We start from the raw sequence: 72,089 nt of genomic DNA, 5'->3' as shown, positions 1-72,089 counted from the left end.
TACATCTCATACATGTTGGAGCTGGCATGCAAAAGCAGGTCTGTCTGACTCCAGAAAACATAATTGTAGTGATTATTTAGACTACCCTTTTTAAAAAGGAAAAGACAATTTATTATTTAAAGGTATACTTATATATTGAGGAAACTTAAGAGAATTTTATAACAAGACATTAAATGTTTCTTGCATTTCTAAAGAGGTCACTGGTAAAACTTTCTATCTTTGAAGTCTTTTGTGAAAATGATTAATTAATACATTTTGCAACCTTCTCCATGGTTGATAGTCTATCCAAGTTTTCTGTTTTTCTTTGGGTTAATCTTGATTATTACATATTTTCCTCCTAGAAAATTCTCAATACAATTTCATTGAGATTACAATGAGAATTTTATAATTACATTGAACAGTCCTTGCAATTTTTGTTTCAAGAAAGAGCTATAATGTATGTAGCTCTGCCCTTAGAGTGAAGCGCATAGATGACAGACTGGATCTCAAAAGTTCTCTTTTAAAATGAGAAGGAAGGAAGTAGTATGCAATCAATAAATCATATTCTTTTTTTTTTTATAAAGTTCATTTTATTTTATTTTATTTATTCGAGAGAGAGAGAGAGAGAGAGAGAGAGGCATTTCACACAGGCAGAGGGAGAAGCAGGCTCCATGCAGGGAGCCTGATGTGGAACTCGATCCCGGAAGTCCAGGATCACGCCCTGGACCGAAGGCAGGTGCTAAACTGCTGAGCCACCCAGAGATCCCCGATAAATCATATTTAACGGATTTTCCTTTCATTCTTGACTCAAGAGGGCTAATTTATACAAAAATTGCCAAATGCATGCAAACTTGTGACATTTTTGGCATTTGAGCACATTTTTACATTATGTGTTGGCATATCATCATCCAAATATGTTAACATGATAACTGCAGTTAGTATACTCTGTAAGCAAATGTGCATATATTATCAGTATGATGGGGAATGAACAGATTACATGTGTAGGGAGATGAGATTAGGCACATTCAACATGGTATACAATGGAATACTACTCAGCCATTCCCCCCCCCCCAAAAAAAAGAAATCTTGCAATTTGCAACGACATGGATGGAATTAGAGGTTATTATGCTAAGTGAAATAAGTCAGTCAGAAAGATAGTTATCATATGATATCACTCATATGTGGGATTTAAGAAATAAAACAGAGGATTACAGGGAAAGAGAAGAAAAATTAAGCAAGATGAAATCAGAGAGGGAGACAAGCCATAAGAGACTCTTAATCATAGGAAATTGAGGGTCGCTGGAGGGGAGAGAGGTGTGGAGATGGGGTAACTGGGTGATGACATAAGGAGGGCATGTGATGTAATGAGCACTGGGTATTATATAAGACTAATGAGTCACTAACCTCTACTTCTGAAACCAATAATATATGTTAATTAATTGAATTCAAATGAATTTTTAAAAATGTGTAGGGAGAACATCCATTGGAGTATGCCAAAAATACAGTAGGGTGGACTGTGTCAATCTAGTTTGGCATATACAGGAACAGATATAACTTTCTAAAAGGGTTTTCTGGCCTTCTGGCATTGTTCAGACACAAATTCTGACAAAGGTGAGCAAAATAGGCCTGGATTGATTGTATTTTTAGTGTGTTTGAAAGGTAGTAATTCATGACTTTATCAATATGGCAGATGAAAATTTACATTCAATATTGTAGCCACTCTAATTTTATTCTAGATATAACATAACATAGGGGTGCCTATGTGGCTTAGTCAGTTAAGTGTCTGCCTTCAGCTCAGGTCATGATCTTTGGATCCTGGGATGAAGCTCTTCATGGGGCTCCCTGCTTTCAGAGTCTGCTTCTCCCTTTCCCTCTGCCCTTCCCTCTGCTCATGCTCAATCTCTCTCTCAGATAAATAAAATCTTTTTCAAAAACATAATACATTCACTTGTTGGTATTTTGTTATATTGATCAAGTAGGTTGCATGGTTGAGAGTAGTGAACTCGGAGCTCAGTTTTGGTCTTACCTTTGACACTGATTTTCAATTTGGGACAGATACTTTATCTCCTTGAGTTTTTTTAAAAAAATTATTTTATTTTATTTTTAAGATTTTATTTATTAATTATTCATGAGAGATGCAGAGACATAAGCAGAGGGAGAAGCAGGCTCCGCGAGGGGAGCCCAATGTGGGACTTCTGGTACTCCAGAATCATGCCCTCAGCCCAATGCAGACGCTCAACTACTGAGCCACCCAGGTGTCCCTCTTTGAGTTTTTTTTTTTTAAAACATTTTTTTATTTATTTATGATAGTCACAGAGAGAGAGAGAGGCAGAGACACAACAGGCAGAGGGAGAAGCAGGCTCCATGCACCGGGAGCCCGACGTGGGATTCGATCCCGGGTCTCCAGGATCGCGCCCTGGGCCAAAGGCAGGTGCCAAACCCCTGCGCCACCCAGGGATCCCCTGAGTTGTTTTTAAAAAAGATTTTATTTATTCATGAGAGTCACAGAGAGAGAGAGGCAGAGACATAGGCAGAGGGAGAAGCAGGCTCCCTGTGGGGAGCCCAGGACCCGGGATCATGACCTGAGCCAAAGGCAGATGCTCAACTACTGAGTCACCCAGGCATCCCTATCTACTTGAGTTTTATTGCCTCATCCACAAAGAAATAATGAGTGAGGCCTATATGCAGTCAGAGAAAGAGAAAATATTATAAACTTATTAAAAAAACCATTTTATCAAGGCTTAAACCAAGAGGGCCAGAAAGGTTGAATAAACATCTTCCTCAGGACATAGAGCTTACAGTGGCATTAAGGCCATTATCCTCTTCCAATAGATCTAATTCTAAATTCTATACACTGAGTAGCATTGACATGCTTTTAACCACAGCTCTAGCAGCTGAAGCAGCCTTACCCTACAGACAGGTTAATGATGTTATTAATTTTGTAAAATGTTTGTTTATTTTACAGATATTTAAATATTCCATTAGTGACTAAAGAAACTTACTCATACTATTAATAATATGTTAGATTAATGCATTTATATGTAAATATCACTTCAGTATATTTGAAACTGTATGAAGAATTGAGTAAAAATTTAAGATAAATAACTGAACATATGTGGCAGATTGTGTATTCCAAAGATGGCCACAATATCTCCTATCTCATGCTTTGGTTTTACATTGTGATTTTGAGAAGGAAGTCTAAATTACTCCATCTTGGAGTTAGATGGACCTGTGACTACATGTAAGTGACCTTCTGTGACTTCTGAGGCAAGTCATAAATGGTGGTGCACATTCTACCTTGATGCTTCAAACACTCAGAGTGAAACCCTGTTTCTCAGAGGCTGCCATGCTGTGAGAAAGTACAGACTGATCTATGTGGAAAGACCACATGAGGAAGCCTTGAGACTGCATCAAAACAGAGAATGTGTAGCCTGTCCCCACTGGTTACTGTCTGCTTGAAACCACAGCCCAAGTCAGAATCACTCAGTTAAATTCTTCCCAAATTTCCAAATTCTCTGTAGTTGAGAAAAGAGACAAGTATTGAATGGGATACTTTCTGAGAAATAGGTGGATGGAGCCTTTAAAAAAACAGTTGTGTCTAATTTTCTGTTTGAAGTTATCTACATGATTGTAGTATAAAATTTTCCTTCCCTTGAGGAAAACTGCTTCACTATCCTTGGGAAGATTTACAAGCAAGAACCATATTTTGAATGAGTGGCTTTGATTTTGACTTGTTAGAAATTACAGAATGCCCTGGATTTCCCATTTGGGTTGAAGCAATGTAGACAGGTAACAAAGCACTCAGAACATTCAGATAATCCAAAACTGAGTTCATTCAGTAGAAGCAGCTACTCAGAAAGACCAGAGGTTTGGGAAGGAATTACTCATCTAAAGGACATGGCATGAGTCAAATAATCTAGCTGAGATCTTAAGACATAAGTGGATGCCAGTTGACATCTGGGCTACATGTGTTACATGTGTTACTGATGTTCATCAACAAGCTATTATTTAACATCATTCTGAATGCCTCTCTAGGTATTAATCCATCTTAGATATTGGGACTGAGATAGCAATTTTCCCCCTGACTTTCTGTAAAACTGATTATTTTTGAATGGAATTGTCTTTATTTTGATAGTTACTGTATTTCTTGAAAACTGCTTATGAATTTAATCATAGAAATGAAATCTTCATATACATCATTTAAAAAATTCTGCATGTGAAGTCTAGCAGTTGAATACATAAAGTATATCATAGCTACAAATTTTCAAAACTTAATCACCAGTTTTATTTAAAAAATTATTTTTAAACTTTAAATGGGCCATAAAACCCAGCTACTTTTACAAAACTTATCCCATCATTTTAGTAAATAAAAATCTAAAAATATCACTCTACCTTATAAATTACCTCCATAAAATACAGCAACATAAAACTGAAAAATATAAGGAACCTCCTCAGATGCATAATTATGCTATGAATAAAGCACTGAAGTCATTTACAAATGCTTTTACAATAAATGCCAATAAAATACACTCCATATTACATTTCTGAGGAAACATTAACTGAATATGCATAATTAAAATAGTAACTCTGGATGGTGTTGATGTTTCCTGTGTTAAGCACTAGAGGGATTCATGTAAGCAAAAACATTTTATTTCCATATCAGCTTATCTTGACTTTAAGGAACAGCCTCTAATTATTTACATCTCTAAAACATACAAGCCCTGTGCCACCTGTTACTTTATAGGGTGCTTATATAGACTTCTGGCTTTTTCTTCAATTACATTCCCATTTAGAATTATGTGTGGCCTATGTGTAAACTCACACCGCAAGTTTTCTTTTAAAGTTTTATCTCGTTTAATGATAACTTTTTGTACTGAAAGTATTAATTGTTAAAGTATTCCTTAGATTTTCTTTTTCCTTTTTATTTGTATTTAATGTACACAAAATATGGTGAACTCATTCATACAACTACCACATTTCATTGTGTGTTCTAATTTATCTATAATTTAATTTTCTGGCCAAGGAACTGTTGCTTTTTAGACCACTCCATTTTCTTTTTGTTTCTATCAATAAGGCTGGCTCTTGGTATTCTTTGGGATTTTCCACAGAGACAATGCTTTATTCATTATACAAGACTTATTAAAAATATTGAGGAAGGGACACAAATGAAATCTTGATATCAGTGCATTGAAGTGAGGTATAGATACTTTGGGGGGACACCAAGGCTCACTACTAAGCTAGCCTTTAAGTGCACATGATCCAAATTGAAACGCAGAAAAATGTACTTTAGTTTCATAGCCTTTTAGGAATTTAAAAATTTTTTTTCTAAAAGTTTAAATTGGAAATGTCAATTACTCAAATGCCATGGGTCTACTATAATTTTAGTTAAGACTTGTATCAAGAGACTTGACAAAAACCGGGAGTAGCAGCTAACAGTTTTGTAACTATTGTCAATACTCAATAACTAAGGTCTGTCCTAATTGAGAAGTTGTTTCCCTTTCCTGTCATTTAAAGATGAAGAAAAAAAGTATGTGCCCTCTAATTTAATCCAAAATCTTGGAAGAATAACTGACCACTTTCAAAATCTGGTTTCAGAATAAAAATGAAAGTATTTTAAATTTCACACTGCACTAATTATAGGTGCAACTTTGAAATTTCTCCTTCTCTTAGATTTGACAAATGTTGCCTAGTGTTTTCATAATGACATAACAGTTTTGTGTAATACACAATCAAAATGTCATTATAGCATATTACCCAACCACTGAACACGCCATTCTTTGCCAGACAGTCTTTTCTTAGTACATGTGTTTCAAAAGCACTTACTCTGTAAATGAAAGATTAAGGCTTAGCTGACCTAGATTGAGCTGTGGGGATTTAAAATCCAGGGATCAATCATCTTGGGTCTACCTCAGTTCAGTTCTTTTTTTCAATTTTTTGGATGACTCAGTGGATTCATTCCAGTTTTCTGGACAAAGACAATCTTTCATATTTGCCCGAAAAAAGCCTCAAAAATGAAAACAAACAAAATATGGTGGAATAGGCAAGCATGATTAGATGATCCTCTTTTGAATAGGATACCACAAGTAGCTTCTATTTTATATTCTGTTAGTAGAAACTGGAAATTGTATTGCTGTCTCTGTATTTTCAGTAGAGATTGACTGAGAAGCCAAAGTAGTTGTATAGTTTTATTTGGAAATAAACTTGTCTTCGCAAAAAATTTCTTTTCAGCTATGACATTTAATGACATTTAACTTCTCTTACTGCTAGGCCCTGAGATGAACAGAAAATTCTTTTATCCCTTATTTATGAAGAACCAACAATAGAGAGACCCAACATAGGCAGAGCCATTGCTCTTTCACTTTAAGTCATATAATTAATGAAAAAACAAAGATGAAGACTTTGAAGGGTCCCCAGTAAATATGGAATTTAAAAAATGTAATCCTACATAGAGAAGTTATTTTTTAAAAGTCAGCATTATGTCCAATTCTGCTTGATTTTTAGGAAAAGGAAAATATTGAAAGTATCTTTGGAATTTTAACAACTCATTTTCCACTGGAAATGAAAAATACAATTGAACTTAAGAATACTTTCAACTTTAAAAGAAAACCAATCTTATGTAGCAATTTGATTACATATTAACACATGACTTAAATATACAGTGACAACAAATTTCAAAATACACTTATTTTTCTAGCAGATCTTATTTGAAAATGTATCATATATTGGTAAGACCTTGGAAGAGAAATAAAAGAATTAAAATTTAGTGTTACACTTTTTTTTTAAATTGAAGTATAGTTGACATACAATGTTACATTAATTTTAGGTATGCAACACAGTGATTCAACAGGTTTATATGTTATGCTATTTATGCTCACAAGCAGCTATCATCTATCACTATACAACACTATTATAATACCACTGTCTGTATTTCCTTTGCTGTACCTTTTATTCCTTTTGTTAAAAGATTATACTTTTTAAAACATTTAAAAACTTACACAGAAAAAGCAGCAGTATAGACTTTTTTTCACTATGATGGAATAATGGGATCAGATTTACTCTCACATTAAACAACTATAAAACCAGACAATTAGTGTTCTGTGCAAAAATCAAATATTAAGAGAAGGAAAACAAAGTATGTGAATCTTACAACTGCCTCAACTCATGTCTTTGTTTCCAGGAGGTGGTGTGTTAAGAGAAACCTCAACAATGTTTAGAAGCCTTATGAAGTTGGGGAGAGAGAGTTTGAGGAGACCAGGTCACCTAGAATTTGTGGGGCAAAATAGCAAATATGAGAGAGCAAGACAGACCAAATATCTGCACAGAATCCTTTTGAAGTTCTAGCTGAGCACTTCTTTGCACATATTTGTGAGGAAAATACATGAAACTAAGAAAGCAACAGAAGAGAATAGACAAAGCAATCTCTGGAACTCTCATGAGACTGGAAATAATCAACATCACTATCAGCCAAAGTGGAGATATTTCCTAATATATAGGACATTAGGTAGGATCCTCAGAAGTGTTTTGCCTTAGTGGCAAAACAAAAGTATACTCAAATAGAGGCTTTTCTGAAATTGTTCTAAAAAATTAAAGGCAAATCTCAAAGCATAAAATGATTCTATTAAAGTTAGCTGCATCTCTAAATTAAAATCAAATATCTAAAGGAATACAAGAAAAACCCAACAGCTAAAGGTCACAGTGTCTGAAACCCAATTAAAAACTCCCAGCAAATGGGCAGCCCCCGTGGCTCAGCGGTTTAGCTCCTGCCTCCAGGTCAGGGCATGATCCTGGAGACCTGGGACCCAGTCCCACTTCGGGCTCCCTCCATGGAGCCTGCTTCTCCTTCTGCCTGTGTCTCTGCCTCTCTCTCTCCCTCTGTGTCTCTCATGAATAAAAACTCCACCAAATAAGCTGGGAAGTATGGCCCAGAAGGAATAGAACAGTCAATCAATAGGAATAGACCCAGAAATGACCCATATGATAGAATTCACAGGAAAAGATGGAAAAATAGCTATCATGAGCATACTCCACATGTTCAAGAAGATAGAAGAAAAAAATGAATATTAAGAAGAGAGAAACATATAAAAAAGACACAAATGAATTTCTAGAGATGAAAAATAGAATATTTGAAATAAAAAATACACCCAAAGGCCTTGATGAATACCAGGTTCAACTTTGCAGAAAAATTCTTTCAAATTAAAAACACAGCAATTATATGGAGAAAAAAAATCTGTAAAAAAATATTGCAAAATTGACCTGTGGGACGACATTGAGTATTCTAATGCATGTGTTATTAAAAATTCAGAAGGAGGAGATAGGGGAAAAGAAGTGATAATAAATAATGGCCAAAATTTTCCAAATTTGTTAACTAAAAAACCAAAAACTATAAAACCATAAATCCAAAGACTCAGTGAACTCCAAGAAGAACATATATGAAGAAAACCACACCAAGTCATATCATAAACAAATATCTGATAAAGAAGTAATGAAGAGATAACTTATGAGTTGGCAGGGAAAAAGGCATTACACACATGGAACAAATATAAATATGACAGCAGAATCAGCAGAATTCTTTCATGAACTGTGCAAGTGAGAAGAAAGTAGAGCATCTTAAAGCACTAAAAGAAAAAAAACCAACTGTCATTCTAGAGTTATATGTAGCAAAATATCTTTCAAAAATGAAGGAAAAATAAGACTATTTCAGACAAAACCAGAGAGAACTCCTTATCAGCAGAATTGCACTGTAAAAAATATTAAATGTTAAAGGTACAAACAATGGAATATCACTCTGCCATCAAAAAGAATGAACTCTTGCCATTTGCAACGATGTGGATGGAATTGGAGTGTATCATGCTAAGTGAAATAAGTCAGAGAAGGGCAAATACCATGTGATTTCACTCCTAGGTGGAAACAAAAAAGAGGAACATAAGGTAAGGGAAGGAAAAATAAAATAAGATAAAAACAGAGAGGGAGGCAAACCATGAGACTCTTAACTATAGGGAACAAACTGCAGGTTGCTGGAGGGGAGGAGGCTGGAGGATGGGTTAAATGGGTGATGGCCATTAAGAAAGGCACTTACAACAAGTAAGTGGATTATTATATTACATTATAATATTATTATAATAAGTGTATTATTTAATATTATAAGATCAATATTCATATGAATACATTAAATGTTAATATATAATACATTAATATTAGTATATTTAATATATGAATATTAATATAAATATTAGTATACTTATATTATAAAATTAATTATATAATAATTATTAATCTTAATGAGCACTGGGTGTTATATGAAAATGTTAAATCACTAAATTCTACCCCTGAAACTAATACTCCTCTATATGGTAACTAACTTGAATTTATTTTTTCATTTTTATTTATTTTTTTACTATCTTGAATTTAAATAAAATCTTGAAAGAAAATAAAAGAAATGTTAAAGGTAGTTTCCAGAAAAAAATATATCAGATTAAAATTTGTATCTTCATATAGGACTTAAGATCACTGGATATGATAAATGTTATTAAATATAAAATATTTCTTATATATTTTTAAAAATCTTTAATATATAACTGATTGCTTAAGGAAAAACTGGTAATATAGTTAAAAATTATAACATGTAAAAGTAAATTACCACATAATCTGGTAATTCCACTACTGGTTATATATTGAAAACACTAATTCAAAATATATCTGTATGCATTCCTATGTTTATTGAAGCATTATTTATAATAGACAAGATATGGAAGCAAACTCAGTGTCCACTGATAGGTGAATGGATAAAGAAGATGAGGTATATATACATATATATATATATATATATATATATATATATATGTACACACATACACACTATGGAATATTACTTAGTTATAAAAAAGGATAAGATTTTTGCCATTTGCAATAACGTGGATGGATTTTGAGGGTATAATGTTAAGTGAAATAAAAGAAAGACAAATATGATTTCATTTTTATGTGGAATTTAAGAAACAGAACAAAGAAAAATGGAGACAAACAAAAAACCAAATTCTTAAGAACAGAGAAGAAAATAGTTGTTACCAGAGACGAGGTGAGTGTGGGAAGGGATGAAATAGGTAAAAAGGATTGGAGTATACTTCTCTTGAGGAGTACTGAGTAACATATAGGATCATGGAATCATTATTCTGTATACCTGAAACTAATATAACCCTATGTTAATTATACTTCAATAAAAAATACAGATTTTGGAATAAGGGGTCACTCTCTTATAGGTTTTATTTTATCTTTTAAAGATTTTATTTATTCAAGAGAGATAGCATGAGCCGATGAGGAGCAGAGGGAGAAGCAGACTCCCCACTGAGCAGGGAGCCTGACATGGGACTCATTCTCAGGACCCTGGAATCATGACCTCAGCCAAACGCAGATGCTTAACTAACTGAGCCACCCAGACACCCCTCTTACAGGTTCTAAGAGAGAACGAATTAAAAAAGAAGAAAAAAATAGGAACTTTATTTTTTTTTATTTTTTTTATTTTTGGAACTTTAAATCATAGACTTTTCTATATTCTTGATTTTTTTCTCAAGAAAATGTGAAATATATGACAATAATAGCGTGAAGGAAGGGAGAAAAAAATGGAACAATGTTTGAAGATTCTTTCAACATAGGGCAGCCCTGGTGGCTCAGCGGTTTGGCGCCGCCTTCGGCCCAGGGCGTGATCCTGGAGACTCAGGATCGAGTCCCACGTCGGGCTCCCTGCATGGAGCCTGCTCCTCACTCTGCCTGTGTCTCTCTGCTTCCCTCTCTCTGTGTCTCTCATGAATAAATAAATAAAATCTTAAAAAAAAAAAGATTCTTTCAACATATATGAAATGGTATGATAGTTAATGGTGGACCATAATAAATTAAATATGTATGATGTAATCCATAGAGCAACCAATAAAGAAATAAGAAGTTTAGATAAAAAGCAAATAGCAATGATAAAATGTAATCACACATAGATTTTTTCAATTAATCTAAAAGAAGACAGGAAAATAGGGAAAGAAAGAACAAAGAATAGATGGAATGTTGGCAAATTGAACACCAATAAAAACTAAATTTATTATTAAAAAAACAAAAAAAAACCCAAAGAATATATGGAACAAATATGAAATAACTAGTAATATTCCAACCATATCAGCAAATATACTAAATGTTAAATTCTATACTCTCCATTTAAAAGGCAGAGATTCCCAAATTGGACAAAAAACAAGATGCAACTCTATGTTCTTCCCAGAGAAGCTTCGTTAAATATAAAGTAGAGTGATAGCAAAAGGATCTACTGTGTATTTACATATATTACATATATACTGTTTTTTTTTACCCATTACTTTGATGTATTATTTTCTTTGTTTCATTTTTTATGAATACATATGTCCTTTCATATCTCCCATGTTGTATTTGACATGCTCTTCTTAAAATGTGGTTGGGAAATGTTCCATGAAAATTTTCTTTGAATGAAAGTTACTCCCCCTCTTTCTTTTTTTTTTTTTAAGATTTTTTTTTATTTACTTATTCATGAGTGACACAAAAAGAGAAGGAAGAGACACAGGCAAAGAGAGGGAGAAGCAGGCTCCCATGCAGGGAGCCTGACATGGGACTTGATCCCAGGTCTCCAGGATCACACCCTGGGCTGAAGGCTGCGCTAAACCGCTGAGCCACAGGGGCTGCCCCCCATATTTCCTGTATATGAAGGTACTGTGCCTTTTAATACATTTACATTGTTGCTAAATGGAAAACATAAAGTATAGAAATGTAAATAATAAGTAAAGCATCGATTCTCTCTTCTGGTGATCACCAGTTCTTTGTATTTAAGGATCTGTTTTTGTTTTTGTCTGTTTGTTCATCTGTTTTATTTTTTAGATTCCACGTATAAGTGAAATCCTATGGTGTTTGCCTTTCTCTGACTTATTTCATTTAGCAAAATATATAATACATGCCACATCTTCTTCACCCTTTCATCTAATGATGGACACTTAGGTTGCTTCCATATCTTGGCTATTGTAAATAATGCTGCAATGAGCTTAAAGAAGTGCATTTTTAAGACATTGGCCAAAGTTAGTGAATCAGATAAAACCTGCAATTTTGTCTTTTGTTATTCTCATGCTCTTATCAACTTAAATGACTGGCATTGACCTTAATTACTAATTGGCTTATTCTTTTTTTTTTCCTCTCTGAAGGTAGTGACATTTATATTATCTTGGGGGTATATAATATAAAAATAATTATCTTGTATTATTACAGAAATGGAAATATAAAACACTTCATGATTACAAAATAATCGTCTTACAGAGCCCTAGGGGAATGGTCTAATGGTTGCAAATTTAAAGAATTTTGCTTTTTAAAATTGACTTATTTTTATACATGGAAAAGTACCTTTATTGCTTAGGTGGAAGTAACACTACCTTAATAAATTAGAAGTTCCCTAATTGGGATAAAACCTCTCTCCTAACAAAGACTATGTGTCTTTTTCTTTTTCTTTTCTTTCAAGACTTTGTTTTAATATAGTGAACATCAATTTTTTTTTCAGATAATTACAGATGATTTACTAATTAGATACTAATTATAGATCAGTTGTTCTTAAATTCATCTTTTAAAATAAAAACTCATTTAAAAAACATATTAAGTATGCAGATTCCCCCAAGCTCTTTAGAGATTCCTATTCAAAATATGCGATGTTATATCAAGAATTAGTATTTCTGACAATTGCCCTAAGTGATTCTGGTGCTAGTGGTCCAGGGACACTTTGACAAACACTATACTAAACTTTCTGAGCTTGTACAGAACAGTGGTTAGTGATTCTTAAAATAACCTGCATCATCATGCTGCAGTAATTGTCAGCATAGGTTGGAAGAATTCTTTGATGAATGAGGTAATATTTTCCATGGAATAAAACATAGCTGTGTTGTAGTTCCACTTCTTTTTAAATTAAATCACTAGCTGCAGCTTGCAGGTGAACTGAATACAAGCCTTCCTTCTCTTTCTTGTGCATTATTGAAAAGCCAAGAGGAAATACTCTGATATAATGACAACAAGAATTGTTTATTAACATGAACATGGAATAACTTAAAAAATGAATTATCTTAAAGATATATCTTAAGATAAGCTCTTCCAAACTTAAGCTTAAATCATCATAATTAGTATATATCCTTCGAAAATCACTAGCTTTACTATCTCATAGGCTCTTTAGACACGTGCATTTGCTCTTTATATCTAAGAATACATTTTATAGTTTATTTGTGTGAACAAGTATTTAAGAACTTAAAATTGCTTAAATGCAGATACTCTAAGAGTAAAATATTGATCTCATTGCCCAAGTTTTGAAAATATTTCATTAATTATTACTTTTTGATTTTTTGGGTCAAAATTTCTTCATACTTATTAAAAAGAATGACTATAATTTTGTAACTTTGATTTTTATTGAATTATATAGGCCAAAACTGATGTATCCATATTTTATGATATAGAACCATTGGATACTTTGTTCCCCATTGTTTCATGCTTTGAAATTAACTCCCGATTATTTCCTGAGATTGTTGAGGGGGATGAAGAGTAATGTACCTCTTAGGCTTCACATTGTTTTTTAAGAGGAAGTTGACATGGTCTTCTTTTAAAGCCTAGAGATCTCCCTTTGACTGGCAGTGAAGTCCATCTATATTACTTTTTTTGTCACAGAGTAAAACTTTGGGACCTTTTCAGTCTAATGTTCATCAAAAGGTCCATCTAAAAAAATAGAAATTATATTTGTGGAGAATTACTTGAAGGGTGTGCCCTTCATCTGTTTTTCTTTTCTAACTTTTAGGTGGTTTAAATGTCTCTTTCTTGTGACTTTAAAAAATCATTTCATATAGCTGTCTTATTGGAACTTAGGATCTTCTGTTTGTCCTTCTGCACATTTCTTCTTAAAACTAAGTTAATTAATTATGAAATAATTTAGGTATATAGGACATGTCAGAGAATGAGAAAATCACTATTCCACCACACAGACATTTCTTAAATGCTAACATTTTGGGTCCTATTTTCTTCAAACCTTTTTTTTTTTTTAATATTTTATTTATTTATTCTTGAGAGACACAAAGAGAGAGAGGCAGAGACATAGGCAGAGAGAGAAGCAGGCTCCATGCAGGGAGCCTGATGAGGGCCTTGATGCCAGGACTCCAGGATCATGCCTTGGGCTGATGGGAGGTGTTCAACTCCACAGCCACCCAGATGTCCCTGCTTCAAACCTTTATGCTTAGAGAGCTAAGCATCAGAAACGAAGTAGAAGCCCTCGTTTCTATTTCTTCTGAACCCATTCTTTGCCCTTTCTTTCCAGATGTAATGAACATCCTGAAGTTGGTTGTCTTCCTCCCAACCATGTTTTAAGTTTTTATATTTTTATCATAACAGTGTGTTTTATAAATATAGAGTGCATTTAGTGTGTTTTAATTTTTATGAAAAACTAATGTAGATATACTCTACTTTTTTGGGGAGTTTTTCACTCAACATTATATGCTCTAGATGAATTTATAGTTGACAAATTATCCAATTTTTAAGATTTTATTTATTTATTAGAGACAGAGAGAGAGAGAGAGAGAAGAGAAAGAGAGAGGCAGAGACACAGAGGGAGAAGCAGGCTCCATGCAGGGAGCCCGAGGTGGAACTTGATCCCATGGCCCCAGAATCAGGCCCTGGGCTGAAGGCCGCGCTAAACCGGTAAACCACCAGGGCTGCCCTTATCCATTGTTTTTAATGTTATATAGGATTCCGTGTATCACAAAACACATTTTTCATATTTTCTTGTGTTGATGGACTTTTAACTTTCAAAAGTTTTGATATCAAAAAAATTTTTTGATATCATGAGTGAAATCATAGAAATCGTTGTATACACCTACTTGTGTAAGAAATATCCTAAATTCTGTAAAGCTGTAAATCACTGGATCTGTAGTGTTCTTGTATGCCAGGTTATTTTAAAAGAGTTCCTTTGTTTTACTGTCATCAGCAGCCTATGAAAGTGTCTCTTCACATCCTTACAAATACTTACTTTTGCATACTTAAAAATGTTTACCAACCTAGTGGATGTACATGGGTATATCCCCATAGCTTGAATTTGATGTCTCTGATTACTGTTATACCTGACTACCTTTATAGAAGTATTTTTCTTAATTTGTGAGAGTTCTTAGAGTTTTTTCAGTAGTAATAATTTGTAGGTGAGGAGTTGACATTTGTCTCTGAGTTTTTGGCTTATATTTAAATCAAGTTTGTGGTATGGTATACTGAAACTTTTCATTTTAACTGAATCAAGTAGGCAAAATAAAATGATTGTGAAAAACATGGATTTTGAATCAAGTCTTGGTTGCAGTTAAAGTCTAAGACCTTAGCCTACTTAACGTCTTTGGGCCTCATTTGTACAATGGAGATGACAATAATACCTACTTCATAGATAACTTAGTATAGCAGTACAGAGAAGGCACTTACTATATGTTAGATATTACAACTTCCAAAATATTTTTTTAATTTTTATTTAAATTCTAGTTAATTAACATACAGTGCAATATTGATTTCAGGAGTAGAATTCAATAATTCATCACTTACATACAACACCCATAGCTCATGATAGCAAATAACCTCCTTGATACCCATCACCCATCTAATGCATCTTCCACCCACCTCCCTCCATCAACCTTTAGTTTATTTTCTATTGTTTAGAGTTTCTTATTGTTTGTTACCCTTTCTTTCTTTTCCCCCCTCTCATATGTTCATTTGTTTTGTTTCTTAAATTCCACATGAGTGAAATAATACAGTATTTGTCTTTCTCTAGCTGACTTATTTCTCTTAGCAGAATACACTCTAGCTCCATCCACATCATTGCAAATGGTAAGATTTCATTCTTTTTGATGACTGAATAATATTCCACTCTCTGTGTGTTTGTGTGTGTGTGTGTGTGTGTACACACACCACATCTTCTTTTTTTATATAAATTTATTTTTTTATTGGTGTTCAATTTCCCAACATATAGAATAACACCCAGTGCTCATCCCGTCAAGTGCCCACTTCAGTGCCCATCACCCAGTCACCCGCACCTCCTGCCCACCTCCCTTTCCACGACCCCTAGTTCGTTTCCCAGAGTTAGGAGTCTTTCATGTTCTGTCTCCCTTTCTGATATTTCCCACGCATTTTCTCTCCATTCCCCTTTATTCCCTCTCACTATTTTTTATATTCCCCAAATGAATGAAACCATATAATGTTTGTCCTTCTCCGATTGACTTATTTCACTCAGCATAATACCCTCCAGTTCCATCCACGTCGAAGAAAATGGTGGGTATTTGTCGTTTCTAATGGCTGAGTAATATTCCGTTGTATACATAGACCACATCTTCTTTATCCATTCATCTTTCGATGGACTCCGAGGCTCCTTCCACAGTTTGGCTATTGCACGCCACATCTTCTTTATCCATTTCTCAGTTGATGGATCTTTGGGCTTTCTCCATAGTTTGACTATTGTTGATAATGCTGCTATAAACATCGAGGGACATGTACCCCTCCAAATCGGATTTTTTTGGTATTCTTTGGGTAAATAGTAGTGCAATTGCTGAGTCATAGGGTAGTTTTTTTTTTTTTTTTAACTTTTTGAGGAATTTCCATACTGTTTTCCAGATTGAACTTACCAGTTTGCATTCCCACCAACAGTGCAAGAGGGTTCCCCTCTCTCTGCATCCTCGCCAACACCTGTTTCTTGTGTTGCTAATTTTAGCCTTTCTGACAAGTGTGAGGTGGTATCTCATTGTGGCTTTGATTTGTATTTCCCTTATGATGAGTGATGCTGAGCATCTTTTCATGTGCCTGTTAGTTATCCATCTCTATGTCCTGTTTGGCAAAATGTCTATTCATGTCTTCATGACAGTAAAAGAACTCAAGAATGCCTTAACTCTATTTTCCTCCTCTTATTTTTTCTATTATTTTTGTCGAGTGTATTAATATAATTTTCCCCTTACTTTTATTTATTATTTATTTTAAATTATGGCAAATATTTATATGTTCACTCATTCAGCAAATATTTATGTGTACATATAGACAAATCATAGACATCTGCTCTAAGTTTAAAAAGGGTGATCAGAATGAACAAACTACCTTAAATATATATATGTATATATATATGAATTTTAAATAGGTATATAGAGAGGGTTTTTTTTACTTGCATTAGCAAAATAATGTGATAATCATACTGAAAACTTTTGTTTGTTCTGGGTCATTTTAATAACCTTGTAGAAAGTCACAGATTAATTTGACTTTAGTGTTCTTTTTGAGTCACACAAGACTCTTCTCTTACCTTTTAAATTAGTTAAGTGAATTCCAGAGCCTTTGCTACTAAGTGGCTTCAATATTTATCCAGATTGTGTTCCATTTCAATTATAATTGCTGTAATAAAGTATGGTACTAGTTGCTGGGTTTTCTGGTGATTTTGTTATATATATGTTGAGAGTACAAGTAAGGAGCAAGCTCACCAGTAAGTTTTGGTTCTAGTTTTACTTAAAGTCAACCAAAGGAATTAAAAAGCTGTTTATTAATAAGTCTTTCTGTGCCTTATGCCTTGTATTTAAATTATCTAAATTAGTTACTATTATTCTTTATCTTACTATTATTATTCTTATGAGCAAATACTTAGATTTACTAACATTTTAAGAATTTATTTCTTTATCATTGCATACCACTTCTTCCTTCTGAGTTTAATTTTATTCTTACCAAATAGTTCTGTTGGGGAATATAGTGGTAAAGTGGTTTATTTATACAATAGAATATTACTCAGCCAAGAGCAAAATTTTAAATAAAATATATAATTCTGTTAATCTTTAGTTATAATTTTAGAAAAAAAAGTAGTTTTAGCAATTTAAGGTAAAAAGGATTTGTACTTTCTTTCTTTCTTTCTTTCTTTTTAAAGATTTATTTATTTATTTGATTGAGCAAGGAAGCATTGATGGGGTAGGGGAGAGGGCAGAGAGAGAATCCTTAAGCTACTCCCCATTGAGTGGGGAGCCTGAAGTGAGGGTTGATCAGAGGACCCTGAGATCATGACTGGAGCTGAAATCAAGAGCCTGCCACCTAACCAGCTAGACCACCTTGGCACCCCAAGGATTTTTTTTTTTCCTCAAGGATTTGTTCTTTAAAAAAAAAAAAAAAAAAAAAAAAAAGGATTTGTTCTTTAAAAAGAAAACTACACAAGAACAATAAAAACAAAACAAAAACAAAATAATATAAATTCAGATTGCATTCTCATGCTTGATCCTTTCCTGAAATTTTTATTTCTCTGCTTTTTATCATATTTTATTTTGGTTTATATAACTGTCTCTAGATCTAAGTCAACAACTGACTGCGTTCTTTTTTAAAGAAAGAATTAGGGATCCCTGGGTGGCTCAGCGGTTTAGTGCCTGCTTTCAGCCCAGGGCGTGATCTTGGAGTCCTGGGATCAAGTCCCACGTTGGACTCCCTGCATGGAGCCTCCTTCTCCCTCTGCCTGTGTCTTTCCCTCTCTCTCTATGTCTCTCATGAATAAATAAATAAAATCTTTTTTTTTTTAAAGAAGGAAGTAGATTTTCAGGCCATATTAAAGATGCTGTGCCCACCATGTTTCTCATCTCCTGTATCCATACCAGCAGTAGAATTCTAGTCAAGAGACTCTTGATCCTACAGATGGATTGAAACTCCCAGGAGCTCACACTTCTGCTCACCACTTGAAGTTTGATTTATCTCCATAATTCTAGGAACCAGGATTTCCTCCTTTTAAAGGTCTTTGTTTGTTTTAATATGATTATATTTTGTACAAAATTCTTATATAATGTGAGAAAATCTCATGTGTGTCAGTTTAGACATTCACATTGCCAGACAGCTATGACTAGTTTCTAATTAAGTAAGATGAATTTGATGGATGACTTTTTGTTTCAAGGTCTTCTAAAGGTATTTTTGCTTTCAATGTGGTGACAAAAGCAATGTTTTCTGCTTGGGCAAAACCACTGTGAGCTTTCTTAAGTACATAGTGTTAGTAGTAATTTTTTTTACAAAGATAAAACTGATGCACATGTAACTTTCAAATGGCTTTACAAAAACCTGTGAACTTGAGTCTTTGGTCATAATAAAATTGGTATGTTTCAGCTTTCATAAAGGCAACCTTAGAGAAGAACCTCTCAACAAAAGAAGCAGTTTGTCAAGGATGACAGCTGGCATTTTTCAGCCTCGAGTGCCAGGGTTGACTTAAATCAAGTCAACAGCCACGTCAGTGGTAGACTCTATGGTCTAAGTTTACTCACACAAGTTGTAAAGATATAAATGTTTTGAAAAAGCCACTCTTCTTTATCGTTTTGAGTAGTGATTCTCAAACTATTCTATTGAAGTATCTATATCATGCTTTACTTTAAAATGTAATGACCTCTGTCTTCTACTTCGTAGTTCTGTTTGTTTAAATGGTTTAATTATTTACTTGCTTTTCTATATCCCCTCAATTTTTTAATGTGATTATACTTATACATAGATGTGCTATAGCTACTTTGTGGCATCATATATTCCCTTGGCCCTTCCTTGTAGATACAAATTCTGTTTGAAAAGTACAAGTTTAAATAAGACTACTTTATGATTGGCTCAGCCATGCAATATTGAGTAAGATAAAAGTTTTAGAGATGACTGTGTTGTTCCTCATGTATTTTTAGAAGTTTAAAAGAATGTACATATTCTTTGAAGTTTAAGATCCTAGAAATCAGATCTACTCAAGTAAACATGTAGAGGGAGGGGGAAACGGTCTATAATTGTTATGAAACACTTATCTTAAAATTTTTGAAAACCAAAGTACATTGGGTAGTCAAAGAAACATTGATAGTATTTATTATCCACTCTGTGCCAGGAATTGTTTTAAATATCTTGTATGAATGAACACACTTAACTATTCAAAACAAAGCTATTATATGTCATGCCCATATAACAAACGAATAATCTGAGGCAGAGGGAGGGTGAGTAATTTGCCTGAGATCACATGACTAGTAAGTGGCTCAGTTAGGATATGAACCTAGTTAGAGCCTAGGCTTCCAATGGTTAAGAATAAAACAAGAGTAGTTGAGTAGAGGTGAGACTTCTATGATATCTCCTAACTTCTGATTCAGTGCTCTTTAAAGGGTTTCCATTTCTTATGGATGTTAAATATATATGTTATTGATTGCTAAATTGAAGGATAAAATAATTTATATTCACAAATTTAGGATTTGAAAAGCATTCCTAGCAACTTAATCTTCAAGATGTTTGGTATGGCATTTTTAATAAGAATGGTGAGAATTTAACTGTCGTTCATTTCTTTAACTCTTAAACTGTTCGTTAATTGCTGTTAAGGCAAAGAAACTTAGGTTAAGTGATTATATTTTTCAGTTCTTTGTACTATTTCTTTTTAATATGACTGCTAAGTTTTCTAGATGCATTTGTTTTGTGGTATTTCATGGCCATTTTTCATCAGTTATAAACAGTTAATCAGTATTCTGTCAAATTCTGAAAGCGCTGCTTTTATAAATTTCTAATAGAAACTAATATAGAGCCATTCAGAGATGAGTATGCCGTGAGTTGGAATGAGAAATTTATGGTTTGCATTTCATTCAGTTGCAACATTGTGACTTAGTGTTTTGTGAGCTTTTTCTTCTGCATTAACAGTATTCTCAGAAACTATGATTTTTTTTTAGAAACTATAATTTTTTTGATAAAGTTCTAAGAGTAATCAATACAGTATTTCAGTCTACTTACCATTTTGTTCTTGGTGAACCTGTTAAATAAATTCATGGGTTATTTCTTAATGTTCAAGCTAATTTGCCACGTTTAATGTAAGAATGGTTGAAACTCACTGAGATTAAAATGGCATTGTCTAAGATAGTAAGTCTATGGAGATCTGCTTCCACAATTGTACGGTAATCACATACTAGCCTGCACACTAGTAAGAAATGTCATCGTTAATTGGGATCCTTGTACAATTGGTCAGGTTTTGGATATTCCTTCTCTTGAATAAGAGGGTATTTAGCTTTATTTATGATCCTGAAAATGCACCTTTCAATTCTCAATTGTAAACTGGCTACCACAAATGCTATGTTCATAAGTTCCTTAACCATTATGGTAACATTGATGTACCAAGAAAACTTATCATTGCCAAAACTGGACCACAGATCTAGAATCTATTTAAGTGAGAGCTCCAAACCATTTTATTTACTTTCAGAAAATAAAAACTTAGGATGTTGGCCTTGAGCTACATTGCTACAAATGCATTTTGGTTTAGATAATATGATTAATTTTTTGTACTTAAGAAGCAATTAAATTCTATCAATTTAACTATTAATTGTATAAGACATTATAATAAGATATTGATTAAGATTAAATATTGGCTAAACTATATATGATTATAGTGGTTGATTAAATTCTAGCATAGATATGACTGTATAAATAAGTATTTTAGATTTTTTTTGGAATAAGATTTTTTAGATTAAGACATTTTAAAAGTTAATCTTGATTTACTTCCACATCAACACGTTTATTTTAGAACTGGAGCATCTTCCATCACATCTTATTTTTTTTCCTATATATATATACATTTCAAAAGCTCTTAGGAAATTGAACAAATTGAAAGGAAATGCTATCCCATTTTATTTTCAAAATAGCAAAACATTTTGTAGAAGAGCTGATTTAAAGAGTTATGGGAGCAAACTATAAGTTTGAAAGTGCATTTGGTTTTTTATATTCATCAATCCACCAATACCACCTTCACCATATTTGATAATTCCTTTAGATAGAATAACATCAAGATGGCAGAACAAACTGATAATCTTGAGACATCATAGATGCTAGAATTCCCCATATATCCATAGTAAAAAAAATATCACTGTGGGAGCCTATTATTAAGAAGCAAGCACAAAAGTGAAAATTCATATGACCTGGTAGTTAGATTGACCACATAATTTATCATGTAAACCCAGAAACTTTTGAGAGTGAAATGGGGCATTATTGATACTATTGACCCTTGAACAAGACAGAGATTAAGGGTGCAGTTGATAATCCACATATAACTTTGACTCTCCCAAAACTTAACTATTAATAACCTACTGTTGACTGGAAGTCTTACCAATTATCTAAATAGTTAATACATATTTGGTATGTAAAATGTATTATATATTGTATTATTACAATAAACTAATCTAGAGAAAAGAAAACGTTATTAGGAAAATCATATGTAAAGAAAATATATTTATAGCCCTGTATTTACTGTATTTATATAAAAAAAATCCACATGTAAGTGGACCCATGCAGTTCAAGCCCATGTTGTTCAAGGGTCAGCTATAATTACACTAACACAGTAGGTATGAAGTAAGTCTGCCCTGGATATATATATATATATTTAGCTTATCTTTTGCTTTCATGAATCACAACTCTTTGTCCTCTTATGTACTCTGTTTAGCACTCTGAATATAAGGTTTACTTAAGGCAGGTGCAAAATTCCAGAACAGCATTGTGTTATTCTTTTGGTCAACAGAGGCCAAAGTTATGATTGGACAGACCCCTTAGGATTGAGCCTAAGGCAGTATCCTAAGGGTATAAGTTACAGGCCTTGCTAGAGTTCATTTTTAGCTTGCCCATAAAGGGTGAAGGATGCTTTTAAACTAGTATATGTGAATCACCCAAGGATCTTGTCAAAATGCAGATTTTGATGTAGCAAGCTTAGAGCAGAGCCTGAGATTTTACATTTTTTTGATAAGCTCCCAGGTAATGTTTATGCTGTTGGACACTGGACCCACTTTCAGTAGCAAAACTGTAAATTATTTCAGGCAATTCATACATCTAAATTACCTCTACTTTCACTAATGAATGCTAAAAAAATTAATTAAGAAATATTAAATGTTAAAGGTACAAACAATGGAATATCACTCAAATGAACAAGCTATGTCACCAGTTTCACCAATAAAAACCCATTTTAGATATCCAATAATCAATAATCAAATTAATAAAACATTGGCTATCCATCAAAGACAGGAATTTTAGGAGGGCTGGGTAGCCATGTCTGAAGTTTGGCCCATTCTCATAGTATGCTGGATCTCTCTGCATTAAGACTGGATAATTTTGATTCACTTGTCAGTTGACCACTTTGCAAATATGCTTTCTTGGTGGGCACTAGGGTGTTGTCTTACCTTAAGTATTATGTATAAATTATATCACATCGCTTATGCTGAGGTTTTTCAAAGTATATTTTACATCATGACTCAATCTCTTTTGCATTTCATTTTTCCATAGTCAATGTATACTATTTGTGTAGTTTTCATAGTTGTGTGATCATCTGATGCTAACATGAGGGAGAACACAAATACTAAGAGGTTGGCCTGAATGTTACATGGCACTGACTCACAAGATGAAGATAGGGGTGACCTCCCAAGACAGGTCTCCTAAATTAGTGACAAGAGTCTCTAAATGGTCATCTGAATTCCCCGTGATAGTAACGGGAGAAGCTTTTATGTCTTTTCAAAATGTACTCTGATCATATGGAGCCTAGCTTCTTTGTCACATTTGTCTTTGACATGTTTGAGTTTTTAGGTCAGTCATTTAATGTTTTTGTTATTGCGTTTTCATTTGTTTGTTTGTTTTTAAAGATTTTATTTATTTATTCATAAGAGACACAGAGAGAGGCAGAGACATAGGCAGAGGGAGAAGCAGGCTCCCTGTAGGGAACCTGATGCGGTACTTGATCCCAGGACCCTGGGATCACTACCTGAACCAAAGGCAGACACTCAACCACTGAGCCACCCAGATTTTCATTTGTAATATAACAAAGGCTGTCACCACATTGCCAAGATGATCAAATGAGTTGATATGTGTTATATGTTTTGAAAAATTAAGGTACAATAACAATGCATGAAGTTGCCAATTCACATTTAAAATAGTGTTGAACTCAAAAAATAGTATTCCACTGTTTATAAATCATCACATGTCACTTTTTATGGCCATAAACCCATGAAGATATTGACGGAAAACAAAACCAACTTCTCTCACCTCCTAATATCTTAAGAATTAGTCATATGTTATGGTTGGGAAGAGAAGCAAATATATCCGTGTAAATCATAAGGATATGTATAGATTTGTCTTGTTTAGTTCTTAAAATTGAGAATGCAGAGAATTTAGAATAATGAAGCTCAGATATTGCATTCCTAACATTAGAAAGTGTAACCATGAAATTGAGTTTCCGTGTTCTAAAGAAGGAATCGTTATCTTCTTTCTTTTCTAAGGTTTGACCCTCCTGCCTGGACAAAGAGTACTTATGCCATATAAATGACCATTTGTTTTAGATTTAAGTAGATGGATATTTTCTTTTCTTTTTGCTTTATAACTAGGATCACAGACATTATGGAAAGTCTCTTTGAAGTTTTATGCTAAGTACTTTCTGCTAAAGCTCTCATTTTTCTCTCTTTATTCACTGCCTTTCCATTATGATAAATCACTGAAATCTCATAGGCTTATCCTTACAACAAAACTATCATTCCTTTCTTCCCTCTTTTTATTTTTCTTTTCCTTTTATGAAGTTTTGATGACTTAGATGACTTAGGCTATACATGCCACTTCTAAGAGTTATGTTATATAAATAGTAGTTTTTCATCTACTAAGCAAGGATTCCCCTTCCAAAGTATGTCACCTGTGAATCATATGGTAATCGTGAAATAACTGTTAAATACTAGTAAAATAAAAGTAAAAAGAATCAGGCCATATATCACTTACCTTAATCTCACCTTCCTACTTTGTCACTATATCCTTCACTTTCCTTACTTACCATAAAACAATGCTGCGCTGAATCTTTAACTCATTTATGCTATTCACTATACTAGACACAACTTAAAACATTTTCCCCCATGCAAATTACCCAGAGGTTAATATTACTCTGTATAAAATTGACAGTGGTTTTTATTTATACTTTTTCACATTTCTGGTCTTCAAAAGTGCATATATTTTATTCCACTGTTATTTGAATGAAGTTTTGCATCACTTTTTATTTCTTATGTATATCAACAATAAATAATGGATATGTACTGTGTACATCTCAAAAAGTTTTATAATTACTATAAAATTCCCCAAACAAGAAGTCGGTATTTGCAGTTTGATTCACAGTGTATTAAACAATGTTCGCAAAATCACTGTGAAATAGCCTGAAGTTGTTATTCCATTTTAAATAAAATTATATAAAACTCCCTTTATAAATTACTGAATAATAAGACATTAAAATATAAAGACTTGGGGATCCCTGGGTGACGCAGCGGTTTAGCGCCTGCCTTTGGCCCAGGGCGCGATCCTGGAGACCCGGGATCAAATCCCACATCGGGCTCCCGGTGCATGGAGCCTGCTTCTCCCTCTGCCTATGTCTCTGCCTCTCTTTCTCTGTCTCTGTCTCTGTCTCTCTCTCTCTCTCTGTGACTATCATAAATAAATAAAAATTAAAAAAAATATAAAGACTTAACTACTATTGCTGCAATTAATATTAATTTTCCAAGAAATCAACCTGTAATAATAGTTTACAAATGATCAAATTCTGAATTGGACCAAGGAGAAAATTATTTCTATGAATTGCATTCTGTCAAGTTGCTGATAAGCCAATTTTCCAAGATACAGATGTGACACAAGTGGAAACTTTGGCTTGTATATACTCTTTGTTGTCAGGAGTCCTGTTTTATTTATTTTTGTATCCCCAGCTGAAAGAAGACTTTCAGCTTCTTGAGCTGGATTACCAAATCACTGGTGGGACCATTAGCCCAGTCTAAGTATTTTGTGTAAGGAGAAATTTTAGTGAGGGATCAAGTTGGGGTGTGGGGAGAGTGTTTAGTCTAAAACATGTTGAGTTTTCTAGACCACACCTAAATCCATAGCTGATTATCTAAACACAAAACACTACGCTAAGAACTCCAAAGGAACAAAATCAAACAATTCCAAGCCTCAGTTTTACTCTTAGGAAAGGAATGATGCGAGGACTGCAAGTGACTCAAAGTTGAGACAGAATATCCTAGGTGGCATCAAATGGAATGTGCAGTGTTATGATAAATAGAAAAAGCGCTGTTCTCTCTGAATGATCAGGATGGGCTACATGAGTAAGATGCTCCTTGAGGGGATCCCTGGGTGGTGCAGCGGTTTGGCACCTGCCTTTGGCCCAGGGCGCGATCATGGAGACCCAGGATCGAGTCCTGCCTCGGGCTCCCGGTGCATGGAGCCTGCTTCTCCCTCTCCCTCTGCCTGTGTCTCTGCCTCTCTCTCTCTATGTGTGACTTTCATAAATAAATAAATAAATAAAATTTAAAAAATAAAATTATATATAAAAAAAAGAAGATGCTCCTTGAGGTTCACCTTGGTAGAGCAGGAGTCTTTTAGTTAACAGAGATGGTGATGAAGGAAAGAAGTGTAGGAGACGAGAAATGGTTGTAATGGAGGGGGCATGGTCTATAGGTGGGGATCACGGAATATATTTACAGAGCATCTAGTCTCTCATTCTGACTACAATTTAAGGTTCAAAAAAAAAAAAAAACCCACTAGTGAATGATGAACTTGAAATAAAAATTGGGACCAGATGCAGAAGGGCTTTGACTGCTAGGTGTTGTAGTTTATTTAGTTGGCAACTACATTGGGAGTTGGAGCTTTACACTTAAGAATGGTTTTAAGGGTAAATTGATCATATCAGGGTTTCACTGGGGAGAATAGAAAACAACTGTGGGATTCCGAGTAGGAGCCTATTACAGAAGTTCATAAAGAGAAAATGAAAGCCATAAAGGGCAGTAGAAAAGAGGGACAGGGTGGATATAATTTATTATTTTTAAAACAAAAATGAAAGAAAGGAGGGAATCATGGATTGTTCTAAGAATTTGGGGTAGAAATTTGAGGGGCAGTCTGGATAGCTGTGTGGATCTGGGATGATCCCAGATGACTGTGTATTGGGGTAAATATATGATTCTGGGTAATTGGGAGGAAATAATTCTCTGAGAAGAAACAATTACCAAAAATAGCAAAGCCAGAAAAGAACAAGACTAAGAAAAAATAATTGTGAGTAATTCATTACCTCTGAATGGATTTGTTAAGATTGTGTGCATAGAGGGAAGACTAACAAAGGCATGGGTTTTTTCCGTTTATTTGTGACATGATTTAATTAGAATAAAGATTTGCAAGTTTCTTTCCAACTCTAGTGATCTGGAAGTCTAAGATTCTGGGAATATTAAAAACTTGTGGAGAGAATGGGGAGTAGGTAAATGGAGGTGTTGTATGTAAGGATGATTTGATTACATTTGTAAATAAAGTGCAGTGATCCACAAGGAGTAGAGATCCCACAGAAGCAAAAAGACAAGTGATAAGGATAGAGCAGGATTCCTTGAGAAGGAGGAAGGGATGAGAGCTAAAGTGGAGATGAAGACAGTCACTGTGGCAAGCTGCACAAGTCCGCAGCAGCCACGAGGAAGGGAAGGTGAATCAAGGTAGAGGAGGGACACAGAAGGGTCTTGAGGTAGTCTATGTGGTGGAGGAATCAAACTCCTCCCCCTGGGGAGCGAAAGGATATGGAGAGGGAACTGGAGGAGCCTGCAGAACATCTGCAAGTACTTGCTATCAGGAGCACAGCAGACAAGAGGAGACGCACTGAAATTGCCAAGCAGCTATGAAGCTGTACATGGCTTTGTGGCTCTTTGTCTGCATGAACTCTGTGTTATTTTCTTAGGCAGATAGTGATCATTCGGAAGGCTTTTAAAAATATGATTTTTCTGGTGAGTATAGGGATAAATGGATGTACCTTTTTCTATAGTCCTCTTTCAGGGAGATTAATTGAGGCTGTAGAACACCATGGCATGCAGGCTTGTCATGGGGAAAAGGCATCTGATATAATTTGGAAGGGAGATATTGTTTCTTCAATCCATTGCATTACATTTAGAGAAACAAATATTACATAAATTCTTAAAATTTTCCTCTCCACCATCAACTTAGCCCAAATTACCATAGTCAGCAGTACCTTAGTTTTGGATTGAGGGTAGTAGCATTTAGGGTGAGAAGCCCAAGGGCAAACCTCCTGTCCAATATTATGCAGGTTTAGAAAATCTCATGCGTTTGACATGCAATGCCTTAAAATATTAGCCATGCATGAAGGTCTCTTTTTTTTCAAAGAAAGAGATTATATAGATGATTTATATTTTTGTAAATTAGAAATTCACACCCAGGTAGAACATAATAATGGCAACACATATGTGTTTGGCCTTTTTCAAAGTGATTAAAGAGAATCTTCAAGAGGGCTGTTGGAAAAATCTTTTCTGTCAGTAGTTGTCTATAAACCTCTTTTACTCACAATCACAGTGGGAAACAGGAACAGGGTCAAGGGCACATACCATTTCTTCGTGCCAGTGAATCCCCAGTAATTGGACTTCAAAACGATGCTGAGTCCTTGTTCCTTGAAGACCAAACTGAGATTTGTGCAGCATTTAACGACAAAATACCATTCTCCAGCCAAAATCAAAATCTCAAAATGTAGACAATGTACAGTCTGGACCTACTCCACCTGCTTTTGAAAGCTGCCAAATGTTTACTTTCTTCTCATTTTGTCCTGTGTTGTGTTTTCACTCATAACACATATTTTGCACCAAAAATAATTTACTGGCTTAGTGGGAATAGAGTCATAAATGAGGAGAAAATGGAGAAACTGCTGGCTGGTGGAACAGCCCACGATTAATAAATTGTGCAACATGTGACTTGGCAGCTCTTTGATTCACCAGCAGAGTCCCCTCCCTTGTAAATTCTAGTTGGCTTTCCCATACATTATTATGTGGATTCCTTATAACCACTTCCCTTTCTGATTTTCCAGAGACAGAGTATAAAGTTTCCCTAAACGCCAATAAAATGTGAAATCTTATCCCCCTCTTTAGGCTGGCTTTGTGCAGTCATCTTCTAAAATAAGAACAGCAAATGTCTTAAACGTTGCTGTTTGCTATTTTTATGTTCATTCATTAGTTACAATTCTTTGTAATATCACAGTTTTCATTTCAATAAGTTTGTTAATTTGGGGGGATTAATATTGAGAGGAATCATGTATGTTTTCTTTGTTTCCTTTAAGAATAAAATTAATTTCACATACCATTGTGAAGGTATATCCATGTCCTTAAATTAGTAAAGATTATACATTAATTTTTCCACCTAATCAAAATCTGTAGGTGAATGGACTTGAATTAACTATAGTAACTTCAACTCCTTCAACACATAATCTTGGTTTGCTAGTATATTCCTAAGACAACATAAATACACCGAGGCTTCAAATGTTGATTTTGTTTACATAATCAGAGACTATTTGTTCTTTATGGAGGCAATAAATGCAAGCATTGTTATTAACTGTGACACATTAAAAACAAGGATTCTTTACTGTACCACTCTGAGACATTTGTTGACAAGCTTTTAAGAGGAGGTTTTCATTTTGACAAAGGGGGAGTGGTGGAGGGATATAAATAGCTTTCATCGCGTGCAGTGTCTTCTGAGAATAATTTCTTTTTCTTTCTTTCTTCTTTTTTTTTTTTTTTTTTTTTTTTTTTTTTCTTTTTTTTTTTAAGTGGAACTTTGGCAAGGAAAAGCCTAAAATATATACATGGCATTACATCATTTGTATTAAATCATTTTGTGTTTTGAGTGCCTTCTAGATTCAGAGAGTAGAAATTAGTTGGAGTGAAAAGATAAGTCGTTCAATATGTCTAAAAGCCTCAGAATCCATGTTCTTGGTATCAGAAAAAGTTCATGGCATATTTATATCAGACCTGCAATGTACAAGCCTTGCATGTTTAAAAGTTGCCTTGAGAAGAAACTGGAGAAACGGGATTTGCAAAAGGAGTTTGGTACATTTGGGATGAAGGGAACGTGGCTTCACTTAGTTTTGACTCCTGTAGTTCCCCATCAAACTTAGCTAACACAGGTAAATTTTTGGAATTTGTGGTATGATTTTCTCTTTTGCATTTCTAAATATGTGCTTTAATCCTATACCTCAGCCCCCACAATGGCCACTGAACCCATATTTTCTGCCTCACCTTTCATTATCTTCTAAATGTCCTCCTCTTCAAACACAGCTATGATTTCTTCACTTGTATTTGCCTGATTACTTTCCTCATGATGTTCGAGGTCCTTTCCCGGCAAATGACACATGCATACGCTCTTAGTTTCTTCATAGCCTCACAAAACCCTTAGAATGTAAGAGTTAAGTCAAACCAAGACCACAGATATTTCCTTAAGATGCCACTATACACAAGGCATTGTGTTGGATGCTGCTGGGATCCATTCCCATAAGGAGATAACAGTATCTGGGGGAGTAAAACACATAAAAACACATACAAATTAAATTAAACATATGGGGCATTAAATAACAGATCAGTAGAATAAGAGAGAAGATATGATGAAGAAGTATAACCCGTGGCGCCACAGAAATCTGTACGAGTTACCCACATCGTCTGTGTCTCCTTAGGTCAGAGAATCAGAATCTTGGTTTTGTGTCAGAGAAGAATCGCTCCATTTCTTTCAAGGGTATCACTGAAATGTCAATTTAAAAAATTTATTCATTTAAATTGAAAACAAAATCTAAGCACAAATGCAATTTATATCAATTTACACCTCAATTTCACGCATGTATACACACATAAAAACACAAGATGAACATTTACTAGAAGTTAATAAAGATTAAAAGCATGCACTTAAATTTCATGGTTCTTTGAATTTCTTTGCCTATGGTTCTTCAAAATTTTGCATTTTCCAACTTGATAATGTTGAAACAGATATAGTTGTTTTCTTGTCACTTAGTATAAATTAAAAACATGATTTTTTTTCTCAGTTTACCAGAATTCTCCTGGAAGAACTTGTTGCCACAAAAAATATGTTCTAGGAAACATGAGAAATTGTTTTCTATCTTTCCTGTCACACTGTCAGGACTTACTACTTTATGCTTAGTCCTACTTAAGAAATCACAAAGATATCCTGCTGGTAAGCAAGTTAACTGCTAAATAAGGCTCTAGGGTTAAAGGTTAACAAGCATGGCTTCAACAACAACTTTTTATAATAGACATGTACCACACCTATTAACCTAAACACCCTATTATATCTATCATATTGGGTTATATTTTATTTTGGTTTTCACCATTCCCACCTAGGAAAATTGTGGTTCCCCTTCTATTCCTGGGCCTATGTCACTGTTGCCCTTCTGAAATTAGTTCTATTGATGACATTCACGTCAGGTGTTTAAAGTATTACTTAATTAAAACCAGTATAAAACAAGTTCTAAAGAGAGTTTAGTTTAAATAAGCTGAATGAATGCTGCTGTCTCTTTCTTTCTGTTGGCTTTCATGATTTACTTTAATTGGGGAAAATGAAGCAGCATTTACCAAGAGGTTATTGTTTAAAAATATACATGGCAATCCATTTATTTCAACCAACCTAATGATTAATTAATGTAGATTAATTACTTAATTTTGCTGGATGGTGTCCTGTTGGGGTCAGTGATGACCACCCATCTCTATTCTGGCATTGTTGAGGCAGGGGAGTAAAGGCATCACAGGATACTGGTAAGTTTAGAGTCCTTCCACAGTCTTATTTACATACTGGGAAGAAAAATAATTCATTTTCTTATTTAAACAGCCTCACAGTTTTCAGTTTAAAAGAAGTGGGAAAAAAAAAGGTACATGGGAGTTCAAGAATACTCCCTCTCTCTATCACATTCCCAGGACACTACTGGAAGCCTATCAGACCTTAGTTGAAAAATCCCTGGTCTTTGCCAGTCTGTTATTTAGCAACTAAATCATTCTCTCCTTCTCCATTTGGTCTACTCACCTTGCAACCTAGAAGACATAAATAAATAAATAAATAAATAAATAAATAAATAAATAAATAAATAAATAAATAAACAAACAAACAAACAAATAGAATGAAAAAAAATCTATGCTACATGTGCAAAATAAGTATGGGGGCATCTAAGTTCAGATTTTCATTGACTTAAGGCCATGCCAGGAAAGTAGCTAAGCGGTAATGTTTTCTATGGTATCTCTGATTAAATGAGCTTTAAGTGGATTTGAGTAGCAAAATTTTATCAACTCGTGTAGTTAATTTACCAAAATCATTTAATGGCCCTTGATTTCCAAATTCATTAGCAAGTATTTTTCTCTGGAAAAAGGAGAAAGAAGATCCTATGTTTCCTTTTTTAGTGAACAAGCAAAAGAATAATCTTATAATTTTGGAAAGTTGGTGCCTAGAATAGGGACATCATGGGGTTTTCTTTATAATAGCTAAACTTTCTACATACTAGGAAAATGTGTATGATTTCCATTTTATTTATGAAAACTTATTTAAAAAACACAGATTTTAAGACAAACATCTTACATTCATGTATATACTCATTACAGTTTTCATCTTTTTTTTTTTAACTACTCTCTAAATGTCCAAGTTTCTCTAAACATTTACTAGGGCAAAGGAGAATCTTGAGTTATAATTGTAAAAAATGCATAATTTGAAAAAAACACAAAATTGCACAAACATATATCAGTATAGTAAAAAATGTACTGCTGATAAGGTTTTCTTATCCAAATATTTGTAAAGTGTTTTGCCAGGACGACAACCATCACAACAAACCAATGGAACAAACTTTAATTTGGGGCCACAAGACTGTGTAAAGCAGGCTCGCTGATAATTACAAATTAGGCAAAATTGTGGTTAGCTTAATGAAAAGGCTCAAAAGTGTGCCAGGCCAATGGCAAAGGACCTAAATCTAAAGACAGACAAGCTTTTCTTGATTACAGTGATTACATCATGGTCATTAGAATTTAAAGTAACTAACCCAAACACAGACATCATATCTTCATTTGATAGCTGTAGTCTAGTAAATAGTGGGAAAGGATGTTATGTATGGATTAAGCTTGATGAAATGAAAACAGACATTCTTTTTGAACCTGTCTGGCAAGGAAAATGAAAACTTCAGAATCAGGCAGTAAAGTTAACTTTTAAAGCTCAGGCTCTTTGATTGGAAGGGGTCTGTGTAGTGTTTTTGGCTATTCTTTGTTTTATAGGGAAGCCACTGCAACAGCTAGCTGTGCATAACTCATTGTTGCATGCAATCTGTAGTCAAGTAAGATCTTTGAGATCTATTCTTTGGAACTTAAGTAGTATTTTCAAATTTTCAAAATATAATGACGTATTGGCATGGTTCAATATTTGTTTTCTCATCAGTTGTAATACAATTAAATCTTAAGTGTGAGTTTTGACTCTCCAAATGTGGTTCTTCCAGCATTTTATGCAGGGTCCTACTCTGCTCTGCATGTGGACAATTCATGCTGAGAAGACAAATGCTTTGCTCAGGGGAAAGGGATGCATTGGGTTACAGTTAGAGCTACATACATGAAAGCAAGTCCTTTGACCTCTGACTCTCAAACCCCCCTTCATAGCACTACCTGTGGGAACACTGCTTCTAACAGAAGAGCAGCTATTTAGTAAGATCAGGGGAGTGAGGAAAAGAAAAACAAGGCATAGAGCCTAAAAGAGTGTATTACCTATCTTACTGATAGAAGATTTTGGTTTAGATTAAGAAAATGCACCCCCCACTTTTAAAAATTTGACATTGAAAAAAATGAAGATGAAGAAGAAATAGACTTATATAACAACTACATTCCGTAATTTTGAGAAAAAAAATAAAACTGATAAGACAACCTGTGATCTGATCTTTAGTAGGACATTCGGTGTTAAGTAAAGAGAAGGAACACCCAAGTTAAAATCAACTTCATCATTATCATCAACAAAAAACATTTATTGAGTGTCTGGATGCACTGAGCACCACTGAACCTACTATGTTTAAAGTACTTAAGAAAGGAAACTAAGTCTTAACATAAACACAGCTCAAGTAACTTGAATTGGTATCAGTTCCTTAAACTGCACCTAAAGAACCCATTAGGCTATTTAAAGAAAAACTGTATAGAGACTGCATGTGAAGCATGCATGTTTTATCACTCTGGTAAATAAATGGTTTCGTTTTCTACTTTACTGAAATTTCAAAATAGTCAAAGGGACTCACAACAGTTTCACAGCAATTCTAAGATAAGGTTTTATTATCACAAAGAACAAAACAGGATTAAACTAATCTTCCAAAATGCATTTTCTTGACTCACTTTGTCTTAAAATAAAAGTCGATCAAACTTGCAGAGTTTATATTACCTGTTGTCCCTAGCATCTGCCACAGCCACTGCCAAGGAGTTCTCTCAGAGCCCGGAAAACACACATTCATAATGGCATTGCCCAGGAACTGTTAAGTCTGTTCAGATACCAAGAACCTGAAACCTTAGTCTGCTCAGATGGAAGCCAGGTTGGTGGCCATGTCAGTAAGAATGCATGAAAGCTTCAGTAAGCAGATATGCACATGTTCACCTTCTTTCAGGACACTGGCTCCCAAATGATTCTTATTTAACTGTTTTGGGCTAGGATCAAGCAGAAGCACTTTATAACTCTCCCTGGGTGAATCTAATGTTCACTGTGATATAGTTTAGGTTCTTTGTTGATTTTTTGTCATTAAAGCAATGTTTCTTATACCAAAGTGACTATTGATTTTTCTATAACAGAGAGGAGAATGACTATATGTCTAGGAGATGAATTATATGTTCACCTTCCTACATATCTACAGAATCTGATGATTCTTCTTTTGCCTGTTAATCCCTATAGCTCTGCCATGGAAGATGAGAGAGAAAAAGAGCTCTAAATTATATTGAGTTGGTCACTTAAAAAGTGGTAAATTGCTGTATAGATAATAAAACCTGACAACATTGTATGGATAATGGTCAAGTGGGGTTCCAACTCTAATGGACCCAAGTGGGGCTGCCAGGAGATGCATTTATCATACTGGAGAGAAAACAAATGCAAAGTCTGAAGACCCCAGAGAATTAAACACTGAGGACTTAGGAACCCAGAGCCTGGTAAGGATGTAGTGAGGTGAGGAAGCCATACTAAAAAGCAAGGAGTGTACTTAGACATGTGAAGAATAACCTGGGAACAGAGGCTATGTTCTTGAGAACATAGAAATGATACCCATATTTCTTGTATGTACAGTATAAACATACAAAGCTAAACAATGAGTTCAGGAAAGTGTGTAAAAATATCTAACAGGGAGTCTGAAGCAGTAAAAGTCAACTCCAGTTCTATATCGTTGATCGTTTTACAATCTCATTGATCTGGTAAAGACAATAAAAATATCAGTGATTCATGTGCATCAATTCACTTTTCTAGAGACTTCACATATACCTCCACATTTAATTCCCATCATGCTAACAGATAAGAATTCTTTCTTTTTTTTTTTTTCAGATGAAGGAACTGGAAGTTCAGTGATATTAATGAACTTGTCCAAGGTACATACCTATTAATGATAGAGTTAGAGTTGAACTATCTGCTTGTATAGATGTTAGGCATTTTATCTCTTTTATTTAATTACTTTATACATTACTTTATTAAAATTTTTGTAGTCCAGAATAGAGATTTGGGTAATAAGTTATAAGGTTTTGATGCTTTTTATAACATTTGTGAAAACTTAGATTTGTTTTGGCTCATTTTTCATTTTTTTTGTGTGTTTTCATATGCTCATTTCCTTTTCTTTTAGTTTTGCAAACCTTGCTAGGTATATAAGAAGTGCCTATATTTGGCAATAAATTTTTAAAAATCTTAATGTCAGTAGTTTGTCATAAAGTTAGTAGCATTAAATACATAAGAACAGTATTTGCTTTTATTATGCAGTGAATATTTTTAAAAATTACTTAAAGTGGTAACATAGGGTCTCTAAGAGTGCATGATTCTGGCAAAATTTAATAATAGGATTTTAAATTTATTTTAATCAACATTCAAACACCAGTTAAATTACTTAGGTTTCATTTTATAAAGATGCAGAATTTAAAATATATAAGTATATATTTATATAAAAATATATATATTTTAACCATGGAAGTTGTCTGGATAGGAAATTACTGTAATGTTCCCAAATCCAGAACCTAACCTAGTAAGGTTAATAACTCACACTTTATTCAATCTTGCTTTTCTTTTAAATTTTCTAATGTGCTGATATTTGAATTGAAAGAAAATTAATGAAATCTTTGAAAAGTCACTTTTTTTGTGTTTAAAATAAATTTCTGCTATAGAAGGCAGCATTTATTCTCAGTCCACAAATCAGACTTTATTAATCTTTTCCTATTTACTGAATGCTTTTCTTTTTAAATTGAATGCTCTTGGATGCTCTTGAATGTTCAAGAGAAGGGCAATAAGACCCATTTCCTGGTCTCAAGAAAACATGCAAAAAAATATAAAGGGAATAATACAAGACAGCATTGAGTAAACCAGTATTTAAATATGTGGTATAAACTTTATTCTTAAGATATGTATGAAGCAGAAAGTAAGGCTTGGAGAAGGACTTACAAAGGACTTGGCATGTTAACTAATGCTCAGAGAAAGATTACTTAAAGGTGGCAACAGCTTTTCAGACATAAAGAAAGAATGGGAGTAAGAAACTTGTGATAGCTAGCAGGAGAGAAGTACTCTACAGGAGTGATGCTGCTGGAAACAGAAGGTAAGCCAAGGTTATGGAGAGTCTTTGTTTTCCAGCAATGTTTTATGCCTGGAACAATTGCTGACATTTTTTAGATAGGATCTAGTCTTAAAAATATTTGTTTAAAGAAGATCAAGTGCATAAAGTTTTGTGCAATGGCTTGTTGGACGGGGAACAGAGTATGTAGCAAACTTGAATGACAAGGGCCTGAAGAGGTAGTAGCATAGGGGTAGAGGCAATAGAAAGAGAATACACTACTTGGTATTTTTTGTTTTTGCAAAGGTATAATATTAAATATTATTCTGAGAAAAGGAGAAATATCACTTTTAATTGTTCTACTCAAATACGAGAATTTTTATTTTAGAGTATGCACTCCTAGTCTTGATTGCCATATGTATTTTGACATCGTGGTGTTTAAAGAGGTGTGTAATTTAAATATTTTCTTGAAATATTATTGCTATAATATTATTGCTATTATTGCTATAAACCAAAAAGAAGGGCAGCCCGGGTGGCTCAGCAGTTTAGCGCCGCCTTCAGCCCAGGGCATGATCCTGGAGTCCCGGGATCTAGTCCCATGTTGGGCTGCCTGCATGGAGCCTGCTTCTCCCTCTGCCTGTGTCTTTGCCTCTCTCTCTGTGTGGGTCTCTCATTAATAAATAAAATCTTAAAAAAGAAACAAACCAAAAAGAATTTTGTAGAAAAAACGGAAAATTGAATGCTTGAATACTAGTGTTGTAAATGATAAAAAAAAAATGTGACTCCAAAAATATTTGTAACTGGTACAAATTATAGAATGGGAGCTGATTAGTGAGTGAATATTAAATTCAATTTTCGACATACAGTAAATTGAAAAGTATCCCAAAGATAGTTGGACACATGAGACTAGAGATCTGGTCTAGAGATACAGATTGAGAACAGAGAAATAGTATGGCATAGACTTCATGTTTATACAGATTCAAGTTTATTATGATTCTTTCTGTCTATTATCTGGATAACCTCAGGCAAGTTATCTAAGTCCTTGAGGGTTTTAGTTTTTTAAAAAAATAAAAACATATCTTTCAGGCTTTGAAACTAGTACTTTGTAGACACAATTAAAATGTTTATTCTGAAGAAATAACAGTTATAGAAAATTTTTTTTTCAGTTATAGAAAATTAATTGTGGCATGTCCATTGACATTTCACTCTAATTGGACATTTCTCTTGGCATAATAATTGGGAATACCATTATAAGCCAATATGAATTTTCTATTTTTTTAAAATCAGGAATGCTCTATGTTGGGCAGATTGACTCAGTACATACAAAACCATCTACTAGTTTGGCATAAATCTGTTCTAAATTAGATAACTGAAGGAATAAAACAGATCATCATATATATTTTTGTGTTTTCCCTAAATTAATTTTCGTTCAGCACTATATAACCTTCCTGCCAATAGCCAATGCTAATGTAAAATCCCTATTTTTGCAAAGCTGTCTGAGAAATGAGTAATGAGAAATGGTGATTTCTGTGTAGCCGGAATATGCCTATCAGAAATGATACTTGATGAAATGTGAAAATGCTGATTAATGAGGAAGAGATTGTACAGGTCTGGGAATGCCAGATAACTTTGTACTCCAAGTTGCATCTGAAAGCAATGTTTAACAGGGAAAATGCTCTGCTGTAGCCTGTGAATAAAAGAACTTCAGTCTCTTGACTGCCCATCTGGCATTTTTCACCAGCACCAAATTCATTAGCAATGATTAGTCCTTTTCTCCAAACCCCTCACTCAAAATAAGTAAATAAAAGAAGAGTTTGGGCAGTAAAAGATCAAGGAACAGTATCTCTATTTTGAGATGTTCTTAAGTTATCCTGATTGGTCAAAACCTAAACAAGCATTAAAGAAAGAGCTACGTGATGAAAAGATGAATTCTCAGTAAACATCTCCAATGTTATGTTCTATTTAAGGTAACAGAGAATTTAGATGCAGTAACTCACAGATATTGACAATTTCTCATGTGAATTTAGATTTAAAATGATGGAAAATTACTTTTCTATTTCTCGACTTCAACTACAGAGAAAAATATTTATAGCTTGTTTTATTGATATACTTATCTACAATAGTAACACTCAGGATATACATAATTTACTTTTTTAGCTTAGTTCTTTTTTGCGTATGATATTATACAGAAGATATGTTCAAGGTTACGTTATCATGTTGTTATAATATAACCATATTGTTTGATATTGTAAAGCCAATAAGATTCCTAAGGATTTTAGTAGTACCTTCTACATTTATACATCGGCAGAGTAAATTCTAGATTTAAGAATCCAGTTTTAATTCGAAGCTGGAGTGAGATAGAGACAGAGATGAAAATTTAAGAATAGATTTCCTCTAAGGAAATCCCTAAATCATTCACTTCTCAGAAATTGCTGTTTTAGAGAGTGCTTTGGAAGAACATGATATAATGTGGTATGCCTAGACTAAAACCAGAATTTACAAAAATGTTAGAAACCTTACCTCAATGTACTGATTAAATGCATATGAGTTGCATATTAGACATCAGTTATAAGGAATAGAGAGACATAGCAATCAAAATACTATGGTGCTATATAATAATTTTAATATTAGATTTAAATATATGCTAGTTAACAGTGCTGAGAAATAATATGTTGCTTTTTCAAATTCCACAGGATAGTTTCTTTTCCTAAATATCGTCTCATTCATCCACGGATAAATTCCTGTTATATTATTTGTTGCTGTCCTTAGACAGTTTTATAGTTTATCATTAGGATTGAATGTATTAGTAGAATTATAGTAATCACTAGTGTTTGGCTAAAAAAAAAATCACTTTTCCTATCCTCAGTATCTACCGTGTTTCTACCATTTAAACTTGGTGGTTCATTTCATAACATTACCTTATTTGCATTGGCTGCTAGACCACTGAGCTGAACCCATGTCCTACTTTTGAAAAGTTCAGTGGACTTAAAGCATTCTTTTCATATATTAACCTTTTTTCCTCCATGCCCTTATATTTCCTTTAGTTACATTATATATTTTTAGATACCCATTCTGTGGCAAGCTTTGTCCACATAACTGCATATTTAATATCAGGAACATATACTCTAAGAGTGTTTATAACTTTGGCCACATAAGTAACATGCATTATAGGAAGCATGATGTAGAGAGCCATGGAGCATTTCTTTTCTTGGGTCTGATTTGTAAATGTGCCCCCAAATACAGTATTTGGAATATCGTTTAAATTTTTTTTTAGAAAAAATAAAGGTATCCAGTGAGAATGCTAATGTTTACTGAGCAGTATGCTAAGCAGTAAATATATACAATCTCATCTGTGCTTACATGATAACCTTATAAAAGTGGGTACTATTTTTATCCCTGTTTTACTGATGAGAAGAAGGAAGCCCCAAACCTTACTTAAGTAGCCGGATGTTACATTGTAGGTGGTATGACTGTAATTAGCAACCTTGAGCTTCACATTCTTGCAAAACAAAACAAACTACTTAGGAAACAAGTAATTGTCATGCATTTGGTGTAAAGCCATATTGTAGAAGGCCCACACATTTCTTGGTTAATTCTGCGACTGAGAGATTAATTTTCTGCCATTAAAAGTTGTCCCTCATCTTTTTCCAGTTCGCTAAACGCTACCTACCAAGGAATGTGTGCGTGTAGGAGGGGTAAGGGAGAAAGGATTTCAGAGAACGTTAATTCTTCACAGGACTAGGGGATGCTGAATACTGCTGAATATGATTTCTTTCTCCTGGGAATTAGTTCTTGAAAATTCCCGGGAACGGGTATATGGTACCAGAAACAAGACTTTAGCTGGAGATCATCATTCAGTTTTGATAAGTTAGGAGTTGGGCTTTCTGATTGGATGCAACTGGTTGGGGACACATGAAGTTTTCCTTTAGGAGGGCACATTCTCTTTCTGATGGCATTAGCAGATTGGGAATTTAAAAAAGTGTTGCTTTCAAAGAGGATCACCAAGAGCCTAGAATGAGAACTAGCAGAGTGAAATATTAGCAGTTAGTACATGGAAATATTTCTTTGATAAGTCCATTATTAATCATTGTGGTAGCAAAATTTGCCGAATATTTGTGATCAAGACGGTGTGGCTTCTTGTTTCAACTTTAAAGGTGCCTTTAACAGGAACTTAAATTTTCTGTCTTCATTGAAGGGCACATCTGTTGGTGAAAGTGCTAATAACCCAAGCAGGTCCATTTGAAGTCTGTTGACCCTCTGAGTCTCTTTCCTGGCTATTTTTATTTGTTTAAGGATTACAAATAGTCAGTTCATCTTTGAAATGGGAGCAAGTTTTATAAGTTTATCTATTAATGAAAACCAGAAGTCTCTGAACTATCCTACCACTTGGCCATTTAAGTGGCTTGTGATAAACTATAAATCCTTCTTTCATCAAATGTTCTACAGATACATTTTCCTGACGTCCACAGTGAGTTGATAGCTTATCTCTGCAGGGACTGTGATTTAGTTTTGCAGATGCAGCAGAAGAAAGAATTGCCAGTACTTAAAAAACAAAATAAAACTTGATTTCCATCTGGGCAGTTTGGATTCTCCATTCACATAACTGTAAAACAACTATGAATAAAAATGTTCTAGGGGCACCTGATTGGCTCGGTCAGTAGAGCATATGACTCTTGATCTCAGGGTCATGAGTTCAAGCCCCAGATTGGGCATGGAGCCTACTTAAAAGAACATAAAAAGGAGAAAAAAAATGTTCTAGCAAGAGATGTCTATTGAAGAACAGTATGGGATAAAGACTATTGGACTAGAAGTTAATAACCTTCATTAAATTGTTGTTCTTGTATAATTACAAAATAGCTTAACACTTTGATAAAGTCATTTAACTTCTCTGGGGCCATTCTTTTCATTTGTTAAACACAAATCTTGATATCTAAATTTTTCTCCTTACCTGAACTCAATGAATGTCATTTCCCCACCCAGCTTTGTCTGAGACCAGACATCCCTGTTGGTGTGAGTACTTGCCAAATTTGGTTCGGTTAGTGACACTAGATAAGACTAAAGTTTACAAAACTTCTATGGCTTTAGTTGTTTTGGCAACAGTTTTTATTATCACATCGATGTTTTATAAGTATTGATTGGGACAGAGGACACAACAGAATTTTTTCCATAAATGTTTTACAGACTGTAACCTATTTTTTTTTTTTTTATGACATCAGTTATTCGGCTGGAATTGAAGAAAACTGGTTTTATTTGAAAGGATCTATTTTCAAAACAAAACAAAACAAACAAAAGTACAAAAGGCTCAAAATAGATGTGTTAGAATATGAAATATCAGGATTTAAAAAGCTGACTTTTGGGGATCCCTGGGTGGCACAGCGGTTTGGCGCCTGCCTTTGGCCCAGGGCGCGATCCTGGAGACACGGGACCGAATCCCACATCGGGCTCCCGGTGCATGGAGCCTGCTTCTCCCTCTGCCTGTGTCTCTGCCTCTCTCTCTCTCTCTCTCTCTCTGTGACTATCATAAAATTAAAAAAGAAAAAAAGTAAAAAGCTGACTTTTATCTGTCATGAACTTATTTATGAAGGAATTTACCATACATAGTTGGCTCAAATGTGGTTATCTGGGGGGAGCTTATGTTTTATTTCCACAAATGTGTTAATTAGCTACTTCAAATTTAAACTAAGGCTATTCTTGTTTAAGTAAAACAGTCAAAACAAAAACACAGAAGTGAGTTCAATGAGATTATTTTCAGAATTTATATGTATCATATTCAAAAGTTATAACTTAAATAACAAAGGCTATATAGATCTCAAAACACATATAAATTCCATTTTTTAAATTTCTCCTCTCCCCTTCCTTCCCCATCCACCTCTGAAAAGTCAGCAGTTTCTAGACTATAACATTTGCTGAGACTAATTTCCAGCTCAAAGTTATTACATTATGTTTGCTATTGTTCTTCATTCTACCAAAACTCTACATTGATATTCAAGAACAATTCACCCAAACTTTGAAAAAAGTACCTTTTCTAGTTTTCTTAAATCTTACAGCTATTTTGAGTGCTATCCAAGAAAGAAAATAGATTACGAATGTTGATAACATAGGAAGAAAATATTATTATCACAGCTTGAAATCTGTTAAACAGGGACTTTCTTTAGGGAAATACAGAACATTAAGGTTCAACAGAAATTTAATTACAAGGAGATTTTCCACTTGTCAGAAATATTTGCATTAATGTCGGTAATAACCACAATAAAAAGACTATTGTCTGGTGCTGCAAGAAAAGGAAAAGATGAAAGAGATCCTTGTAATCCCTGTTATACAGATACACTAATGGGTCACTGATAACTTAGATTTTCTTTTGGGTGACCCTAAACAAAATATTAGGTAAAAACCAATGGCAATGCTCATTTGTTAGTGTCATGTTGATTGTCAGTATTTTACTAGGAAACGTCAAGGATACTATTTGTCCTTCTGGTCTGGTATGGAAGTAGGTCACTAAGTGAATAACATTTATGGAAAAATGTGAGAACTATAGAAAATCTTTTATCTTTTATTAATTTTTCCTTTGTTTTATACCTTTAAGTTCAGAGCATTGATTATAGGAGGAGTTTCATGAACACTGTAAGAGAAATCCAGAGATTAAATTTACTTGGAGTCTGAATCTTAACGCCGTAAGAGTCAGAGTTCATACAAAATCCCCTGGCAAATCAGACAGTGATTTCAAATGTTCTGGTTTTAGATCCTCTTGCTGTAGAGAACAGCAAAAGATGCTAATGAAATGAATTTCTAATAAGGAAACAAGAGCGGTCTTATGAATTAATTTTTGATATCCATCTAACATCTGTTGGAAAGACAGGAACACTTTACCAAATAACTCTTATTATGTGTGAAACTCTTTATATATAGCAATTCTTTTTTCCACACAACACTTGGTTGATGCATATATAATTATACTCTTTTCAGAGACTCCAGAGAAGCAAATTGCATTTCCTAAGGCCATTCAGCTAGAAAATGGTGGAACCATAATTGAGATATAGGTCTGCGGAGGTTGTAACCCACTCACACTCGTTTTAACCACATCATTTTTCTACAGCTTTGGTGGGAAATTTGAGGAATCCTCTGATAACATTTTAAGGTCCAAATAATAGAAGCAACACTCTTATCCAGTGCTTACCAGCTATGGATCATGGGTCCCTGGGTTACATTCAAGTTAGCATAAGGCATGCTTGAGTCCAAATATTCATAAAGCATTATCTGTAGACAGTAAAGATGTCACATACTACTATTTATTAAATGTAAATATAGGCTTTGTGAATAAAAAATGTAGTTCAATTATTAATCACCACAGATTCTTCGGAGTTTTATTATTATCATTTTTCTAGCGAATACTTACAACAAAAAATATTCTTGTTGAGTATCAACTATATGCCCAATGCTATTTCTAGTCACTGAGAAGATAGCATTAAAGAAAATGAACAAAGATCCCCACTTTTGAGGAGTTAAAATTCTAGTGTTACATGTACTGCATTACAATGTATCTGTAGCACAACCAGAATTATTTCCTAAAATAATATTAGCCTTAACTGAAGATATTGCCTTTGTATACTTATCAGTGGAGTTGGGCTGGAAAATGATTCAGACTAGTATCTTGTATTTTCCGATAGAAGAGATTTTGGAACAGGATTGGACAAACTGTCAATCAGGATCATCCATATACAATCCCTATACTCCAGGATATTGTCAGAGACTATAACCCTTATCACAACTTGGTTTTTGAAAAGTGATATTCAAAAAGATTGCCTGAAGGATTTTAGTTCATCTAGTGTGCTAAATAGCATTCAAATTTACCCCTGGATAAAATGAGACAAACAGAAACTGTGTGCATAGATCGTGTGGTTTTGGCAATCCTTTGAAACCACGCTTATGATATTGTGCTTTGGCGTGAATTTCCTGCGAACATGGTAGGGCAGCCACAGTAAGAAAAACAGCTCTGATGTGATGTAGTGATATTACTGAGGATGATGTTTCTAAAGTTCCTCAGTCTTCCCTGTAAGAGGAACTGTGGGAGAATTTTGTGTGGACTTCAGTGTAGGAAAATGTGTGTTTCTCTGTGATAGCTGATATGTTTTTTATCTTACGCATGATGATAATATAACTGATCATATTTCTCACTTCAGTTTGTCTGATAGAGGATTTGGAACTGAATTTATGGTCCACCTTTAATTCCTTTGCAGAAATGTACATATAGTTTCTGAGTTCTTACTCTCTGGCTTTTTCATAATATATGAGCCTCATTTTGTCTATTCCCTGGTTTCCCTAATTTAAAATGTTATTTTACCATTTGGAGTTTTCTAAGCAACTGCAAGTACTTTTGGAACAAGGCAAGCTATATATTCATTAATGAAATAAATAAAATAATAAGTGCTAGAAGAGATTTAAAGATGTCAAGTACTCTAAACCCTTCTGCCTTAAAATCACATCAAATGTAAACAGTGTAAGGTGACTGCCTGTTATTTTCTTTAAAGCTCTTCAAAACTGGCTTTAGAAAATTCACTTTTGAACCATCTTCAGATTCCTACCCCTGTCCTTATGGTTTGCTGTTCTTAAGGCTTCTCATGTCAGTAGAGGGTGATTCGAAGAAAACAGTTTACCTGAAACATGAAGTGAAGCAACTAGAGATAGAGTTGCATGATATATTTGTGACATCTTATTTGAATTCCACCAATGCATCTTTAAGAACCTCATATTTTTGTAACTAATTCTCAGAATCTTTACCATGGGTAACAGATTGGATAGAACATTTTGACAGCTATGATTCTTTGTGCGTCATGTTATTTTTTCTTTTAGGTTACTTTGAAAAGTCATTTAATTTCAGTCTCCTATAGAATAGAACTCCTATGAATAGGAATATTTGCTTATATAGCAAAACAGATTAAAAAATCCCTCAGTATATGTTTCTAAGATCCAGCTTCATTAAGAATATAGAGCTATCTTTATTCTCTAGTCATGCTAGTCTATCTTTATTTTTAAAAATAAGAATGTCACTCATACACAACTGTCAGTTTTATTGGTTTATTAACTGTAGAACTTTTGAAAGTAACTGATGCTCACAGGAGGTTCCTGTTTGAATTCACTGGACTGATGCTGGTAGATCTCTTAAGAGGAATTTAGATGAGGAGATGTACAGCCCTCACAGGTCATATTAAGCTTACTTTCCCCACATATGACTGCAGTTCTTTTCATAGAGCACAATTCATACTCCTCCATGGTCCCAAGGAGATTGTACATGTAAACAGGAATTTTCTCTTGCGGGGTGAGAGAGGAGTCGAGCAGGATGTGAACCAGGCTAATAAAATGTGAATTTATAGGTGTTCTGCTTCTGAGCCCACTCTGTGTCTGTTAGGACCAGCCCATCCTAATCCTTCCTCACTGCAGAGAAGGGCTGTTTTGTTTTTTTTCTTTTTTCTTTCTTTCTGTTTTCTACCCTCTCCCCTTTCCTCCTTCCCTCCCTCTCCCCCTTCCTCCTTCAGTCCCTCTATCTCTCTCAGTCTGTCTCTCCCTCCCTCCTTCCCTCCCTCTCTATTTCTTTTCTTTTAATACATAATGAATTTGAGGGTGTGTTCTGAAGATAGTACAAGCATTGCAGACATCACAGCAAACCGATGCAATCACATCAGGGCTCAGGTGAATTAGGAGGAGCCAAAGCCCAAGTTGAACAGTTTCTCAGAGCTTGCTAACATTTGTCCGTGTACTTGAAAAGAGGATATACCATTTCTTTACATTTTTTTTCTCTGAATGTTTTAGTTAATTTTGAACCGATTCGTTGTCTTGATAATTATCTGCATATTTATTTTGAAACATAAATATTGATCTAAATAAAACATTCAGAAGCATTTGAACAGCAGGTAATTTCTGAGGCCCATATGGTTACCACATTAGGACACATTTTATTTATCACTTAAACAGGCAAACAAACATGCCTCACAGCATTTCTATTAGAGTCACAAATAATAAACCGTGTAGTTTTACAAGATATCTAACACTTTTTTCAAAGTGAAAAGCTTTACAGAGTTAATGTTAGATATTCCTGTTGAGTGATTTTTAAAATGCATAAAAATGTAAGTGGTCTAAAATTGAAGTTAACCTCTTTTGACAATTCTATAATATCTACCATTATAGACTCAAAACAGGGCAAAAATTCCATATGAAAACTTGGCTAGTTTGGTCTTAAAAAAATTTAGGATAAAAAGCCATACAGGATGCTCCCACATAGTATTTCGTAAAAATATGATTTGATCTGATCATCATAGTCTGGAACATATTTTTCTTGGTATTTGGCTTTTTTCCCCCCTCATGCCTGAAATAAATTTTCTGGAGTCTGTGTCTTTGCTGCATACTATGTATTCAGAACAAAAATATCTTTCTTCTCTAGGGAGTGACTGAAGCAAATGCTTCTTTACATGGGATATTTTACTGCCTGCACTTTTTCAGGTGCTTTTGCTTAGCAATGTTACCTATTACATTTTTATTTCTTCCTATTTTTCTAAATGTACTAAAATCCTCTTTCTTTTCTTGTCTATTATTAACTTTCTTAAGTCCAGTTCAACCTGCTACTGATACAACTCTTAAATATATCTAGAATACTGCCACTTAACCCCTATGGTCTTGCTTTGCTTTTTATTTCTGTCTACTCTCTGTTGCTTTTCTTCGTGCAGGCTCTTTGGAAATACTTAACAAATATATGTGGAAGGAACAAATAAATATGTCTGTTGCATTTACCAGACTACCTTGTGTTGTAGTTAAATTTTGTACATATAAGCTATTAAGATCTTTGAGGGCTGCAATGGTAGGATATACTCTTTTTCCCTACACATCCATATGTACATGTGTGCATGTGGTGTGCACGTATGTGCGCACATGTGTGCACATGGGCACACATCACATGCACAACCATACACAAACAGCACTTAGCTCAGAATATTGCCACCATATGTGGTAGATGTCGAAACATTTATATTGAATATGTAAGTTAAGTTAGGGTAGTGATAAACCAAAACATGGAATATAATGATACTACATCTTAAATATGGTACTGTTCTTCATTCATTTATTGAACAAATATTTATCGAGTCCTATTATATGCCACACACTGTGCTGTGAATATAGGCAGGTATTTTGAAGAGTTTTGCTAGAAAGGAAAAGAGAGAAATGGGGCAGGTTTCCATAGGGAGTATTTAGGTCTAGGAATATTTTCTGTTGCCCTTTTTTATTTTATAACACAGTAAGTATTATTACAGTCTATATATGTGCATGTGTGCTGTGAGGAGAACAATGTATTCCACAATGAATAACATCTGTTCTCTGCCCCTGAGATAAGAATGAGAAGTTGTGATGGAGTCTCTCTCTGTCTCTGTCTCTCTCCCCAATGTAGATTAGTTCAGGATTCTTGAGATGGCTTTAGATCTGGTGGAATAATTTAATATTGGGAGAGGGTCTTAACAATTTTTAACTCCCTACATCTAATTCTCTATTCTGCGTGAAAAGCCTATTAATATGTTTGTAGAGTATTCATTCATTTCTTAAGTACTTTATAAACAGCCATTCTATTCATTAGACATTGTTCTGGGTGGAGAGAAGTGAAGGGACGTGTCATCTGCCTTCTTGATATTTGCACTTTGTACTTGGTTGATTCTTCTGATTTTACATTGTGTATCTGTGGCACCCTGGTCTAAATAGTACAGGTTGAAATAGCAGATTTAAAATACGATCCTATTTCTATGGGATTAATTAAGTTTCTATTTTTATAAATGCATTATAATGAACAAAGTTTCTTTGTTATATTTCAGAGCCTGCCAAGAGATTTTGGAGCATAGTTTAATTTTATTGAGAAAAATATTTTTAATTACTGATAACTTCTATGATTATTATCTCCACTAGTAATAAGTAAAACCTTTAAGATTGTTTTTAAATGTGATATAAGATTGTGAAATACTCTCTCCAAAATAGGATCTAGGAAAAATAAAAACAGTTTCACTCTGGTGAACATCCAAGTCTAGGACACACACTCATCTCTTATTATCTGGGATAAATATCTGTGTCATAATCCCAACTAACCACTATATTTGCTATGTGACTTGTCAGGCAAAAATTATTAACTGTGTATTGTGTGTTTGATTGGTATTTTTGTTGTCTTTTCTGCCTTAGCTTTAACAAAAGATTTTTTTAAACTTGAAAACTGAACCACTTGCAGTCCTTTGGGGGAAACAGTGAAAGGGAATTTTACGTGAATCTGTTCCACAATGATATACGCCCAGCATGGGGTGGAATGTGAAGAAGGGAAAAGGTTGAAGAAACCGAACAACTTTATTGAGCCTCCTGTGTGGTGTCGTTACAGTAGGACGTTATTATTTCCCTTGGAGTGGACCCCCAGAGGAGCAGATTCCAACTTAGTCAAATGTCAGTATAAAAACACAATCACTTGATTCAAAGCACAGGCTTCCTAGGACGATCTGTCAACTTGGATTGTTCACCCTTCTGTTTTCTTCCATTGATACAAAGGACTAACATTTATTTATAGTTATATGAGACATTACAATTTTTCTTCATAATTAATTATGTGGTTTATTTGCTTGATTTTTGCAAACAAAGCTGATGAGAAAAATCCCAATGTAATATTTCCCATGTGTCTTAAGTTTATATTTTCACATCCACAAGTATTATCTAGTTTATTAAAATAGCTGTTAACTTACAAACGATATGCAATTTAAAGAAAGTATGATCTCTTCCTGGATATGGGGGATCACTAATATTTATTGAAGACCTACCATGTATAGTGTATTGTTCTAGGTGTTATAGGGGAGACAGTGACACTTTCCGTATCAGTGGAAATGATGGGATCATGGAATTATAATTAAATTGGAGAAAAGAAAAATGCACTTACAGAAGTTACAGAATGAAAGAAAGAATGCTTCTTTGGAGGAAAATTTTCGGGTTAATGGCTTATAAGCCACTTATTTCCCCCCACATTCTCATTTAAAATGGTAAAGTCCCCCCTTTTTTTAAGTTAAAATAATCTAATAACAAGAAAACATTGCAGTAACTTTTCAAGGGAACTTACCTAAGAAGAAGTATTTTAACCAGGAAGATGTGAGACATTTTAGTAATACAAAGTTCACCTTGGGAAGAAAAATGTTAACCTTTAAAATTATTTTGTAATATTTTCATACAATCTTAATTCTGAAGGAGTTGACCCACTCTTAATCCAAGTCTTTTAAAAGTGTGTAATGCCAGAGAAGAAAATTTTAGACACAACAGCACATTTTTTTCTCACAAAGTTATGAACCAGTAAAGAAAATTATGATACAAAAACACTTTCTGATTTTAATTACAGCATTTTCCTGCCATACAGGACTTGCATAATTATAGCTGGGGGGATGGCTTAGCCTGATGTCTTTAGTACCTAGACTCCATGGAACCAGAGTTCTGAATCCTGCCAGACTGAACTCTACTCTTAATCCCTTTGAGGCAGATAAATTGAGTTCCACACAGTTTAGTTTGTGATATCCCATTGGTTCTACAGTGTATTAGTGATTTCATGGTTGTTGTAAAGACCATAGATCCACCCTGGTGTCCTTGGCCTGAACCTCTGTGTTTAAAAACAGGGGAATACTAAGATCTCCAGTTAGTTGCAGGGTGATGTTGCACTTGTGTTGAAGATATATTAAAATTCAGTGACAGGATAAAACCATGATGGCATTGGCATTAGTTGGGTTTCCTCATTTGATCATGGAAAAAAATGTTGGTTGGTTCACTTACAGTAGATTGGAGGGATGGGGGAGGATCCGAGGGTTTCAGTGTCAACAGCTTCAAGTCCTTTCCTGACAAGTTCTTGGAAGTTATGGGTACTTCACCTTTTGGAAGAAGAGGGAGGGGGGAAGAGGAAACATAAGTAAGCATCTATTTAATTTTTTCCTCAGTTTTGATCCTCTTTCTACCTGTCAGCCAACTTGCAGGCATACCCATACAGCTAAGTCCATATTCCCCGTATCCGGTCCACCATGCCAGCTTCTTCCCCAGTTCTGAAGCAGGTCTTGTTAAGTATCGTACTCTAAGGATTTATATTATATTGATCTTAGGCTTAGAAAAGGGTGAGATTAGGTTGGAAAATCAGAATTCAGGAAGCTCAATTTGTTTTCTGTTTCCCGAGGTATATGGATAAAGGTTAATGTTAGGCGAGGTCCTATCTAATCACAAGAATTTCCTTTATTTTTTTAAAGATTTTATTTATTTATTCATAGACACACACACACACACAGAGAGAGAGAGAGAGAGAGAGAGAGACGCAGAGGCACAGGCAGAGGGAGAAGCAGGCTCCATGCAGGGAGCCCGACGTGGGACTCGATCCACGGTCCCCAGGATCAAACCTCGGGCTGCAGGCGGCGCTAAACCGCTGAGCCACCCGGGCTGCCCAAATTTCCTTTATTCTAATTAAACCTTCCAACCTCTAGTAGCATCTCACATAAAATTACACATTGAGATATATATGAGAGAGCACATACAATCACTATCCATCCTTAGATATCTGGCTTTAATCTATGTATTAAGGGGATCCTTTCTTTGGTTATTGTGTTTTGACTCATGTGCTATTTTAAAGCCATGCAAGAATCCCATGAAACTTAATTCAGTATCCTTTACATTTCCTTCTCCAGGATGAAAATGAAGCAAGCATGGTTTCCACTTTCCGCTTTGATTCCCAAACCCAACATTAACATAGGACCATCCCTTTTTAAACAAGATGATAACATAAACCGAAGCAATCATGTGCTGCTTCCTCATCTTTAATTGGTTGTATTATACACATTACACTAACATATAGTGATTTTCTAAACTCCTTAGAACTCCATATTACAACACATCCACCAAAATTAATATTAGCTGTTTCCTGCCAATTCACCCCCTGTGTTCTAGCCAAGCATATTTATAATTAGATAGCTATTGCTTCACACTCAGGTTTCATTCCAAATTGTCTTTATAGGTGATTTGACCCAGTTTTCACCTTAATGACTACTCTGTTAACTTCTCTCCTTGCACCCATGGGTACACCTTCAAACCTTATGCTTTCATTCCGCACATTCCACTCCAGGGAACTGTCCTACCTTTGACAGTCAAATCTTTTTCTTTCAAATTCAATCCATAACAAATTGAATCCATAAAAAACCTTAACAGCTTCCCACTATGAGCAATGTCACAATGTCCTTTAATGAATACTTATTTTATTGTCTTAATTATGTTAATTAATCACTTTAATCAAGTGATCTATCTTAGACTTTTTAATTTCTCCTTTAGTTCCTAATACAAGGTATTATATGCAAGATTACATACATTTCTATATATCACATTATATATCTTTCATGTTGTGTGTTCATAAAATTAGTAGGAAAATATTTAATGTTTTTCTTGTTCTTTTATTTGCAAACTCAAGCAAATGACACTTTTGAACTCTTTCTGTGTCTTTCTTTAACTTGAAAAGTCATTTCTTTAAGAAAAGAAGATGTAAACTTAAAATCCTAGGTCAATATAAATATTTTCTGTTTCTTAGGGTTAATTTGAGAAAATATTTACTTTTTGCCCCAAGAATCTATGATCTCCTTGTAGTTTTTTGGGGTATCATTTTAAATAAAGCAGATATTTTAAAATGGCCAATCATCTCAAAGTATTTAGTTTTGAAGAATGGAAATGTTTTAAAACAATTAATTTGCTAAACTTAATAGTTAATATTAATAATATAATTAATATAACAAAATGTTCTTAGCTTTAAGAATATTATAGAGAGGGACACCTGGGTGGCTCAGCAGTTTAGCGCCTACCTTTGGCCCAGGGCATGATTCTGGAGTCCTGGGATCGAGTCCCACGTCGGGCTCCCTACCTGGAGCCGGCTTTTCCCTCTGCCTATGTCTCTGCCCCTCTCTCTCTGTGTCGCTCATGAATAAATAAATAAGATCTAAAAAAAAAAAAAAAAAAAAGAATATTATTGGGAAGTTCAAGATTAAATGTATATGTATTTTGAACCCAATATTTCTAGAATTAGGCAGGCGTAAAAATCACTTATACAAAGTGATTAAGTATATTTCATATAATTATTAAAAAAGAGGATTTGTGTTCATTTTAGAAATTGGCTAAGCAGTTGAATGATTCTCTGTGTATGTGTAAAATAAGGGGCCATATTTGGGGCACCTGGGTGGTTCAGTGGTTGAGCGTCTGCCTTTGACTCAGGTCGTGATCCCGGGGTCCTGAGATAGAGTCCTGCATAAGCCTCCCTGCCTGCAGGGAACCTGCTTCTCCCTCTGCCTATGTCTCTGCTTCTCTCTGTGTGTGTCTCTCATGAATAAATAAAAATAAAATCTTTACATAAAAGGCCATCTTTGGATAAAAATAAATATTTAAGAGAAGGAAAAAAGCAGAGATACTAGAATACTCTTAAAGACTCTGTAGCTCCAAGTAGTCTTTGGAAACTTGTTTTAGACACATTAAGCTAGTCCCATCTTATTTGTCAGATAAATCTTCCCCTTCAAATGAAGCTTAGTAGGAAATTTGATGTTTAAAAAATATTATCTGATTCTGAATATTTTTTGTAATGTATTTACACATGGAACAGAATGACTATATCTGAAGAGGGTCTTAATAGTTTAGGTTTCTATTAATGTGAGATTATATCCATAATGACTGAGGAATCTCATTACCATGCTTTGTATATACTCTAAAAAGTGGATAACAAAGCAGAAAATTCTCCATCCTAGGAACAGTTTTTTATTTCATCCATTTTTTTCATTATATATACTAATTTACATATTTCCAGGAAAAACTAGCACTCCAGCTCCTTCTCGGTGAGACATTCAGACTGTTTAATAGAGTAGCAAGAACACATCTTGTTTTCTGCAAGAAGACAAATTACCATGCTTGTTTTTGGCTTTTGGGGATTTTTTTTTTTTTTGTAATTAATTGCTCTGCTGTCTGGATCAAACAATGTCTATGTCAGATATTTGAATTCCATAGATTACATTCATGGTATCTGTAAGAGGGACATTAATGATTTGATATATCAAAATCTGTTATTTAGACAGAGCCTACTGTCCTATTATTCTGAATGAATTACCTGGGAAATTTATTTAAGAACAACTCTATCTGCCCTTAGTGTGAGAGACCTTTCATTCAGCTCATTACCAGGCAGCAGTTTAGGGAGACATCATTCAAGATGATGATAATGGTTTGAATTATTTTGGGCCCCCAAATAATAAGGTATCTCCTGCAAGTGACCGAAATTTATAGCTGTGGCTTGCATAGTAGCTTAGCAGTTCACATATGGCTTATGTCAGTGGCAGAAACAACATTATTTTCTAAATCACATTGATTTGTTATGTGGTATTGAAAGATCTTAAACAGAATCAAGGTCTATAAATTGCAGAATGGAGTCCTCAAAACTTCTTATCTGTGTTTCAGTTCTGTCAAAATGAGCCCAAGAGCCAAGCATTCTATGTACACAATGCTACTAGTCAAAGAATAAGAACTGAGACCATTCAATTTCCTCTTTTTTTGGCAAAACGCCAGACTGACATTTTCCTTTCTGTTAGTTTTGGCAAGGGAGAAAGAGAGAGGAAACTTTACTGCTCAGTTACTGATGGTTTTTCTATTTTGTTTTTATTAAAAATGTTGAAACATGGACCCTTTGTCAAAATTATTTTATTATTGAAGGGTGGGTGGGGTGAATGAACTGGCAACTGCTCAGAAAACCATTAACAGTACTGATAATGGACAATCTTATTTTGGTTCCCCAACACAGAAGTGCTTAATTGCAATAAATTATGCTGCAGTCTGGTGACTGATGTGCATGTTTAATGAATTGGTACAGACTTGGAGGTTAATCTGCTGGGAGGTAACAAACTTAGCCCATCTGATATTGCAATAAAAACTATGATCTTTTAAAGTTACATGATGATATATTTTGGGCACGGAACTAAAAGAATGAGTTTTCATTGGCTGTGGATTTGTTGGGTCTCTAAGACTAAAACATTGAAAAATCAACATCCCAAATGGTGACATTTGAATTAAGTACAAAACCTAAGTACATCAGCAGTGGAATGCAACCTGCCCAGACTGAGACTGGTGGCCATCAGAGAACTTATGGAAGATGCAGTGTGTTCTCAGAAAACAATTGCTCTTAAGCCAAGCCATCTTTACCTATGCGATGGATTATATTTTTAGCTCTCAAGTTGTTTATATAACAAGAAAACAAATACTCTTTCTACATAATTCTGTGATAAATACCCGTGGAATTTGGAAAGAAATGCGACTTCTTTAGGAATCACAGGGAGAAAATGATCTTACAAACTTAAACATGAAACTGAGAACCAATTAGAAAAACACTGATAATGAATATGCTCCTGGTTATGGGGTCACTACCATGGTGAGTGGAGAAAAAAAAAATTCGGTAAACGAAGCAACAAAACCCTTCAGTATGTGAAAAAATTTGCAGATGGGGAAGCAGGAGAGACAATTACTTCTGTATTTTCTAACCAAGCGCTTAAATTGCCAGTTGAAAATGTGATATTTAGATCTGGCAGAAAGTGAGATGCGTTGATTCATAGCAAGCACTTCCATACTTTAATGTGAGAAGTGTTTTTTTTTTTCCTCATCTTGAAGTCAGTATCCTGACTTTGAGGAGATCAGACTAAAATATCTGGAAGCCACATCCTCTAGCCGTGTTGCCACCAAAAGAAAAAAAGAAAGAATCAACTAATTAAAAGGGTTAATCTGCTTAGAATTCCTATCTGGAGTTTCTTGTAGAGTCCTTTGCAGATGATTTAGTGAATAATTGCTGAGAATTAAAGGTCCTTGAGAAAAGTTAAAATATGAAGTACTATGTTTCCAAAAGAAGATAAGAACTGCTCTTCCAGATAAATTAATCAAGAGGCCTGTTTTGATAACAATTACTAAGTGACTATAATAGGTTGTAAAGAATAGAATTATAATGAGCGGATTTGCCTAATTGGAGACATTGTGCAGACTCTTGTCAGATAAATGTCTTCATTTATTTTTATTAAGTGTTTTTTTTTTTTTTTTCTGAACATACCTATGGATTCTTTACAAAGCTGTGCAGATGAAAACCTACAACGAAATGAAGGAAACAAATAATGCAATACTTGCTAAAGACCAGTGTTACCAAATCCTAAGCTGTCAGAGTTCTCTTTTTTCTGAACCCTCACATTGATGACACTGTGCTCATTTTCTATAATTTTCAGAGATTAAAGAACATCCTTATATGTTTGCCAGTTTCACTGATATGCTTAGCGCACGCTCTCTCTCTTTCTTTTAAAGATTTACTTATTTCTTTGAGAGAGAGGGAGAGCATGAGCTGGAAGGGCAGAGGGGGAAGGAGAGGGAGAGAGAACCTCAAGCAGACTCCATGCTGAGCACGGAGGCTGATGCAGGGCTTGATCTCATGACCCTGAGGTCATGACCTGAGCTGAAACCAAGAGTCAAATGCTTCACCAGCTATGCCATCCAGGCACCCTGGCTTAGCTTTCCTTTTGACGACAGAATATTAGAGGCTGTTTTGTTCAGATTTTACTCATGCAATCATTACTTAGTCCAATAAATCTTTAATATAAATATATGCAAGTGCTATTTTTCTAGTCTTACCACAGAAAAAAATAAGGTGTAATATAAAATTTTGTCCAACTGCTTCCTATCTTGCTTTAATGAGTTGAGTGAATAATAAATTCCCTAACTTAACTTTTCACATGCATTGGCTAAACTTGAGGAGAATTTGGTGATAGACACCCTAGCAAAAGGATTTGGCAAAATAGATGAAGCTATAAGTCCAAATTTCCTTCTTTGAAGAATGAACATTTGTAGCCATGTCATTCTTTTGTGAGAGAGGAATTTGCAAGGAAGGAGAAGAATGACAGGGGCTCCCTTTTATGTAATGATGCAGGGCCAAATAAGATGTTGCTACCATAGCTTACTCTACCAATCAGTAATATTTTCCTGGAAATCACCAAAGTGTCTTCTCATTTTGCACTGAGTCTACTGAAAAAAAATTATTTTTAAGATTTTATTTATTTATTCATGAGAAACACACACACACACACACAGACACACAGAGAGAGAGAGAGAGGCAGAGACATAGGCAGAGGGAGAAGTAGGCTCCATGCAGGGACCCCGACACAGGACTTGATCCTAGGTCTCCAGGATCATGCCCTGGGCTGAAGATGGCGATAAACCACCCGGGCTGCCCTACTCAAAAAATTTTGCTCTCAAAATGTACTTTTCAATTTGTGTAAATAGATGCCCAGTATAAATTTAACATGTTAGATTTGATGACAAATTATATACAACAGTTTTTAAGAGAAAGGGTTTTTTTAAGGGAGAGTTTTTTGTTTATTTTTTAACATCAAATCAAGATGTTTAACCTATGTAACAGGTAATATTGGTCAAAAAGTTGAACTAGGATTATATTGGTTAAAAAATAGCCTGAAGAAAGCCATGGAGCATATAGGGAAACCTGGAAGTAGTCAAGAGACATATTCAACACATTGAACTGAATTTGATATTTGCAGATCCTAAAGATTCTATCCAAATTATACTTTCATCTTCGCCACCATAATATTTTGACTAGCTCTCTAAGGAGCATGTTGTTGACCTGTACAGACTTGAACGGATCATCCTTACATAGTTTAATGTTTCTTTACTGATTAGAGAATATCATGTTCACTGAAAGCAGAAGATGAATGACAGTGTATAAAATCATATTCTGAAATAGGTTGAAACCAAGGTTCCCACCTTCAATAACTGAAACAGAACCGCATGGAAATGGGAGATCTTATGGAGAGAACTTGAACAGGCTATCTTTACATATGTATATAGGGATTTCTTAAATTATTTGTGATGAGAGGAGAGAGTTGTTTTTGCTTCTTGAAGGAATGTACTAAATTAAGGATGGTGATGAAAAGGGAAGGATGAAATATTGCTTGGAAACTGTCAAGATGATGATAGAATGATGGAGTAAGGAGGGTCATCGCAGTGTGCAAGAAGAGAAGAAAGAAAGTAAATACTATGGTAATGAATTCTTTCCCTTTCCTGGTGATATTCCTAAAGGTAGAAATAAATAAAAGAAGAAAATCTTGTTAAAAAACAATTTGGCCTAATTGTTTTTTATTTTTTGGAAAGCAATATTTGTTCAGAAATGCATGCTTATAGCTTACAATCTTACACTTAAATGTTACTTTTCAAATGTTGAGTACTAATTTAGATTAACCTACAGTATTTAAGGAACTTGAGATAAGTAGCTAATATTATTAATCTTTATGTTTTCCTGTTGTAGTAGAGTTATGAACATGCACTTTTGAAGGACACATAACCCCCATTTTGTAGTAGGAAAACTAGATTTAAAGAAGTGATATTTTCAAAGACACATAAATAAGTAACATCTGTTAAAATTAAAACCAAATCTTTTGATTCTCGTATCAGCGCACTTTCCGATATACCGCGCTGTAGGTGAATAGATAAATTGGTCCCATATTACTAGTGAAAAATTTAAGATTCAGTGATGTCCAAAGCCATAATGTCAGCAGCAGAAGTAAGGATATCAATCACTCAAGCCACCAGATTCTTACTTACATGCTTCTAAATACACATACACACAACCTCTCATGAAAGATTTGGTATAAATGTTAAAGGAATTGTATGTATTATTCTATACTTGAAAAAATTATCCGAGTATATCAGAATTTGTTTATGGGATGGAGAAGCAAATGGATTTGGGTGCAAATCCATTTTCAACCATTGACAGGTGTGACCTTGGGCAGTCTCTATAATTTAGTTTGCCTGGCTATGAACTTGGAATACTAATAGTACTTATTTCTCCTGGAGTGAAAAATTAAGGAGATGGTGGGTTCATTTAAATGCTGAACCTAAAAAAGTCTCAAAGAATGTTCACTATTATTAGCAACCTGAAAATGTTCATCTATGATATAATCATCTATCAATTATTTTATATTCCCATCAATTCACAGCAATACATGGTATACCAAATAGTCCTGAATTTAGAAATCTTTTTTAATGTATTTTAATTTTTAATGGTAGTAAAATACACACAACTTAAAATTTACCATCTTAATTTCTGAGTGTACACTCAGTTGTGTTACGTGCATTCACATTGTGGCATACTGATAGCCACCATTCGTCTCTAGAACTCTTCATTTTGCAAAACTAAAACTCTGCGTCTATTAAACGATAACTCTCCATTTCCCCCCACTTCTTTAGCCCCAGAGAGCCACCATCCTACTTTCTGTTTCTATGAATTGGACTATTGTAGTTATCTCATATAGTAGAATCATAGAATATATCTCTTTTTGTTACTGTATACTTAGTATAATGTCCTCAAGTTTTATTTATGTTATAGCATGTGTTAGAATTTCCTACTTTTTAAACTCAGAATAATATTCCTTATTATTCAATAGTGTTAGAATTTCCTACTTTTTAAACTCAGAATAATATTCCTTATTATTCAATATATATATGGTTTAAATATATAAAATTTCATTTATCCAGTGGTGTACTCTTGGGTGTTTTTTTACCTTTTGGCTACTGTAATGTTGCTATGAATCTTCTTGTACAAATACCTCCTTGAGATCCTCATTACAGTTCTTTTGGGTACATACCCAGAAGTGGAATTGCTAGATAAGGATAATTCTATGTTTAATTTTTTGAGGAACCACAGTATTGTTTTTCCATAGAAGCTGAACCATTTTACATTCCCAGCAACAATGCACAAGGGTTTCAGTTTCTCAACATCCTCATTATTTGTTATTATTTTTTTTAACAGTAGACATCCAAATGAGTGTGAGGTGGTTGAAATTTTTTTAATATAAAGTATTTTGAGGAACTGTTGACATTTGTTATAGAATGTGACTATTCCACACACTGGGAGCTGTGAATGTGAGTTTGCAAAAGTCACAGCAAATCATTGCAGAGATAATTCTTAATGACTCACTGGCATTTGAATGATAACTGTGGAATGAAATCACAAACTGATAAGTAAAATTATTATCTAAAATTGTTAGGTTTATACTAGTTACCCTGAATTCTAATTATTACTAAAAACTATCTAATAATTATAGTGATAAAGCCCAATTAGTGTTGAGGAAATAATGATGCTTAAGTTTGTTTGTTTTATAGATACTAATATTAGGATGGCTTCTTAAGATTTTCACCATTTAATTTCTCCCTTATGAATGTGTTGCACAGAGACTAAAATATTCTACCCAGCACTGAAATACCAGAGTGGAAGATTTTTTTCCTACTTATTATAAATGTAAAACTGCAGTTTTAAAAAATCAAAACCAAGTATTTCATTCTTTTGCTATTTATAGTTATATGTATCTAACTATAAAGCCTGAGCACTAAACATTTCAGAAATAAGCATTTTATTGGGGTGTCTAGGTGGCTCAGTCAGTGAAGCATCTGACTCTTGATTTCAGCTCAAATCATGATCTCAGGGTCATGACATCAGGGTTGTGAGATCAAACCCCATGTTGGGCTCTACACTGAGCATGGAGTCTGCTTAAAATTCTCTCTTTCTCCCTCTGCCCAACCCCCTACCCCCACCCCACACCACACTCTCTCAAACAACAATGAGAACAACAACCCTAAAAAATAATAAAAGAGAATTATTCATTTTATTATTGAATGAAGGTTAAAACAGAAACATATTTATGAGTGTCTGTTTTACCTAATTTTAGGGAACAACAATGATTAATAAGTTATACTATGGAATTTCATGAGGTAGTATCTATTTCCTCAATAGGACTAATGAATGAGTAAACCATTAATCCTTCCAGTGTGTTTATGCTCTCTTTAAACAAATAGACACAAAGGATAAAAAATATTAAAGAACTGAAAGTTCAAAATTATGAATGAAATCACAGAATAAATAAATTAGTTATGTTCATGGATAGTAAAACTAAATATTGTCAAGATATCAGTTCTTCTCAAATTTATCTATAGGTTTAATGCAAAATCTGAGCAAGTTAATTTATGGATCCCAATAAGCTGATTCTCAAGTGTACATGGAGAGGCAAAAGCCAACAAAATATTGAAGAAGAACAAAGTTGGAGGACTAATGCTGCCTTCCTTCAAAACTTAGTATAAAACTACAGTAATCAAGATGGTGTGCTATTGGCAAAAGAATAGAAAAACAGATCAATGGAACAGAATAGAGAGCCCAGAAATAGACGTCTGTAAATATAGCCAACTGACCTTTGACAAAAGAGCAAAGGCAGTACAGTGGAACAAAGATAGTTCTTTTCAAAAAAGGTGCTGGAACAACTAAACACTCACTTGCAAAAAAATTAATCCACACACATACTTGGTACCCCTCACAGTAATTAATTCAAAATGGATCACAGACTTAAATATAAAGTACAAAACTCTAAAACTCGTAGAAGATAACAGCGGAAAATCTAGGTGGTCTTGAATATGACAGTGACTGTTTAGATATAGCAACAGAGGCAAGATCAATGAAAAAAATAATTGATAAGCTGTATTTCATTAATATCAACAACTTCTGCTCATGAAAGGCAATGTCAAGAGAATGAGAAGACAAGAGAAAATATCTTTTCTGGGAGAAAATACTTGCAAAAGATACATCTGATAAAAGACTGTTTTCCAAAATAGACACAGAACTCTTAAAAAAAAAAAAAGGTATAAAAACTAGCCATCAAAGTTAATTTTGTTTTCCCTCAAACTTATCTGGTGATTTGTTGGCATATCTCCAATTGTATTTTTAAGCCAATTAAATAGATGGTTTTAGCCAGGGCTCATTGTAACACAGAAAACTTATGAATTTTTTTTCTATTTGTTGTGATGTTCGAATGTGAAAGAAATATATTTTACCGTAAATTTGGGCTTATTAAAGATAGTTTGAAAGCCTTTATTCTTATACATTTTATATTTGGAAATAAATGATGAGTTTATACCTTGACTACGATTTATAAAAACAATTTGAAGGTTAGTAATGCCAAAAATAATACTTTCTTCCTTTTTGCCTATTTGGAAATATCAGGAAAAAAGATTTGGGGGAGTCTTTTCTTTTTCTACACAGAAGAAGAAAAATGGGCATAGGCTTTAGTTTCAGACTATGTATACAATATATTCGGGCGAGATTGTTTAGTTATGGGCAGAGAGAAACTGTGTATGTTTGATTTGTTTAAAATTGAATCTGTACCCACTTTATTTATATATGAGTATTCACATTGTTTCTATTGGTATTAAAATGTATGCATTTTATTTCAACTCAAAATTATCAAAATAGATAATTTCTCTATAGCCTGTCAGGAGGTTGGGAGAGTTATCTTTGAGTGAAGACTTAGATTTTCTAGGGATTTTTTTTCCCTCTTTTGTTACATTAAATGGAGCTGACAACTGCCACAAAAGAAAGTATTGTTCAGAAAGCTACAGCTGGGATTGTTGATGATATTATGAGGCCTTCAGCAGGCTGACTTGAAAAAAAGAAAGGCTGTTAAGGCTCCTACCCCAGATGGAATTTAGAGGCTCCCAGTGAGGAGAAAATTGAGAGTTCACCAAAACCATGTCTGTATTGAAAATGATACCTTTAGATATAGATAAGGAAAAAAATCTTGATTTTGTACATAATCACAGAGAATAATTTTAATGAAAATAGGTCATTTTTCTTAAAGAAGTCTTAGAGAATGTTTCCATGTGATCTCATTAATTTTGCTAGAAATAGTACCATATTCCAATGAATTATTCTGTGAACAATCTTACTAATAATTTTGATTACTAATTATGTTGAAATCTGAGTGAAGAATAGAAAAAAAGGACATATAGGCACAGTTGCTTTCAGATTTTATTTATTTATTTATTTCAGATTTTAGAAGTAGGAGAAAGTAGAGGAAGAAATTTACTCAGAAACAAATTAATGTTGGATTGCCCAGACCATAAATACAGTAATGTATTTCTACTATTCTAGTTTATATGTATGTATGTATATATATATATACACATATATATACATATATATAGATTTTAAACTGTCATATTTATAGGTAATAATAATTATAAATATGACATTTTATTTTATTTTTTAAAGATTTTATTTATTTATTCATGAGAGACACACAGAGAGAGAGAGAGAGAGAGAGAGAGGCAGAGACACAGGCAGAGGGAGAAGCAGGCCCCTTGCAGGGATCTCAACGTGGGACCTGATCCTGGGACTCCAGGATCACACCCTGGGCCGAAGGCAGATGCTTAACTGCTGAGTCACCCAGGTGTCCCAATAATGACATTTTAAAATATAATATTTTAAATAAGTCAGAGAAAACCTGGTATTGTTTGCTCTTAATTCTTTTACGTGAGATTCTTTTATGTGAGAACAAGAAATTTCACATCTGAAATTTCCTCTTATGTAATTAAAAGGACAATGGATTGGGACACAGAATAACTAAAATCTTGAACTGTTTTCACTTGAACAAGGAATTTATGTCTTTCATGCTTTTGTTTATTCATCTTAAAAAGGAGTTTGTAGGACTAGGTCATATGTAAGGACTCTGGACAATAATCCAGATCCTTATATCCTCCCAAACATAAATGAGGTGGCTTCTGATGTTTGACTGTATTTACCTGATGATAATCATTTCGGTACCCTTTCCCTGATTACATTAATTAGTTTCCCTTTGTAAATTTTTTTTTTCTATTTTAATAACAAACTCTTAGAATTAATAGGTTGTGTATATTAATATTTATTATAAAATTTGCATATAATATGTGCTCAAAATTGAAGCAATAGGTAAGAATTATTAATTAGACATCTACTACTTACCATGTAATATGTATTAAGTACTTACAACATGTGAGCATTTAAATGAATGCTATGGGGGAACACAGATGTTTATGACCCAGTTTATCATCTCAGGAAGAGAAAATAATATGACTTAATAATTTACCATGTGTAATTTTATGTAGTATTTTATAAATTTATGATAACTTTTGGTTTGCAGAAGTTCAAGAAGCATTTTGAGTAGATCACTGTATGTTATTTATAGAGGAGGAAGCTAAAGTATTTAAATAGCTTACTAAAGGTCACATGGTTCAGGAATTGCAAAACTAGAACACAGCCCTAACATACTTTCTGAACTCAAAGCATGTGTGCTTTTCCATAGTGAAATAACATTTATTGAGAAAATCAGTGTGAGACAGTTCATGATTTATACCATAATGACATCAAAATCAACGTGAAATAGAAGTGCAGAGAGGAAAGAAGACGATTTCTGATGTGAGAGATTAGGAAAACTTCATGGAGGAAGGATCTTTTTTTGGGGTCATGAAGAATGGTTAACTTCTGAGAGGGAGAGATGAAGAAGGGAATTCTAGGCACTAGACTCATCGAAATAATGGAGGCAGAGAGTGTTTAAGGAATGGTGAGAAGCTCAGTTGCTGAAACTGAGAGATGTTGAGGAATTAATTAGACAGCATAGCAAGTGAGGTTGCAGTCATATCTTTGAGATGCCCCTAGGCTTATGCCCTACTTTATCTAAAAGAGAGTTAAACACTGGAAATTTTCATCCTTTCAAAGATTAAACCGGTCCTTATGTTCAGGACAGTGTTAAATGGGTAAAACTTAAGAGGCAGGGGAGGCTGGCGAGGAGGTCAAGAAAGAGGAGATAAGTACCGAAACTAGGCAATGCCAAAGAAGCACTTCTCTCCTCTGGATGACTCCCAATTCACAGATTTGTGGTGCTGCCTTTCCTCTTTCACTCCTTCTTTATCAATTTTCAGTAGACCATCAAAACACTCTTAAAATTTAAATTTGATTATGCCATTCCTTTGCTTAAAACTCTCCAGTGGCTTTCCTTGGCACTTAGAATACAATCCTAACTTCTTGTTTTCAAGTTTTTATTTAAATCCCAGTTAGTTAACATACAGTTAACTAGTACTAATATTAGTATTGGTTTTGGGTGTATATATAGTGATTCAACATTTCCATGTAACACCTGGTGCTCATCACAAGTGCACTTCTTAATCCCCATCACCTATTTAACCCATCCTCCCACCTACTTCCCATCTGGTAGCCATCAGTTTATTTTCTATAGTTAAGGGTCGGCTTCTTGGTTTACCTTTCTCTTTCTTTCTTTTCTTTCTTTCTTTCTTTCTTTCTTTCTTTCTTTCTTTCTTTCTTTCTTTCTTTCTTTCTTTTTCTTTCTTTCTTTTCTCTTTCGTTCTTTCTTTCTCTTTATTTCTTTCTTCTTTCATTTCCTTTCTCTTTCTTTCTTTCTTTCTTTCTCTCTCTCTCTCTTTCTTTCTTTCTTTCTTTCTTTCTTTCTTTCTTTCTTTCTTTCTTTCTTTCTTTCTTTCTTTCTTCTTTCTTTTCTTTTTTTACCCTATGTTTTGTTTCTTAAATTCTACTTATGAGTGAAATCATATGACATTTGTCTTTCTCTGACTGACTTACTTTGCTTAGCATAATACTCTAGTTCTATCCATGTCATTGCAAATGGCAAGATTTCATTCTTTTTGATGGTTAGGTAATATTCCATTATAATACACACACACACACACACACACACACACACCCCACATCTTCTTTTTCTTCCTCTCAGATCTAGGGTCAGGGTTAGGGTTAGGGCCATGGTGAGGGTATGTGCCTGGTGTCCTGCAGTTCAGAGACCTCTCCAGAGGGGGTGAGGTTATGGTTAGGTTTAGGGTTAGTGTTAGGGGGTAAAGGTTAAGGGTTAGGGTTAGGTCTAGTGTTATGGTTAGGTTTAGGGCATGTGCCTAGCATCCTGCAGTTCATAGACTTCTCCAGAGCACAAAACCCCAGACTCTTGCTGGGGTGAGAATAGATATGGCAGCCATCTCACCAAGTGTTACAAAAACTATGTATCTCATGCTACACTCACCCTGGCTCACTTCTTTTCAGCCAACAAGTCTTTCTGTTTGTTGATCCTTCTGTTTTATTTAGGATTTTCGTAAATGAGTTTTGGATATTTTGTAAATGCTTTGTTGCTTCTTGGTATTTGTCCCCCTTTCTTGCAATGTTCTCCTCTTATATATATTAAGATCTCAGCCCACATATCACTTTCTTAGGAAGATATTTACTGTTTAAATCCTGTTGTTATTTTTTTTTAAATACTAGTCTCCTGTTTGTTTTCCTTCATATCATATCACGTTTGTCATTGTTTTATTTATTCATTTATTTACATTATGGGTCTTCTCCTTAGAAATTGCAGGCAGGCCATGTTGATAGCCCACAAAGAAAGGCACTGAATTTATAGCAAAGCTGAAAGAGAATTATAGAGCTAAGAAAACACAGTGAACACATGTTTTTCATTTTGTTAAAACAATAGCAAATACTACTTTTTAAAAATTACATATTTTCTTTGTGATTGTTTATACTCTGTCCATTCTGTTTTTCTGTGAACTACTGTGACATGAAATACATATGAGTTAGCAGAAAGAGTATGCTTCTCCCAGAAATGTGCATGGAGCATTGAAGAGTATGTTCCCAACATTTAACAATTCTGCAGAACTAAGTTAGGGATTGCTTCTCTCGTATAAGACACAAACACAGCTATTTTGTTTTACTTTTATTTTTGTGCAACAAAAATGATTCTAATACCTTTGTACTAAAAGTTCTGAATGGAGTAAAGTTTCCTCAGATGCCAGCAAGGCTTCAACCTATTTCCTTTCCTTTGTCAATGATAATATTCTTCATTGTTGAGCTCTTTTGGAGTATCTTTCCGACAAGATTTTCTTTGCAACCACACACACACACACACACACACACACACACTCAAGTGTTTATGAGACCTGTGCACTTGACTCCAATTGGCAATAGGGTCATAAGCAGATACTACACAGATCTTAACTGTAGTTGACTGTTACAGCCACATTATGTCATAATTAAATTTATTCTTGATTTTTCTCTAATACATGGTAGTCGATGTAGAAGTCTCAAGTTTTATGTGCTAGGTCATTGTTGGTAATCACTTTTATAAAGTCTGTAATATTATTTTCCAGCTAATATTTTAAAATCTTTCTATATATATTGATCAAGGGATAATCATATATATTTGCCTTGTGAATAACATTTGTTAGCTATTATTAACATTAAATTTATCTTCATCATTCTCTTAGACTCTAGAGTGACCTTCTCAGGAATTAAATTCACTAAATCCAACTCTCAACATTCCCTTTGTGTTTTATTTCCTTCATAATTATTATGGGACCAAGAAAGGCACATTGAACTATCTCATGTTTTTTAGGGCATTGTAGAAGCAATCTAGTCCATGCCTCTTCACGAATTTAACTTGTTGCCCAGAACAGATTTTTACTATGAGGAGTATCCTATGTGTTGGTATTCATAATTAGAAAATCTTGACTCCTTTGGGGACAGAAATGATAATAAGATATCATAAAACATTATCTTGTTTTTTTTTAATTTAATGACACAGTGACCTTGATTGACTAGAAATTTATTCAAAATTATAAAAATAGAGGGGAAAAAACCCATTAGTGTTATCAGATTTCAGCTTAGATCCAAGACTGGCTTGACCAATATAATAAAGTTCTTACTGTCTTCAGAACATCAGAGAACTTACTATCCGTGCTTTGGTCTTTGAAGTCACCATGACACCATTGCCTCTGATAAAAGAGTTTATTTATAACTTGCTCAGCTTATGTCCTTTCCCACTGAATCAGCAGGCTTTCTAAGGTTTGGGGATATAATTTCAAGGACTGTTAAACCTCTGTCAAAGTTTGGTTGGCCCCCTGAGGGGCCCTGTGTTTCAACATTCTCTTTGCTAAGACAAGACTTCTCAAGAAAGCGCTCAGAAAACTGACAGCTTCAAGTACCAGAGGTTTTGTAACTTGAAGTGGCATTTAATCTGAAAAATAACATTAGCAAATCAGCATATAATTGGCTTTCTATTTCCTTTTCCCACCCCTCATTATTTTTTCTTTTTGGTTGGCTAAGATGCAAGTCAAAATTATACTTGATACAGCAATTTCCTAATCTCTTCAAAAGGATGTTCCTATGCACACAATTAAGTAGATGGAATGTCATTTCTTCAGAAAGTAGAAAAATGTATATTTTAATAGGGACTGTTTATATTTCTAATGTACCTTTTTCATTGTCTCTTTTATAATTCATATATCCACTGAAGTTTAAGGGGACTCTGCCAACAACTAAACTCTGTGAACAAATTTGTCAAAATATGTAAAAAAGGAAAATCCTCATACAAGCATTTCACTTCTGTATTTAATTGCTCTTGGGTCCCCTCATCACTTTTAAAGTTTGCTCTGCTTCTCAGCTCTTGTGTTCTATACTATCTTCACATTTCAGATTTATCAAGCTAATGGGTCAATGGGAAATATCCCAGGACCTTCTATGAGATATGGATCCTCCTGACACCTTCTTAAATTATCATTTTCCATAATATGACTTCTAGCATCCTTTTTTAATACCCTTTGTCTCATTTTTTCCACAAAGCAAGGTTTTATTAAATAGCATTTAGGTTAATAACCTGTCCTTTCCTTGAATTTGTTTCACAATGCTTTGGTTAACATTCAGTACTGTCTGCATAAAATACATGCACACAGTAGCATTTCTATAGTATTCTCTGTATGATAGTGTTTCATTCCAATATGACAGCACTGTTCTGCTCCCCTTATTGCTGAGATCAAATAAAGCTAGGGGGGATATTAGCATTGCTTAAGGTGACTTATGTTGATGAGAGAATAGGAACTGGACACTAGACTCTGATTCTCTTCTGCAGCTTAGTTCTGACAGCCTTGCTTCTTTACCACAAGTGGTATTTTCTTCAGGAGTAACAATCAGACTGTTGATTCACATCTTTTTGATAAGGTCCACAAGGACCTATTGACATCTACATGAATACAAACTAAGCTTAGGTTCTACTCTTTGTGCTGTGTTCTGCTGTTAGTTTCATAGGCTTTAGAATGTAATCCAAGTTCTCTATTTAATACATTATAACTTTAAGTAAGTTTCTCAACCTCTCCAAGACTCAGTTTTCTCAAATGTTAATGGAGATCATAATAACTTCATTATAGGGCTATCGTTAATTTTTGTAAGATATTTCATATAAAGTGGTCAACACCCAATGAATGGTGGTGGCTATTACTGCTAATACTAAGTAATAGTTATAAATCTTGCTCTTAATCACATTGAAATTTGATTGGTAAAATAAGAATTATCTATAACATAAGAATTACAAATTATTAAAAATTTACTGTCTTACTTGATATTGGGATAAGCATTGCACAAATACCTAATTTAGTTGTAATAATAAATCCATAAGAAGACATTTTGTACCATCCATTTTTTGGATGATGAAACTGATGCTTCAAGAGGCTAAATTTCTTGCTCAAAGTATCCAATGTAAAGCAGAGCCAGGATTAAAACCTAGGCCTTTGATCCCAACGACCATGCTCTTCCCTGCTTTCTGATATGAATGCTAGGTGACATAGTACAAAAGGTTTAACAGATGTTGAAAGAATTTGGAAGAAATGATTGCTGTCGGTTTGAAAAGCTCACAGAAGAGTTAAGCTTTCAACTGAATCTTGAAGGCAACGAAGCAGTGGGTATCCCACAATGAGAGGAAAGAGTCTTGTTTTCCCTGCATACTTTCTTAACAATAAGATATTCAAATTTAAATATATTCATTTAGAGATTACACTTACTAAATAAATCACAAATGCCTAGATCTGAAAATAAAAAAGAGATCGATCTTACTTGGTCAGGCTAGCAACCACCAAAAATATCTGGCAATTTCTGTGTTCTGCTTCATTACTTAAAGGTATTAGGAATTCTTCAGTCAAAAAGAAAAACTTGAGACCGGGCTCGTCCGCTGAGGGTGGAGACGTGGGAGCCGAGGCCACCTGCAACGTTCTGCGAAGCTGGTGGGACACCATGGCAGACAGCTGGGATCCAGTCAGCGACCAGATGAAGCTCTGGAAGGAGCAGCAGGCCGCACAGAAACCTGACGTCCTGACCACTGGGGCTGGCAATCCAATAGAGACAAACTTATGTTATGACGGCAGGGCCTCGTGGGCCCCTTCTTGTTCAGGATGTGGCTTTCACTGATGAAATGGCTCACTGTGACCAGGAGAGAATCTCTGAGAGAGTTGTGCAGGCTAAAGGAGCAGGGGCTTTTGGCTACTTCGAGGTCACGCATGACATTACTAAATACTCCAAAGCAAAGGTATTTGAGCATATTGGAAAGAGGACTCCCATTGAGGTTCGATTCTCCACTGTTGCTGGAGAGTCAGGCCCGGCTGACACAATTCATGATCCTCGTGGGATGGAGTGAAATTTTACACAGAGGATGGTAATTGGGATCTAGTTGGAAATAACACCCCCATTTTCTTCATCAGAGATGCCATATTGTTTCCATCCTTTATCCATAGTCAAAAGAGAAACCCTCAAACACACCTGAAGGATCCGGACATGGTCTGGGACTTCTGGAGCCTGCACCCTGAGTCTCTGCACAAGGTTTCCTTCTTGTTCAGTGATCGAGGGATTCCAGATGGACACAGGCACATGAATGGATATGGATCGCATACTTTTAAGCTGGTTAATGTGGCAGAAGAGGCAGTTTATTGCAAATTCCATTATAAGACAGACCAGAGCATCAAAAACTTTTCTGTGGAAGATGCAAGACTTTCTCATGAAGATCAGACTACAGCCTCCAAGATCTTTTCAATGCCATTGCCACAGTCAACTACCCCTCCTGGACATTTTATATCTAAGTCATGACTTTCAGTCTGGCAGATACCTTTCCATTCAATCCATTTGATCTTACCAAGATTTGGCCTCACCAAGACTACCCTCTCATCCCAGTTGGTAAACTGGTCTTAAACCGGAATCCAGTTAATTACTTTACTGAGGTTGAACAGCCTACATTTGACCCAAGCAACATGCCACCTGGCATTGAGCCCAGCCCTGGCAAAATGCTTCAGGGCCGTCTTTTTGACTGTCCTGTCACCGCCACCACCTAGAACCCAATTATCTTCAGATACCTGCGAACTGTCCTTTCTGTGCTGGGGTGACCAACTACCAGCATGATGGCCCCATGTGCAAGCTCAACAATCAGGGTAGTGCTCCAAATTACTACCCCAATAGCTTTAGTGCTCCTGAACAACAGTGTTGTGTCCTAGAGCATAGCAACCAATGTTCTCTGGATGTGCAGCGTTTCAACAGTGCCAATGAAGATAATGTCACTCAGGTGTGGATGTTCTATTTGAAGATACTTGGTGAAGAGGAAACACCTGTGCAAGAACGTTGCTGGCCATCTGAAGGATACACAACTTTTCATGCAGAAGAAAGCAGTCAAGAAATTCAGTGATGACCACCCTGACTACCGGGCCTGCATTCAGGCTTTTTTGGACAAATACAATGATGAGAAACCTAAGATGCGATTCACATCTTTATGCAGCATGAGTCTCACCTGGCTGCCAGGGAGAAAGCCAATCTATGAGAGTCGTGCCCTAAGTTGCTCTCCACCTGTGAAGCAAAGCGTGGTGTTTGCACACATACCCACTCTTTGCTGGATAGAAGATTCTCCTGTGCTAGGTACATTTTATGTCTTTAAAATGATAATCCAGGTTTCTATCGCAAATAATGTTGCAGTGGCTTCTAATGCTATTGCCCTAGGGAGAAGTAAGGGTAGGGCTTAACAATGATGTAAAAGAAAATGTATTTGTTTTTGGTGCTGGGTTGGATTATTCACTTAAAATGACTAGAATGAAAGTTTCTGGCAGAAATAGGATTTTATTTGATAAGATAAAGTCTTGGTGAAATTAGTATGTTTGCATATATCATCTCATGGTCTTATTATATAAAAATATGGCTGTAATTATATAAGAAGAAAAGATAATCTACCCAGAAATTTTAATTTTTCTCAGTTCCATATAGGAAAAACACATTTAATGCATTGATATCTCTTGAAAATAACTTCAGTGACATCATGCCTTAATGCTTATTCCTGCCTGAAATTGATCAGGTTTTTTTAAAACTTGGAATTACATTCATGCTAACGTAGCATTGATTTTACAACAGACTGATTTGTAATTGCTACATTTTTAGAATAAAATAATCTGTACATAAAAAACAAAAAGAAAAACTCATGAGGGCAATGGATAATATGGTCCTTTTATATTAATTATTTAAGGTGAAAATATGGGGAAAAGTTTTAATTTTCCTGTGCCTTTCTCCTGTTAATTTTAAGATTTCCCTAATGCACGGTATTGGACTTCTCTATTGACTTCCTGTACTCTCATTTTTTTTTTTTTCTGGGAAGTCTTCTGTAAATAGAGTTTATATTTTGCTATCTATTTGCCAAATAGTATATATTTCCTTGTATTTTAACCTTGTATCCTATAACCTTGATGTAATTGCTTAATAGTTCCTTTCCAGGAACTATTTATTATAGATTTTTTTAGATTTCTACCTAAATCA

The 72,089-nt window shown here is 34.5% G+C and overlaps 1 long non-coding RNA gene and 1 pseudogene across 1 annotated transcript; one reads left to right on the top strand and one right to left on the bottom strand.

The window, feature by feature from the left end:
- Positions 1-28,312: 28,312 nt before the first annotated feature.
- LOC144288318 (uncharacterized) lies at positions 28,313-45,260 on the bottom strand. The gene is made up of 4 exons (XR_013356275.1): positions 45,190-45,260; positions 30,457-30,540; positions 30,045-30,314; positions 28,313-28,442 (listed from the first exon to the last, which is right to left on the bottom strand). It is a non-coding gene; the product is annotated as an uncharacterized LOC144288318 (long non-coding RNA).
- Positions 45,261-69,542: 24,282 nt separating this feature from the next.
- Positions 69,543-71,184, top strand: LOC144288317 (catalase pseudogene; annotated as a pseudogene).
- Positions 71,185-72,089: the final 905 nt, after the last annotated feature.

The sequence above is a fragment of the Canis aureus genome, chromosome 18 (assembly GCF_053574225.1).
Source record: "Canis aureus isolate CA01 chromosome 18, VMU_Caureus_v.1.0, whole genome shotgun sequence".
NCBI classification, from domain to species: domain Eukaryota; kingdom Metazoa; phylum Chordata; class Mammalia; order Carnivora; family Canidae; genus Canis; species Canis aureus.
Note: the sequence above shows the minus strand (reverse complement) of the source record. Positions and strands in the feature narration are given on the sequence as shown.